At 43.0% G+C, this 71371-nt stretch overlaps 4 protein-coding genes across 5 annotated transcripts in view; 3 read left to right on the forward strand and 1 right to left on the reverse strand.

The window, feature by feature from the left end:
* Positions 1–9957: 9957 nt before the first annotated feature.
* On the reverse strand, positions 9958–15387 carry LOC113008253 (uncharacterized). Of its 2 annotated transcripts, none has more exons than XM_026145549.1 (6): positions 15213–15387; positions 13448–13518; positions 11382–13347; positions 10925–11083; positions 10790–10843; positions 9958–10360 (listed from the first exon to the last, which is right to left on the reverse strand). In XM_026145549.1, exons 3-6 carry the CDS (start codon positions 13042–13044, stop codon positions 10113–10115), a joined length of 2124 nt encoding a protein of 707 aa, XP_026001334.1. In that variant the 5' UTR covers positions 13045–13347; positions 13448–13518; positions 15213–15387; the 3' UTR covers positions 9958–10112. The 2 variants fall into 2 exon arrangements, with proteins under 2 accessions (XP_026001334.1, XP_026001333.1); XM_026145548.1 differs by having other exon boundaries at positions 10790–10846.
* Positions 15388–22603: 7216 nt separating this feature from the next.
* On the forward strand, positions 22604–49296 carry fn1a (fibronectin 1a). The gene is given in 49 exon segments (XM_026144722.1): positions 22604–22943; positions 23603–23728; positions 23843–23977; positions 24225–24356; positions 24466–24603; positions 25455–25613; positions 26052–26249; positions 26393–26575; positions 27526–27702; positions 29788–29943; positions 31164–31292; positions 31558–31698; positions 34250–34374; positions 34500–34668; positions 34751–34936; positions 35064–35192; positions 35328–35417; positions 35502–35696; positions 36752–37030; positions 37582–37845; positions 38059–38153; positions 38478–38646; positions 38750–38836; positions 38927–39118; positions 39665–39937; positions 40506–40620; positions 40697–40773; positions 40866–40955; positions 41058–41324; positions 41419–41535; positions 41666–41830; positions 41914–42069; positions 42155–42268; positions 42366–42635; positions 42869–43080; positions 43473–43560; positions 43658–43843; positions 43919–44008; positions 44100–44291; positions 44379–44468; positions 45116–45224; positions 45347–45563; positions 45773–45943; positions 46035–46173; positions 46334–46495; positions 47194–47319; positions 47479–47585; positions 47695–47814; positions 47944–49296. Coding segments are annotated over 49 exon segments (7506 nt in total). The 5' UTR covers positions 22604–22813; the 3' UTR covers positions 48013–49296.
* A 1672-nt stretch (positions 49297–50968) lies between these two features.
* On the forward strand, positions 50969–55897 carry umps (uridine monophosphate synthetase). Its single transcript, XM_026145626.1, has 10 exons — positions 50969–51453; positions 52092–52245; positions 52593–52717; positions 52827–53014; positions 53119–53210; positions 53346–53506; positions 53586–53703; positions 53804–53979; positions 54069–54183; positions 54644–55897. The coding sequence occupies exons 1-10, from the start codon at positions 51304–51306 to the stop codon at positions 54820–54822; spliced, it is 1458 nt and encodes a 485-aa protein (XP_026001411.1). The 5' UTR covers positions 50969–51303; the 3' UTR covers positions 54823–55897.
* Positions 55898–70787: 14890 nt separating this feature from the next.
* cryba2b (crystallin, beta A2b) overlaps positions 70788–71371 on the forward strand; it is a 2996-nt gene continuing 2412 nt past the window's right edge. The window contains exon 1 of the mRNA XM_026145693.1: positions 70788–70869. The gene's annotated coding sequence lies outside the window, so the exon portion shown is untranslated. The remainder of the gene's footprint in view (positions 70870–71371) is intronic.

The following is a 71371-nucleotide window of genomic DNA, read 5'->3' on the forward strand; positions in this document are numbered from 1 at the left end:
GGCAGGCTTTTCCCAGTGTGGTATGGTTAAATGATAGAGCATGAGCTCAGCGGCGGTTAGGCAGAGGACTGGAGGGCAAAGAGGAAAAACAGTCAGCTGCTTGGATATGAAGGCAAAGAGGGAGTGATGAATCTACACAGAGAAAGAGGAGAACAAGGGATGGATAGATGCAGAGAGGAAAGAAGGCACTGCTATGCAGTTCAGATTTGAGTTTATTTTATCCACACACGTGTTTCTATCATGCCACAACCTCATGACTGAGGGTTAGACTCCAAATCCACCGCTGAAAGCTCATATTGTGGATTTTGTGTAGACTGACGTTTTGAGGCCATTTGCATGATTACTGCTAAAGTTCTCATCCAGCAGAGGAAGTGCTTGCATGTGTGTGCTATGCTATTGACAGGAAGTAGAAAGATTTTGACACCACTGAAGAAATGTTCATAAGTTGCTGCTTTTCTTTCTTCTTTATATGATCTTTTCTGTGTGAGCACACTCTGTCCCTCCTCCTCCTCCTCCCTATGCTCACCTCCTTCTCTCCTCTGTGTTTGAACTCTGCTTAGTGTTGATACAAGAGCTACATATATGAACCCCCTCCTCTAATGACCCACAGTGGGGATCGCAGTGTTTAAGACAACACAGCGAGGGATCTTTGGTTTGTTATTTCTGGCTATGATTCATAAACCCTTTAGCATAAATGAACCGTGACTGACTCCAGGTCCCTCGAAAGGGTCTCACATTCTCACTGACATCATGTTGGGCTGAGAGTTCGGTGAGATTAGGTTTACATGTGTAACTGGAAGTTATAACTCTGTCACATTCATGACATCACTGAGATATCACAGCGCTGCGCTGAATCGGTTTGATCCTCAACAAGTCATTTAAGCTTTACAGCCAGTTTGACAGGTGATACTACTTTGTGTGTTTTTGTCTGTTGCCTGCACGTTGTTTGACTTTGACAGTAATTATCTTGACGATGTGCTGGGAGAGGCTGATAAGAGGTTCTCCTACAGTTTGAACCCTCCATTTACCAACAGATTTGAAAAGCATGATGCTGATTTATTCTTTCAGTATCTCTTAAGAACATAATAGTGCTCATGGGTGATGTCGGTGTTAGCCTTTGTACACACAGCCTTGAATGTGAAATGGAATATTCCTGGATTTAAGGAACGCTTACAGGCCAAACTTAACTGACTCATCTTTGTCTAAATCGCTGATGCGAAGGAGAAGCACGATGAGATGGGGGCAGGCAAAAGATAGAGATTAGAGAAGGGCTGGAGGAGGGGGAGGAGGTGAGAGTAGAGGAAGTGAGCGTGGATAAGAGAGATGTCTGAAAAAGAGAAACAGAGTGGAGGAGGAGGAGGGAGTCTGATATACTGATTGTGGACTCAAGTTTAGTCTGGAAAACTTCCAACCCTGTGACAAAGGGGGAAAACCATGCTTGGGGTCATTCTCTTCTCTTTTCGTAAAGCCTCTGTTTGCTCAGAGAAGCTGCCAAGCTGAGCCGTGCTACACCTCTGAATCTTTACTTTCTAAAACTGGGCCTCCTTATTATCTTTGGTACAGGCATCATCAGAAAACAAGTCCTGTGGGGAGGAGGGCTTCGTGATGTTTTTAGGTCAGTGCAATTAACATGCTCATTTTGCACACCCCTTTGTGCATGGGCGTACATATGTATGCTCCTGGGTAAAAGTCTAGTTCAGTCTTTCTTTACAATGTGGTTCAGTAGTTCTGGAATTACAGAAAATGAGAAAAAAATGCTTTCGGGAGGTTTTTGTGGATTTCTGTGCTGTAAAATCAGAAAATCAAAATGTATTTCATGCATCCTTTTTGGAAATGTGAAAGGTCTGTATTCTTACACAAAGTGTTGTGGATTACGCTCTCTCGTGTACATAACATGTGAAAGAGCCCTGGTTTGATCCCAGGATGAAGCACAAATCGCTTTGGGCTCTCTCAGGAAAAGCATCTGGCATTAAAAATGTGCCAAATCAAACATGTGGAGCAGCCCCTGGCGAATAAGCTGAAAGTAGCTTTAATACTTCTGTATCAGTAAGTAAAATCAAACTGCCTTAGCGAGAGTTCAGTAATTTATGTTGTTGATTCTTAAATTGCACCCAAACAGCAAAGATTGTGCCAAAGACAACAGTTCCTTAAATGGCCGAGGCCGGCTTCAGAAGTGAGTCAGCTCTTGTTGGCTCCCATGGCAAAAGATTCAACTGTTCCCGAAGAAAGAAACGTGTTTACAGCACGGGACAAAAAATGATTGCGGTTCTTAACAGTGTTGTTGGTGGCAACTGTTGCAGTTATTATGCTTCTACCTGTTTCTCCAGCTAACTGAGAAACCTCACTCGACCTCTTATCTGTGCTTTCATTGGTTGGTAATTGATATTTTTTGATGATGTTATACGGGAAATTATAAGGCTTGGTCTGCAGTTTATTTTAGAGATTGTCCAGAAGTTTTCACTTCAGGTTTGTGATGAAAAACTGATGATTTATGTCAATTTTCACTCATTTTCAGGAAACTGTGCTGGAGTAGTGCCCAGGGTACACTTTGCTAAGTAAGCTCAGTAGCTAGCTGATAATTTGGTGCTCCAGCCTTTTGTCCAAATAAGGTAACTTCTGGCTCCCAAAAACAAAACATGGTCACAGGCCCCCTGGGACTGTGAGGATACATAAATCCAGCCATAAATGGCCATTGGAAAATATAATAAATCTATATACAGTCATGTAAAGAAGAACGTTTTCAGACGACTGTATTAGACGACTCTTTTCTGCTTAGAGGTAACATTTTCAGTTCAGTTGGAGCCCTGAGGAGATGTCACTGTGTCACTCTGTCAAATGTTAAGCAAATCCTTGAAGTTATTGCAGTTGCTCTGGCGTATTTGCAGAACGGATTACAGTGGATATGATTTACAGATTCAGTTTCAAATAGCATAAAGTCCGGGGTGCGGAAACAGCTTCTCTTTGTTTGTTTATAAAGGAGAGGATGAAGCCACTGATTGAAACCGGAGAAAGGGAGGACAGAGAGAAGGAGAGAGAAAGCTGAGGGGAGGATACAAAAAGATTAAAAGGGACAGAAGATAAAACATGACAAATTAGGGCCTCATCTGTTTGTCTTTGATCTTCAAAAATTCTCAAAGGAGAAATTTGTTTTCTGCCTAGCAACCCCAGAAGAAGGCTAATTAAGAGTTTATCTCGACTGGTAATGGCTAGCTTGAGAAGAGATGGTTTTACTGGCTGAAATTTGTGTGTATGTACGTGCGCGCACACACACACACACGCACACAGACTTCCTTTAACTCCAAGGCCAGAGCCCATCCTGCTGTTATGTTATCATGCTGTACTAATTGTAGTGACTTACAGGGCGATGGAAATATGGTAGACGCACACAAAAGCACGCACTGATTCACAAAGATCAATGCGCACACATTTACACAAATCATTTCTTTTTATAGTTACTGCGAGGCAGATTGACTGATTAAAGGTTTTAGCTGAAGGATGAATAAAAACATAAAAGCTCTCAGATCAACTCGGGTCATCCAGACTGGGAGGAGTATGAGAATGATTACAGAGGAGAAGAAGAAGAGACAATGGGCAGGAAAAGAAAGGGACAGCAGTTGTAGAAAATATAAGAGAGACCATAAGGAGCAAAAAGCAAAGAGGGAAAAACTGAAAAGAAGAGTGGGTCAAGTTTTGTGTGAGACCAACTCCCTCCTCTGCAACTCCCAAAAGTCCCTGTAATCCCCCCCGTGGCTGTTTGGATAAATGTGTTTGGCAGATGTGGTGGTCGCTATCAAATCTGATCAGCAGAAATCAAGAAGAAATTAGGGTTGACTCAAACAGACGAGGTTGTTGGTTAAAAAAACATTATACTGAAGAACGAGGAAAGAGTTTAGTGTGAGAAAATGGATGTGAGAAACCAAGTGAGCCAGAGTGGGAACCTGGCCTGGAAAAGACAGAAGAGGGCATGTGTGAAAATACCAGCCAGTCTTATATAATGAATAGCTTTTACATGTGTCTGCGCCTGCTCTTTGTTTGTTTGCACACAGTATAACCTTAGCCTGTGATATAAGATATGCTAAAACAGTGATTTTAGAGTCATTTGTAGTAAATCTGAGCAGTAAGTCAGTAGCTTGAATTTCTAATAGTTGCTTTTTATTGCCTTCAGTGTTTTCCTTCATGCACCATTATGGAAATATGTCTCTAAAGGAAACTATGGAGGGGATCTCTGGAAGTGTTTACACAGCCACTGTTGTGTTTCTGCACTCTATTTCAAGTCTGTACAATTACATATTAAGGGACACAATGCTTTGCTAATCCCATATTATTTAAGACTTTGTGAGTACACCGATGTCTGGTGTTTGTGGCTTTCTTTTTCATTGGTGGGATCATTTGGATAAACACGAGTTGGTGGGCAAAGCAAAGGGTTTGTTTTCAATGGGTGTCATTTTACGGTGGACATATGTTGTTTCAAACAACAGAACGTTAATGTTGCAACGTCTGAGGCACACACACACACACACACACACACACACACACACACACACACACACACACACACACACACACACACACACACACACACACCAGACCATGTCCTTCTATGGTGGTGAAAGGGTCTCAGAGTCTTGAGAACATGAAGTGGTGAATCATTGTTTTTTTCCACAGACATACAAGCAGCAAGTTCTTTTTTCTTCTTTTTGTTGTATCCTGTCTTGTGTTGGTTGTCAAACTGCTCAGCTGATGACAACAGTACACACAGTTACAAAGAAGTGAACTGAAATCAGTGCAAAGACTCTCCTTTGAATTCTTTCCTCTGTGATTTTCCCTTTAGCCGAGCCAGACAATCAAACCCAAGTGATCAGTTTTGTTGTTTCCTCTGTTTGTTAGCACTCGGGCCACATACACGTTGCAGATCTGCGTCACATATGGATTTCAAAATGCTAACCTAAACTAAAACCCAGTGAAATCATCAAAATTCAGGAAAGGTGGCGCGACAGTTTGAATGAATCAGTTCTTGTTTCTCAAGACGGGACTTTTGGAAAGTGCAAAATATTCATGGCAGCATCAAAGTTTGAAAGCTGTGATTCAAAGACCCTGCAAACAATTTGAAACAGGAGATGGTTTTATCTGTATTTTCATTAATACATTTAGAACTTGTATGCACTTATACAGTGCACACAGCATATGTGCATGTGCAGTAAGACCCAGAACAACATGTAAGGTTTCTGGTGCTTCTGCTCTTTCTCTCATTGAGCTGAGGTTGGATGAAGAAGACAGGAATTAATAATAACTAATGATTAAATGCAGAGAGGTGTATAAACACATAGTGGGTGAAGAAGAAACACCCTGCCTACACCCATTACAGTGTAACTAAAGGGTGCAGTTCTTCCTGAACAACAAGCAGAAGAAGAAGCTTCTCCTTTATTTTCCTGGTGTTCACAGGTACGAGTCTCCTCACTGGAAAAAGATCAACCTCTTTTTGAAAAGCTCAGAGATGCTGCATGAACTTATTCACACAGCTGTAAACATTATAAAAAACAGCGCTGTTGCTTTTCTGGTTAATTCTGTAAACATTTTAAAAGAGCCAGAGTCTAGAATGGGGGAAGTAGTTAATTAGTGCTGTGCTGTTGTACCCTACTTTAAACCTCATTTATCCAAATTAAAAGTCCCTGACTAAACAAGACTGGTTCTGAGTTTGTAGACTGTACAACTTGGAGCCTTTTCCCCACTTTAAAAACTCTGTTCAATGAAATATGACCAGATCTTAGAGCCAAATGTCAAATGGGGCACAAAGTAAATTGAATTTTAAACAGCTATTGAAAGTCAGAGTGAAAGAACGACTTCTGGGCTCATCATTCTTGCTTTGTGGTTTCCTTTGTGTGTCTAGACGAATATGACAATTAAATGAGGGGCTTGAAACTCACTTGTCTGTAATGAGTTTCAAATGCTGCAGAAAGTTGAAGACTGCAGAAAACGCACTTCAGTTTAATTCAACTTTATTAAGTAGTACCTGTAAAAGACGAATGGCGGACCAGACCACATTCCAACGCTTTCAGCGTACACTTTTATGTCCAGTTGTCGTACTTTTACACTTTCGGCTGCAGCTTTTCAGCCGCCAGCCACGCACATCAACAACAACAGACAGTCAGGATCCAGCGCAGACTTTAATGCAGGGGAGGCGTGATGAGGCGTAAAGTAGTCTGCGTTTAATATGGCTTTTGTGTTGTTAACATGTTTAATGTTTTGTATTTTCTTCTATTTGATCTCAAAAAGCTCCTAAAACAGTCAGTGATCCCTGTTGACCTCCCTCGGCTTTTATTACCGCTAATCATTTATTTAAGCTCAGTTTTTAAAACCTTAGGATGTAACTACAGCCCAGCCCATGCAGCAGTATATGAATGACTAACCTCGTATTGTGGATGGATTATCTCAGTTGTTCTCCTGGCTGAAGTTTGGTCCTTTTACAGCATCCTGCCATGCGATTACATTTGTTCCTGACCACCGAGAACACTCACGTTAACTTTTATCGAGTGGAAAAAAAGTTAGCTTGTTTATATTATGCTAACATATCTGTGTCGCTAGCGGTCACGTAGCACATCATTATATACCAGCTAGCCAAACTTCAGTAACCCTACAAACGTCACTGCTGTTTAGTTTTCTGTCTTCATTTATGCTGGAAGTGATAACAGAGCTGTACGTTTGAATTTGTTTCCAAAACCCCGCAGTCAGGACATGCTATATTGTATTTAGATAGAAGCTAGCGAGCTAACTTCCTGCTAACTTCTAAATTCCGTTTTCATGGATGCCTGGATGTTAAACTCAATTGTTACACCTGGTAGAGCAGAACGCTGATCATTTTATTAAAGATGAAAGACTTTAGACAGTTTTTCAACTCTCAGTAATGCCATAGTGATCGTTTGATATATGGACCTGCAGTTTAGGCCCAGACACGGCTATTGACGTCAGACTTTACGACCGGATTGCAAGGTAAAGACCCCACAATAATACAAAGGAATAAGTACCTGGATTAAAGTACACAAAGGTTTGCTGTCACAGGCAAACAGAGTTAGCAGTGAACGGAAATATAAAAGCAGAATGGCTAATCCTTCTATGAGGGAGTTGAAAAAAACTCTATAATGCTACGATCACAAAAGGAAAGGAGTCGTATATACAGTGTAAAACCAACGTCTGTGACTAGCGACCTGTCCACAGCCGCCCACTTGACAACCCTGAGATGGGTAAGCAGTTTGGAAAATGGATGGATGGATGCCAGCTGGACCAGGAGCTGCCAGCTGGACCAGGAGCTGGTGCCTGGTGAGAAAAAGCGTTCTTTGTTTTTTCCTTTTAACTTCTAGCTCAAACAGTACTGCAGCTGCACCTTAGCGAGCTGTAATACCTCTCAGCTGAGTTTTCTGTCATGTGGTATTTTTCCCTTCTAATTTCCACGTCTCTCTACACGCCACATTATTAGGCAGATTAATAAAGACCCAAAGGAGAGTGGGCTGCATAGGCTAACAGTCACTCTTCTGTTCTGATATGAGATTAGATATTTGGGGCAGGTCACTGCACAACATCAAAGACCTGACCTGGTATATCTGCCCCGGTTCAGTGGACAGGTAGTGTGTCCCAATAACGCCGCCCGTCTAGAGACATAAAAGGAACGTAGTCCTCCTCTCAGGCTCGTCTACCTCCTGCACACACACATATCGCTCTCTGTTGTCATGGAGCAGTAGATTTAAATCCCCCTCCTGGGGTAAGACATGATCATCTGGAGTCCGAACACAATTCAGAAGGAGACTTTCATATTTATTTGCACAAATGTTTGCCAAGTTATTACATAATTCATCCGTTCATGAATCAGCTCTCTTATTTTCATGATGTGTTGTCATTCGTTCCTTTTTTCTCACCAAACAAGGATTTTATGTTCTGTTTATGGCATATCCAGATGTCTCCAGATGTTTCCTTAAGAAGTAAAATGAGAACAAACACACCGATCTGATGTCAGCAGAAACACACACTACCTATCTCTCTTTGCATCCCATCCCTCGCTCGCTCCACCCAAAACAACTGATGTCTTTCCAATACTACTGGAGAAGTTGCATAGAGAATATGCATCTCCCAGTGTGTTTCCATTCACTGGTTTCCAGTCAGGCCAAACTGACTCATGCAGGTTATGACATAACACGCCGACTCAGAGAGAGGAGGAAAGGAAACAGAGCTGCAGTATCGTTTTATACTTCTTTCTCTCAAAAACCAAACGTATGACAGAGAGTACTGAAACAGCGCCACAATGCCTGACTGCAGGACCAAAACTCAACTCTAAGATCATTAAAAGACCAGCTCACTCATATTACACGACATACCCTGTGATACTCGCTTCTAGAGGGGTTTTCCACACAGATGATTTAAATCCAGGGTTCTCAGACTGTGGCAAGCCTTGATAACATCTTACAGAGCCTCTCTTCCATTCAAAGCGAATGAAGCTTGTAGTAGAAAGAGCTCTGAGTACGAGTCCAGTCCCTCATAATCCACTACACTTTTCCTCAGTGTGGGCAGCAAACCTCCAGAGCACGCTTAATGTTTTTAAGCAGCTTACTGAGAAGCTAGTGGAACTCATGGGTGTGGGATCAAGAGCTGGTGTCGGGTGTTTCCTTTCCTTTTTTATTAACCCTTTAACTTTAACTATTACAGGTAGCTGCCACTGTGTCTCAAACATGCAGCACTAACACTGGACCGAAACAAATCTAACAGCCACATCACTAAATGCTAAATGAAGCCGAGCGGCTATAAACTAGGGGAAAAAAATGAAAGAATGAATGAAATGAGGAAAGCCCACCATCCTCTGAACAGACACACTACAAAGATGAAGAAGCAGAGTTTGATGTGTGTGCTGGGTCTGTAAACTGGCACCCAGTCATTAAAAACACTTCCTGCTTCCAGTGAAATCCATCAGTCTGTGAGATTTCTGTTTGATGTGAGTGAAACAGAGCGAATGAACTTTTTAAATTGTGCCATTGACAGCTCTGAAAGAGGACATTTGATAGAAATTCAGCATGAATGGAAGGATCACACACACCTGTGAGACAAGCATGTCTGCAGTAATCCATACTAATGTTAATCTCAAGTACAAAGCAAAGTGACTGCATGGGGTAATCCCTGCGTAGTTGCTGCCTTTCCAGCAGCAATTTGTAATGCAACAAGTTGCAGTGAATGTTTCTGCTCAGCTGTGGATGACAGATGGAAAAATGATGAGGTGCCTTTAACCTCCGGCCCAAACCTTGAGGGTCCCTTGTAGACTACATTGTTGTCGTGATACTTTGCACACACACACACACACACACACACACACACACACACACACACACACACACACACACACACACACACGGGTCTATGTGGTATGGCGGGACTATACTACGTCAATCCGCCCGGTGGTGGTTTAAGTGGACTACCCTTTTGAAAGGACTTAGAGCCAAGGGAGCGAGGTTAAAGTGTTCGAAAAAATCTGAAAAAAATTTGGGTCACTTCAGACCTCATACACTCCCTATAGAAGTCTAGATACACTGATACACACCAACCAGACTCTATTGTGTTTTCTGGAGACATTGTCCACTTGACAACAATGTGTTTTATGAGGTCCAAAAAAAACAATATTGGGTCTTTAAAGGGACAATGATGTAATATGTAAATAGCTCATCATTACCATGAATACACATCTGACAGGACACAGGATTACTGGAACATCATTTTATTAGTGTTCTTGGATCTGAACATTAATTTTAACCATAAATAAAAAAAGAAATCTATGGACAAAAATGCCCACGCTTCCCACAGAAATATAAAAATATAGAAAACAGAAAAATTAAAAACATTTAAAATGAATTTTAATAGTTTAAAGGTAAATATTAAGGGGAGAAAATATGCATTTATAATTTTTTATTTTAAATATAACCCGTCAAAAAAAACCCTAAATAAATTAAATGTAAAAATTATGAAATACAAACTACTTCTGTATTTAACAAGAACTTTTTTTTCTTTAAACAGAACATCAGTGTTAACAACAATTGGCAATCTGACCAAGATGTAAAACCACAGCTCTCTAAACAGTTATTTTAGTTCATTTTTTTCTGCCTTTTTGCAGTTAATCCTCTGTTTCTTACAAAATCTCTTATGTTTTGAACTGTTCTTCCTGCCAACACCGGATCTTCTACCAATTTGCAATGACTGCATTCATTTTTGGTGGCTAGTTTCCCTTCGTTTATGTGGTCTTTAAAATGCCTCATCACTGCAGCAACCTCAGCCTTGGACCACATGTTTTTGGGAGCTCTTCGGGAATTGTGGGATTGAGCAGCATTTTTCTCTGGAAGATATATAAAGTAGTAGTAGTTAAAACAAACAAAAAACCAAACAAAAAAAACAAAAAACATTTGGTGGTTAAAAGAATGGATGCTACCCTGTACTAACTTCTGAAATGTGTTGCTACCATCAATATCAAAACGAGCTAAAATTCTCTTTGAAAATTTATCAAATTTCTAAAATGAGACATTTAGTGTTCCGCTGTGAATAAAAGACTGAATAAAAAGTTGAATAAAAGTCTCTTGATGCATGCTCAATCATCCAGGTAAGTAAATCCCAAAACGTTGATTCTGTTAATCTGGACGTAGCGTTTTCAGTGGGAGAAACATTTTGTCACTCATCCAAGTGACTTTTTGCCACCACTCTGCAGTTTGCCATATGTTGCAAAGTGATGAAACAATAATAAGCTTAGAGAACCAACTGCACCCCTTACCTTCAGAGGGAGCAGCAGTCTCACTTGCTGCAGGCATTGTGAGTGGTCCTTCATCTGCTGATTACACAATTTGATTAAGTTTTAATATTTGTAACAAACATTTTATCCACAGAAACCAAGCTAGTGGTAACTTACCACAATCTACAGTGTCTTGGAGCTGCGCTGTGTTTGTGGAATCAGCTACTGCATGTACAGGCTCACTGGTGCCACACGCCAACATTGTGAGTGCTGTGTCATCATCATCTGATTCACTCTCACTGTCCTTTGTTTCAGCATCACTTAATGCAATTTCATCTGAGAAATTGTGGGAAAACCCCCCCAAAAAACCAAACACAAACCCCCCAAAAACCTCACATTAACAACGAGATATGACAAAATACAGAACAAATACTGGAAATTATAGTACATAGTTTTACTATTTAAGGCCACCACTCTGCAGTTTGCCAAATGTTGCAAAGTGATGAAACAATAGACTTCAAGAACCTTAAATCATGGACATTTAACAGAATGGTCTGTGCTTTTAGGTTTTAATTCGGTTGATAAAGCATAATATTCAACTACTGCCCTAATATTTGCTCCTTTCAATACAAACCTTCTATTTTGATCTCATCCAGTGATTTCCCCTGGATCTGGGAAAGTTGTCCTTTTTCCAGTGTTAAAAGCAGTTTGGAAATCTTGGCCAGCTGTGTTGTGGGAACTGGTAATCTGTAGAATTCGCGGTGAACGCGGATATCATGACCCAGGAAATCTGCAACCTGATCAAGTTCGTTGTTTTTCAAATTAAGGACTTGTGAGAGTGTGGCAACATGTTTTCTGAGCTGTGTCGATCTTAGATACTCAGGCTGCTTTGCTCCACACTGGTGTGCATGAACACGCAAGGAGTCCATTCCTCTGTAATGACTCATTGATCGGGGTCTTGCAAAGAGGTAGATATTAGTGGCACAAATACCACAGTCAGGCCTCCTACTAACAAGTAGTGACAGAGCATCCAGCATGCTTGGTGTTAGCAGAACTGGAACATTTCTGTCCCTTTTTCCCATTATTTCTATTCTACAGAAATAGTTACAGAGTCTCTGTTCCATTTCTGAGAGCCCCATGGCAACATCTGTGTGGAGTGCTGTTTTGTCTCTTTCAAGAAAACTTTTGAGGCGCATCTTTGAAACCTCTCCAGAACGTCTTCGGTTGAACACAATGATTTGTGAGAGTGTAACTTGTGCAAGTTGGGCATAATTCTGAGCTGTGGCTTCGTTCTCCAAGCTGCAAAAGGCACTTTCTGCAGATTTTTGAAGGTAGTGATGGAGAATCCGAACATCTTCTGTAAAGGGCAATGTTGATGGCTTGTTAAACTTTGCCTCACTCAATGTGTTCAAGGCACGGTGAGACACCATCTCAGACCATTTGGAGACATACAACTTCTTGAACGCATCAGTGGACTTGATTAGGGCTTCATCCTCTGTCATGAGGGCACGACAATGGATAATGTCAGACATTTTATGCAGTGTATGTCCCAGTTTCAGCGCAAGGCTTGGAGTTTTGTATGACAGTGTCTCTTCATCAAAACCTGAAACTTTCTTTACTGCTTGCACAACTCTCTGGAAATTAGCAGGCTTAATAGCTTCTTCCATGTTATGCACTGAGAATTCTGTGCGCAGACACAACAACAAACGTCCCGCTTCACGAAGCTTCTGTCGTATATAATCATACTTTGTAGGGTCTTGTCCATGTTTATTGTAGAGGGACTGGGCAAACTGAATAACAGTAAAGTCATTTCGCACAGCTGAGGCAATCTCATCTTGTTTCATAACAGCAAGAACCTTCCAGACTCCACTTGACACCTGCGGATAACACTGAGACTCCAGAGTTAAAGCCAGGCCGAGTACTTTGGTTCTTCCAGGTTCTTTATCCGTGTCATCTTTTGGTTTGTTAGGACATCTGCGGACATGTCTCCAAAGATCCTTGCGAACATACATCCCTTGACAATAAAAGCAATGAGCAAACTTTCCCTCTACTGCTTTAATCTTGGGTCTTCTCTTCACTTTCAGTGGTCCCACTCCACCATGCAAAACTGCAGCATTATGCTTAAAATTTCCCTTATTTCTCAATTTCTCTAACAGACTTTTACGCTCGTTTGAGTCTCTAGGCAGGGAAAATGCATGCACAACATCAGGAGCCGTTTTGTGCGTTTTCAGGTGGCGGGAAATTTTAGCTTGTGGTTTGCCACAAAAATAGCAGTAATTTCTTTTACTTAAAGTCATTTTTTCTGATTCAGTTTCGCAAAGCTCACTTTTATCTTGTGGCTTGTCCTTTGTCAAGTTGTGGATTAAATTCGTTGAATCTGATTGTTCATGCGCTTTGGAGATGTCATCTTGGCATAGCAGACCTTTTGATGTGCTTGGCAATAATGAGATGTCTTCATCTGAATCTTCATCATATGACTCTGAATCTGGCACATATTCTTCTTCTGATATGCTGTGGTTGCCATCATCATCGCTTGATATTTGATCCAGAACTGAATGTGGCAATCCATCCTCCCCTGAATATTCAGAAATTTCTTCTTTCTGGAATGTAAGAACAAAAGTTTTTTTAATTGATCAATACTTTAGACAGGTAAAAAATAAACTGAAAAAAAGTCAAGCCAAATATGAATGGGATACACACCTGTGTTGACTGGTGGCAATTCTGATTTGCCAATTTTGCAAGGCAAGATTTGTGCCAGACCCCTAAACAAACTGAAACACATTTTGATAGACTTAATTTAGCTTTGCAGTTCTATTTAAGTGAAGTAGTTTTTTGTCAAAGCATTGCAGTAATGTCAAATGCTGAAAAAACAAAAAAAACAAAACTGTTCACATTAAGGATACTTTAATGACTACACATACACTGCTAATCCCCCTCCCCCCCCCCAAAAAAGGACATCCCAGATGTGAATGAAGGAATTATTCTTATTAAATACTTTGTTCTTTAGGTAGTTGAGTGGCATGAAAGTGTGTAGTTGAATGTGTGTGGCCTCCAGATGCCTGTACGACTTCCCTACAATGCCTGGGCATGCTCGGGATGAGGTGGCGGATGGTCTCCTGAAGGATCTCCTCCAAGACCTGGACTAAAGCATCTGCCAACCCCTGGACAGTTTGTGGTGGATGGAGTGAGACATGATGTCCCAGATGTGCTCAATTGGATTCAGGTCTGGGGAACAGGCGGGCCAGTCCATAGCATCAATGCCTTTGTCATGGAGGAACTGCTGACATACTCCAGCCACATGAGGCCCAGTGTCGTCTCGCATTAGGTGGACCCCAGGGCCAAATGCACCAGCATGTGGTCTCACAAAGGGTCCGAGGACCTCATCTTGTTACCCAATGACAGTCAGGCTCTCTGGCAGGCACAGAAATGCCACCCCTCACCATTACTGACCCACTGCCAATATGATCATGCTGGAGGATGTTGCAGGCAGCAGAACATTCCCCACGGCATCTCCAGACTGTCACGTGCTCAGTTTGAACCTCCTTTCCTTTCAGCTGTGAGGAGCATAGGGTGCCCGTGCTGAAGTTGCCAAACTTTGTGTTTTCTGGCAAATGCCAAACATCCTGCATGGTGTTGGACTGCAAGCTCAATCCCCACCTGTGGATGCTGGACCCTCAAGTCACCCTCATGAAGTCAGTTTCTGACCATTTGAGCAGACAGATGCACATTTGTGGCCTGTTTGAGGTCATTTTGCAGGGCTCCTCTTGTTCCTCCTTGCACAAAGGTGGAGGTAGCGGTCCTGCTGCTGGGTTGTTGCCCTCCTATGGCCTACTCCACATCCAGGTAGCACCTCCATGCTCTGGACACTACACTAACAGACACAGCAAACCTTCTTGCCACAGCTCACATTGATGTGCTACGCTAGATGAGCTGCACTACCTGAGCCCCTTGTGTGGGTTGTAGACTGTCTCATGCTACCACTAAAATGAAATCACCGCCAGCATTCAAAAGTGACCATAACATCAGCCAGAAAGCATAGGTGCTGAGAAGTGGTCTGTGGTCACCACCTGCAGAACCAGTCCTTTATTATGGTGAATTGACTATAATTTCCACTTGTTGTCTACTCTATTTGCAAAACAGCATGTGAAACTGGTTGTCAGTGTTACTTCCTAAGTGAACAGTTTGATTTCACAGAAGTGTGACTGACTTGGAGTAACATCGCATTGTTTAAGTGTTCCCTTTATTATTTTGAGCAGTTTATGTTATGGAATGGGGAATTGAGGACAATCCCAAGTATACCATTTTTACAAGGTCCTGCACCAATGAGGTAATACTGCATTTCTTTAATTAGACGTGACCACCCATTAATTAAAAAGGGAGCAGTGTTCATTTCAGCACGTCTTAACTTGTTGAACTCTATTAATGCTTTTTACTATACACTGTACCTATTCACTAAATGTCTCACCTTTGCACTTAAAGCCAAGCCACTTGAGGGAGGAAACCGGTCCCACACACTGAATGCACTTGTCCAAAGATGATATTGTTGTGCACACCAGACGATGATTGTGACACTGTTAGCAAAATATTGCAACATTTATTTGTTTTGGACAGTTGGAAAGGTGTGTTTTCAATTCAGTTGCAGATATCAACTAAATTCCTCTCTCGGGTCACTCTGTGGGGTAATACATCTCGGTTAAGTTATCCAAAGAGCACATTGTCCATTCAGCCTCTGATAAATGCTAATATTTATCAAGTTACCAAGAAGTTAACAACTCAGATTAAACTTTCCCTTTCCACCCCAGTGACCACAAGGAGAGGTAGAAATAAAAGAACCGTCATCTAGGAAATATCATGTGTTATGTGGAAAACTTGATCCGGAAAGTCCAGAAAGGTTTTATTTTTACATTCACTGGCTGCTGTCCAACTTTCAGGCTCCTGAAAATAAATGTTCCTTTTTACAGGGAAACAGTCCTTCTGAGAAATCCCTTTAAGTCCTTCTCAGCTGTTGGATAAAGCTGCTGTTTTGCAGGGGTGACCAAAAACGCCAAAACTACATGGTTAGCTTTGTACAGGTAGCTTTTTATGGTTAAATGTATTTATCTGGAAACGTTAAACATTTTCAATGTACGTGCTTAATGCACATTTATGACTGCTGAGGTCAATAACACATTATTCATGAATATTTATAGTGACTAAATATAAAGAGATACTGGAAAACAGCATAATTCCCTCCTCACTGAGAAAGATCTGCAAAAATATTTCAATCTCGAGTTTAAGTTTGAAAACCGACGCTGTAAAGAACAAGCTTTTATGGTGGTGTTAGGACACAAATCACATCTGTCTGTGAGGTTTTCCAGCTGCAACACACACACACACACACACACACACACACACACACACACACACACACACACCAGACCCCCTTGTGACTCTTGTAACTTCCTCCCATCCAGCATCAGTTCCCTGTGGGGGTCCACGGCCCACTGGATTATGGGCTGTCACCAAGAGATAAACTGAATGCTGCAGTGGTGACATCATCTGTCTGTTTGTTTGTTGGGTTGTCACTGGGGAATTGAAGAGATGGGATAAAGGAAGGAGGAGGGATTGGAAGCCAAAGAGAAAAGTGGAGTTTTAAAAAAAGAAGGAGAAACATGGAGAAAGAGGAAGTTTAATAAAACAGCAGACATTAAAAAATTCCAGAATAAGCAGCTTTAACCCACGTTGTCTTCTGAGTTTGTTCAGCCCTCAGTAAGTGCGCTGAATAATCAAACACTCGCAGTTTGCACTTCCTCGTCGTTTGCTTTCAGAGGACAGCTGCTTAGTCTGGATGGACTTTTCAATTAACTGCAGCTCATCTGTGTATTATTCTTAGAAGTTAACAGTAACGTCCTTACCAGCAGGATTATTTGGACTCTTAAACCTCTGAAAGCTGCTGTGCTCAGGATTTCACAAAGTAAAAATGTATCCAAATGCATCCTCTAATCTTTTGTGGTTTTATCCAAAGAAAAGAAAAAGAAAAATCAGATGTACAGAAAAAAGTATTTCTAATCAGGTAATCAGATAAATATTATTACGTGTCATGTTATAGTTAATGCATAACTTAACTTCAGAAACAGTAAATAACACAGAGATTTCACTGAAACAAAACATCAAAGTGAGAACTTGAAAGCATCACATTACTGTGTTATCTGTCAGCTTTAAAGGTAACAGGAGGTCATTCTGTTTGCAATTAACCAACCAGAGTTTTAACACTGTTTTCACTAAAGCCATCATTTATATTTGTAAACATACAGAACTACAGATTATGAATTAAACTGGGAAACATTGTTCATACAGCCCATGATATCAATGCTCAATGTTGGTTATAGAAAATCACGCTGAATAAAAACAAGATTTTGGCTTTAGAGTATCGTCAGTCACGAGGGGTCGAATATGCTGGAAAAATAAATTCAAAGGCATAAAATCTCCTTATGTACTTGAACTACATGTTTCTTAATATGTAATAAAACTTTATTTACTAAGTTATTGCACAAAAATACACAAAAACAAATCAAACAGTCTTTTCTGGGAGGTCAGATGGGAAGCAGTGAATGATTTTTCATGGAATTACCCTAAAAACATATGAAGAAAGATGCCCAACACATGGAAGAGGAAAAGGAAGAAAATCTAGGAAATATCACGTATCATGTGCGGAAAGCCACCTCATCTGGAAAGTCCAAAAACATCTGGTGGTTATGCTCACCTGCTAGTGCCCTTTTACTTTTACACTTCGAAAGTGTTCCAGGTTTTTCATGTGATGGCACTTCTGAGATTTCCCTTTAATCCCTTCTCAGCGTGTTACAGGTCGAGGACAAACTGCCCTAAGCACTAAAACAACGTGGCTACATGGTTTCCTGTCTAACGTATTTACCTTGAAACATTTAAAATGATCTTTAGCTACATCATGCACAGTAACATCTGTTTTTCGTTCAGCACTTACAGTTTCATTTCGACTTTTTCATTCTGTTTAACCAACTGAACTATGATTGTACAGCACACATCATTAATGACTTTAAAAACCAAGAAATGGATGCACGTTTGAATTTATTTCGAATTTATTTCATTCACACAGAATCAGAGAAAATCTGCATGTATGTACTTTAAACAGTATTTCAAAAGCACATACAGTCTGACATATACACTCAGAATCACTTCAGTCTTTGTGATGAAGTGTTGAAGCTTCTATACTTTAAGCTGCCATAGATGAGCCCTGTTAGCTTCTCCTTAGTGATCACCATGGACTACACCTCGTAGTCCTCCTATATGAGGAGCATCAGTTCAAATAAATATGTTTGTTTTTGTTCATGTTTGACCATCTGTGTCTGCTACTTTCACCAGACCCTGTGTGTCACACTTTCCAAGTGGGTAAGACGACAAAAACACATGTATCCCCATGACTGTAACAGTGGATGTGGTACGTGAGGTGTATATGACACATTAGCATGTTTCCTGCCGCTTGTTCTAATCCGGTGGTTGTGGATCTGAATCATTCATATCTACGGTGCGCTGAAGCTCGCGGTGGTGGAGATGGCCGAGGCCATTCTGCTCTCACGCTCTCTCGGGTTGTCATGCAGTTTTCCTGCACGTCTCCACAGCAAATGGCTGTGGTTGGGTTTACACAGAAAGGGTAGATATCAGCCTCTCCTGGGGGGGTGCCACCCGCATATAATCCACATTTTTACAACCATTTTCATTTGCTTTTTTGAACCAAGCATCTTATATGTGTCTAAAACTCAAGAACAGTCAAATAAATGAGCAAACACACTGTGGGAAAAATAAAATGTTGTTTGATTTACATTTGTGACAGTTTACTACTAAAATACTGAGATTGTGAAAGTAAGATCCAAATGTAAAACCTTTACTGGTGGCTGTGAAGGATCCCGGTACAATAACAACTCAGCTGCAGATATTCATGGTATATTTCAACCCAGATCTGAACAGGTACAAACTGTGAGATCTGAAGATATCCAAAACTAACAGAAGTGAGAATCGTGTTGGGCCTGAGCGTCTAATCACTCCATCTTTCCTTAGACTGTGAAGTCATCTCCCCGGAGGAGAAAGATGAAGGCAAGAAGCTGGAAACAAAGAAAAAAAGTTAAGAGAGACTTTAAGTGATTTTTTTTTTTTTGTATAATTCACATTTTTAATATGAAATTTGGGTCTGTGTACATACAGCATGCTACTAAACAATATATAAAATGGCACTAAAAACTAGAACGAGTAAATTAAATATGAAAACCAAGTAGTAAAATATAATAACTGATCTTAATACATGTACAATATTACACAATGTGTGGCAGGGAGCAGCAGCAACAATTCACAAAGCTTATATTCAATAAAGCATGTCGTCGAGGTCCAAGGTTATTTATGAATTACATAAAATCATACAGTATTGTACATTTAGTGCACACAACGCTTTAAGACCTACTGAGAGAAAAAGGTGAATACATGTAGACAATTACAGGTTTCTGTGTCATCGTGCCATCGTGCCACGTTCTTTTCTGATGTGTCATTGCTGTTGATGGAGGAGCACAAAAATTGTTACAGACATTCATACTTCATTGCTTGAGCTCATTGTGAAAGGTGATCTCCCAAACGTCTGGACAAAATCAAATCATTTAAAAATAATCACACACACAAAACTCCAGGCAAGAGGACAGAAAGGAGCTCCGAACTCTCAAGAATCGTTGTTAAGAGCCAAAGGAGACTCCTCTGAGACATTACAGTAGTATGCAAGGAATGACCGTTGCTCAAGACACACTAACACACTTAATGATTATAAGAAAGAAGGAGGCAGAGAAGAATGAACGATTGCCTGCACAAGCAGACGGCACCAAAAGGCTTTCGGACGAGCGTGCCGAGAGGACGAAGGAGAAGGAAACAGGAAAAGCTGGATGGGAATGTGCAGTTGCTTTGCAGAGACTTTGCAGCTGTGACCTCTTTCCTCACACTTGTCCTCCTTCTCAAAATGATCATTGTGCATGTGTTGTGTAATGCATTCATAGAGTTACAGTATGCTTTCCACACCTCAGCATTAACCATGTATTTGCACATCCCAAATTTCTCAACTCTATATTCACTTTTATTATCAGCTCTCACGACGCCCCCGCTGCCTGGAGCTTACTCATATCGTCTGCAGAAGACTGAAATCTTCTGGAAAAAATTTCCAACCTTCCTTCTTTCGCTTTTACACTTTCCAACTTTCGTTCACCTTTTTCTTGACTTTTTATGCGCTCTCACAGACCTTCCACTTTCCTTCTTCAGCTCTGCTCTGGTTTCTTCATCCTTTCAGCTAAATCCGGGATGAAAAGATTAAACAGCATACAGTGTTTCATATGTTTTATAATACAAATTGTATACTTTTACAAATAAAAGGAGGTGTGGTGTCTGTATCCATGCTTTCCTTTATTCCACAGGTCACATAATGGAAACATTTCCTGAAATTCTGGTCATCCTGCTTAATTTTCTTTTAATAGCAAATTACCCTTTGAAACCAGTCACTTTAACCGTAATGATGTTCTTGCATTGAAATGCAAAGCCACATCGGGCATTTGGTTTGCACAATAACAAGATAATGATGTTAGGTTGGATTTCCAGCTTCATCATTGTCACTCATCACAGCAGAGCAGTAGCAGGGAGAGATTAAGTTAACCAGAGATGGGGGGGGCACAGGTTGAATCACTGCAGTACACAAGTTGATTTTTTGGGGGGGAGTTTTATGAAAACCAAAAAACAAAAGTGGATTATTAAAGTTAAAAGTTTTGTTTGAGATGAAAGCATCAGTGAGGGGAAAAGTAACCACAGAGCGGAAGCATCCCATTTATTGTTGGCAGTTTCCTATGGTTAGCCTCAGTTTGTGTGTAACAGCATTTTAATGTCACATAATTATCTCACTGCATAAGGTTGGTTTAAAAATGATTAGCTCATGACGCTGGCATGATTAGATGACGCATGTTGTTTTCCTGTCCTTTGCTACACGCCTGAAGTTGTTTGTTCCTCTGCTTTAAACATTTTTATGGTTTTCTGTTGTCACGAGTTGTACGTTAAAGAAGAAAGAACGAACAGCTCGCTGTCCCAAAGCCATACGGAGAGACGAAGAAGCACAGCGCATCATGTTGTCGGTCCGTAACCAAAAACACATGTGAGGCTTTCTGCGCTCAGGAGCGATCTTTCCTCAGTTCTGCGGAAACACTGGATTCAGCTCATGGGATAGGATGACCTGTGTGTCTGTTGATCAGCAGCCGAGTCCGTGTATGTCGACATACAGTGACTCGGACTTTTATGCTGACAGCTGTTGAATCTGTTTCATATTTCTAAATTTTTGAAAAGAAAATACGTTTACGGTCATGCAGCACACGCCGACAAACTTCCCATGCATGAGCCAAAACGTAACGGGCACACTGTGGTGCATCATAATCAGTTCCCCTGTAACTAATCACTGTCTCCCGGTGTGAAGCAAATGCTCAATAAAATGAAGTGTTACGACAGATGTCACAGAGCCAAATGATGCCAACATAAAATCTCTCTAACGCCTCAAAAATGTGCCCAGATTTCCTGACGCACATAACATCGCAGTCAGAGCGCCTTCGCTCACATTTCACCGTGGCTTGATTGGCTTAAATTACCAGCTGGCTGCCGATTAATCTGCTTTACTGCTGTAACTGTTGAGCTCATGACATCGCAGAGGAAATAATGACACCCTGTGAGCTGTTTTTCATTTCTAGCAGGGCCTGGAGCGTGAAGTACACATCAAGCGGTAACCCATGTAACTCCAGTCTTTGTACCATAAAGGTGTCTGCATTTACATTTCAGGACATGTCCACATAAAAGCTAAGTGCGCAGCAGAACTGCTGTCGAATCAAAGCTGTTAATGCGGTTAATATCCTAAGCTGGAGACTTGGGTGCAGTTAACTATGAGGGCTTTCCTTTTATTAAACCATTAAGTTTTGACGTTGAATAAGTTTCCAGATTCTAATTTCACTGTAAAAAACACAAAAGTCTGATTCACTTGGAGTTTTTTTCTTCTAAAGATAGGTATCCGTTTGCAGTGCCGCCGCTCCCCGTTAGCAATCCCCAAAAGAAACTCCTGGTCAGATGTAATCCTTGCTTTTTATGAGTTCGACCGAAATTAAATCCAATCAAAAACCAATGAAATGTGGAAGCTACGAATCAAGAGGATGGACGGTGGGTGAGACAGAATGGCAAACCTCTGGATTTGCACATTACAGGAGTTAGCCTGTATCACAGTGGACTCGTTTCAGTAAAACACCTGGACATAAACACTTTCCAGACACTGAAACTGTAGGCTACTGGAGACTTTCCAGACACTGACGCCATGTGACCTAATTCCTGCAGATCGCTGCTCAGACTGTATAAAACCTATATGCCAAAACACTGCATTGCATCAGTGCCCTGCAGGAAAGCGAAGTCTGGTTGGTGCAAATGAAGCAGAGGAAGAAGCTTCACATGAGATGCTTTTTATCTCTGGAGAAAAGAGGCGAAGTTTGGTCTTGAACCTAGAGGCAGTGCTGCTCCCCTGTAACCACCAGTCCCCACCTCTCCCACTCCCACCCCCACACACAGTTTGTTAAGTTTGGTAATCTGCGTGATGAAAGGTTATTTTAGAGCAATTCTTCTTCAAACATAAAAACAAACAAGCAAACAAACAAATAAACGAAGCAAAAGCAAGACAAAGCAACATTACATATGAATGATCTTTGTTTCGCAAAAGCCTGCCTGCCCCACGTCTGCGTGGGTAGTCCCTCTCATTGTTGCACCTCCCTCCTCCGCCTGAAAGTAAGCCATGCCCAGATAAATCACTCCCAGCACAGAGTGGTAACCTGCACACTGGGGCCGCAGACTGCAGAGGAGGACAGAGGGAGCAGGCTGGGACGCGGCAGAAAGCGCACAGTCTGATTGGAGCCGAGTTCTCTGGGTGTATTTGAAATAACACTTTCATATACGCATATAATAACAGCGGGACACCTGCAGCTTCATTCTGCTTTCATTGAGTCACTCTTCGACAGTATGACTGGCAGCACCATCGCCAGGGTGCTGGTTGCCCTGTGTATCGGGAGCGCAGTGAACTGTATGCCCAGAGGGACGCACAGGGATCGGCGTCAGGCGCATCAGCATCACGTCCCCTCAGTCTCTCAAGGTAAGCCGTTTGTGAGTGAGTGAGTGTAGCAGCCTGTGAGCTTCCAATCTGAGGCCGGAGTGGGGGGTGGGGGTGAGGACATTTTAATTAAACTGCAAAGTTTGCGCACTTTTTTGGGGGGGAGGGGGGTCCTTGGTGGTCCTTGCTGGATTGTGCAGTCATAAAACTCTGGATTAACCTCAGTCACCAGAAAACCTCCTGTCCTCCCCAGACTGGGTCTAAGAATGAGAAGGGAATGAAAATACAAAGCACGCCATCTGTTTAAAAGCTGGAAAAAGTCCAAAGGGAATCAGATGTGAACAAAGAAGATGGAGATAGAGAGTAAAAGTGGAAGGTTATTATTCGCTGTGCAAGTGATTTATCACTCGGCATTAGGCTCCTTTGAAGTCAAGTTAACACATCCAGGCACTTTCACAGGCAGGGGAGAAGCCTTGTCCTCCAGCAGAGTGGTGATTCCAATTTAGGGTTTGCTTATCGTTGTGTGGGAGAGAAGTCCCGTGTCTGTTTTTAGCTGTGGTTGGGGCTGGACAAGTTTCCAGTGGCTGCATTTGTCTTTCAAATTTTAAAAAGATCTCTTGCTTTAATCTTTACCAAGCAGCTTTGATCTGTATCACTCAATTGTTTTTTCTCTCTGTCTTGTTTCCATTTTCACGTGTCAGAGGGTTGTATGGAGAATGGTCAGTTCTATGGAATCAATGAACAGTGGGAGCGGCAGTTTTTGGACAGCACTCTGGTCTGTACCTGCCACGGAGTTGCAGGAATCAAGTGTAAAAGCAAACCCCAAGGTTAGTTTGTGGGCTGTTAGCTGCGTCCACAAAAATCACATCTATTCTTCACTTCTGTCTGAGAAAAGAACAAAACATGTACCAAAAACATCTTTTCTGCTGTTGCTCTTAAAGAGGAAAGGTGCCACGATAAAGTCAACGAGCGGTACTACACTGTGGGAGAAACTTATGAGAGACCCAAGGACGGCATGATCTGGGACTGTACCTGTATTGGATCTGGGAGGGGCAAAATCAGCTGCACCATTGCCAGTAAGTGTGTGATACTGTGTGCCTGTTTTAACTGCTCTAACCTCAGACCACACGTCTAGGACTGCCAAACAGTAAACTGGTTAACCCCCCACGCTCTCCACAGTTGATTAGAACCTGGTGCCATGCAGCTATTTGCAGTTAGTGGTTAAATAATGAAGCATCACATTTTTTCAGTTCCCTTTGTTTGCTTATGCTGATGAGCCTGAAATCATCTCTAAAATCATGTCTTCTCCTTCTCTGCACCTAGATCGCTGTCATGAGGGCGGGGCTTCATATAAGATCGGTGACACCTGGAGGAGACCCCACGACACAGGAGGCTACATGCTGGAGTGTGTCTGTCTGGGTAACGGCAAAGGAGAGTGGGCCTGCAAACCTGTTGGTGAGTCATTCAGACAGGCAGTGACTAACAGATGCATTCTTCTGCATCAGCCATATGTGTGTTTCATAGACAGTGCTGAACAAGTAATTAATGAGTTTGTACCCTGCAGCTGAGCGCTGTTACGACAATTCGGCGGGAGCATCGTATGTTGTTGGGGAGACGTGGGAGAAGCCGTATCAGGGATGGATGGTCATGGACTGCACCTGCGTCGGGGAGGGAAATGGACGCATCACATGCACCTCCAGGAGTGAGACAACTTATTTGCTTTGCTTTGTCTGCCCCATCTACACTTCTGCTTTGCTTTCAGCTTTAGCTAAGAAAAATGAAATTCAGCACCAAATTACAGCAACAGTTGCCTCTAGGTGCTTTATACTGTAAGTGAAGGACCCCACAGTAATACAGGGAAAACCCAGCAATCAGACAAGCAACTATGACTAAGCAGTTGGAGACAGTGGGAAGGAAAAACTCCCTTTCAAAAGGAAGAACCTCTGTAAGGACCATCCTCAGGAAGGGGCAGCCATCTAATTTCCTGCCGTCCTACTTTTATTCATTCGTTTTCGAGATTTTTCTTGTTTTGCATGATCTCCATGGATACGTAAGCTTGTCTGCCGACCCTCAGAAAGTCACACGAGCAGAAAATCTGAATTTATTGCTGCTGTTTTGAATCACACATGTCTGCACATCCTTTAAACCCTCAGTGAATGCCATCCACGTAGCATGGAGTCTTCTAAGAAGGACTAATGGTAAAGTGAGCTTGTTATTTCTTGGAGAATTTTAAGAGGCTGGGGAGGAAATGTTTTCCAGCTGTGTCGACAGTTTAAACCGTCACTCCAGTCCTTTATTATGTTGGCTGGTGCATCAGGTAATAATGAATGCTTTTCTCAATTAGTTTGTTGTTTTATCCAAGTGCTCAGGGTGGCCTTGGACACTTCGTAGAGTTCATCAATAAATTTCCCCATGTGTGCACAAACATGCAACCAGCTGCTAGCCAGTGATTCAGGCCCCACTCAGTCGCTGCAGAGAGTTTCCCCCAAGTCACCAGACTGCTTAGAGTTTCCTTTTATTTTATATTCTACTTCTCATTTCCTTCTCTCCTAGATCGCTGTAATGACCAGGATACTCTGTCCTCCTACCGTATTGGAGATACCTGGACCAAGACCGACGCCCGGGGTCACCTGCTCAAGTGTCTGTGCACGGGGAACGGCCGAGGAGAGTGGAAGTGCGAACGACATGCCTCACTTCACACCACGGGCCTGGGTGAGAACTGACAATATCCCTGTGTCTATTCTCCCCGGCTCTGTGCGAGGAGAGGAATGCGTACCAGAGACACATGTTGTGAGGCGAGAGAGATAAGAGGTGCCAAGTGTCCAAGTGATGAAGTGAGAAAAACGCAGCTTGGAACTCGTGATCGTGACCTCATGAGAAGCAGAGGCAGAAATGGAAAGTAGATGTGCAAATGTAGGGGGAAAGTGATGACAGGGTGTGAGACAGAAACATGCTCATTGTGACTTAGAGACAGTAAGACAGTCTTTTTGTTGTAGTGTAGGCGTTACTCATATACTTAAGTTGACTCATGTATGCACATGAAGTAAGTCTTTAGAACTACTAATAATTTCAGTTGTTCTTTATTCGTGCTTTTTATCTAACTTGAGCTGTTGCTCTGATATCTGACTGGTGTAACGTGTTGTGTTTTAGGCACTGGCTCCCGTGTTGTCACCAACATCCACCCCGTGGTCTACCAGCCCGACGCTGTGCCCGAGCATGCCCAGAATGGAGCCTGTCAGACGGAGACAGGGCTGATGTATTCTGTTGGCCAGCGCTGGATTAAGAAACAGGGAACTACGCAGATGATCTGTACCTGCCTTGGCACCGGGTCCAGCTGCAACCCATGGGGTAATGAATTATTTCTTTACAAATTTGCAAATTACAAAGTTCACCTGCAGAGTTAAGCATAATTAGGCTGACGGCACAGTCAGACACACAAAAACGACTCAAGTGGTGTTTATGCCTCTGTTTGTTTTCCCGTCCTCCTTCAGATGGACCTGCTCCAGTATACGGTGGCAACTCCGGTGGTCTGCCCTGTGTGTTCCCTTTTGTTTACAAGGGAAAGACCTACCACTCTTGTACCTCAGATGGACGTGCTGACGGGCAGCTGTGGTGCTCCACCTCGTCTGACTTCGAGACAGAGCAGAAATTTTCTTTCTGCACAGAGAAGAACGGTGAGCTAAACGCTGGAGCGCTGACGTGTTGACATGTTTTTTCTTCTGTGGTGGTGATTGTGTGCTTCAGATAGAAATATCAAATCAAATCAAATCAAATCAAATCACTTTTTATTGTCACATCACATGTGCAGGCACACTGGCACAGCACATGCGAGTGAAATTCTTGTGTGCGAGCCCCACAAGCAACAGAGATGTGCAAACACAACAACACAAACGAGCAAAATACAAGAATGGCCAACCTGAAACTAATAAATATATGTACAATATATAATAGTGTATGCATTTCTGGATGTGTATACTAAATATTTTCCTACGTGTGTGTGTGTGTGTGTGTGTGTATACACATTTTTACAAATTAAATAGTAAAAAAATAAAATAAAATAATAATAATAATAATAATAATAAAATATATAAAATATACAGAGTTGAATATGTGCAAAACAAGTGGCATTTATATACAGTGTGGAGTGTATCATGTCTTTGATATTTGAAGAAAATGAGTGTGCGCTGTTGAAAAAGACAGGAGTTGCGTTTTATCGACAGTAGGGCATCTCCTGGTCAGTGCAGGTAATCAAACAAAAGGGCGTGAACATGACATGTTTCCTTTGAATGTGAGGCTTTTCCCATCTCTTAACTTTAAGACCTCATACAGGTTTTCTGATGTGCAATAACAGCGAGGCTGCAGTGAGAAGGAGGCAGCTGACCATGTGCCTCCTCCTGTGTAATGACAGGCAGCTGGCCAGCTGTGAGATGGTTTTCATTGCAGCACCCAGACCTGCTGTTCTCCTAATGTGTTAAACAAAGACCCTGAAACGTGTTAACAATGAGCTGCTACGTTTACATTTGCCCAGTTGTCACAAGCTTGCGTCCAAAGCAAGATGCACAGTCTGTCAAGGAGATGTTTATTAAACTTATTACTTATTATTGCTTTTTTTCTTCTTCTTTAGCAATTGTGGCAACACGTGGCGGTAATTCTAACGGCGCTCTCTGCCAGTTCCCTTTCCTCTACAATGGCAGAAACTATACCGACTGTACCGCAGATGGACGAAGGGATGGCATGAAGTGGTGCGGCACCACAACAAACTATGATGACGAGCGGCGTTTCGGGTTCTGTCCCATGGCGGGTAAGTGTGTGCAGAGTGAGAGAGGGCTGTTAGCTCGTGGCTCAGCAGTTTCCTAACAATGATGGCAGCTAATTGCTAATTGCAAAGTCTAACCTCCACCCCAGTCTGAATGCTTACCTGACCTTTAAAGCTGATTGAATTAGCATGGAGGCGATTATCAGCGTGATGCTAGAAAGCAGCCTGCGCTGATATCACAGGCAAAATCTGTTTACACTTCTTACACCTTTTGTTTACAGCTTGGTGCCATTTAGTCTCTGTGGGTAACAAAGGAGACTGAAGCCAGTGAAACTGTGGGAGGGGTCGTTAAAACCACACTAATGTCTGAAGCAGTAATGACAGCGATGACGTTGGTGCCATCGTGCTGTAAAAAGAGAAAAATCTGATCAATTTAAACTTTGGAGACGTAAAAGTCACTTTATACAAAGCAGCTGAGCTGTCACAACAAATGTGTGTTTTTGGCATCGCAGTGAATACATTCAGAGCGCAGGGCTCCTTTATATTGACAGTAATGACTTCACAGGCATCGTCAAAACAAACACGGTCGTTGAGGTGTTAATGGTGACGTTTAATCAGGTCCGGAGCCCCCTCGCCTCCACCTGTGGCAATCTTCTTCAAAGCTTTCTGCACCGTCTGCCGTGTGCCCGCGGGACAGCCTCCAGCTGTGACCCACAGTCAGAATTTAACCTCCATTATGCAAATGTCATCATTTACTTGGTTAGATCCACAATCTAAAAACCAAACAAAACAAAGTAATCCCTTTCTCAAATTCAGCCCCCGTGCCTGGTTAAACTGCAATCAGCCTCTCAGCTGCTGATAAATCTCTTTGGCAGGAATTTAATTTAGTTCCCACAAATCAGCCAGAAGCTTTTTAAATAGCCACTTTGAAGTCATCAAACCAGGGTTTAAATTACACTAAAGACTATTAGTTTTATTAATTTTAAATAGATGACTGCTGATGGAATGCAGACTGACATTTAGGCAGCTGTTAATGGGTTTGTAACTGGAACAGATCCACATTTTACACGGTCTGAAGGAAAGGCTCATTTTAACTGTGAGGGTAGAAACGCGTCCAGCATGAATTCAAACAAAAATCCAACAATATAATTAATTATTTCAACTGGTCAGGACCACTGAACCCAGAAACAAAAACACATATATATGGACAAAAAAATGAGTGTCTTTTTTTTTTTTGGCTCAATTTTGAACTTTCCACTTAAGAAATGAAAGATCTGTGGTTCAGTCCCAGGAAGAGACACAGATCCCTTTGTGTCAGAAAGGATATCCGGAGTTTAGTCAAATAAATAAATACATGAAAAATCTCCCAAATCAAACATGCAGAGCTGCTCGCTGCGCTGACCCATTTGTTGTGAATCAGGGAGAAACTAAAAATAGCTTCTCGTCATTTACTCACTCAGGCTTTCATGCATATTTATTTTGAACAGAATTCGTATGAAAGTTTTTGCATGTTTTTAACAAAAGCATACACAAAGGTTTAGTGTTAGTGACATACAACATGCAAATATTTTAATTTATTTAAACCCACAGCAAAGCCTTCCTAAGCCACGTTCTAATCATTCCTGTACTTATGTCCTAGCTACAGCCTTCATGTGCAGTGATTGGTCAGAATCGACCAATCAGAATGCAGTAAAGTAAAAAAGGCCACACGCTTTCTTTCCACACATGCACGCTCACACATGGAAGCAGGTCTTTACTTGCATCAGACACTTTTTCAAACGTATATCTCTCTGGAAAAAACCCAAACCACTCACTCTCTTTAATTATGGCAGATTTCATACATACGAGAGCACACGACAGCTGTTTCTAGCTTTTAATCAAATTTTCTTTGCTATGGAGACAAAGACAGGTATTCTGTGGGGTCTGCATCCTCTCCCACCCTGTGCAGTAATAGCAGGGTTGAGTCAGTGATGTCCAAAGGGCATCGGTCATGTTAATGTGTTTGTTTTGATCATGATAAAAGTATGCTGTGTGTGTGTGTGTGGATCCGTGCATCTAATTTTTTTTAGTATTTCCTCCCCATTAAGACCAGCAGGAGGTGTAACATTCAGTTACTTTTGTGTGTCCCAGCTCATGAAGAGGTGTGCACATCGAATGAAGGGGCGATGTACCGTGTAGGCGACCAGTGGGACAAGCGTCACGAGGTTCTGGGTCACATGATGCGGTGTACCTGTGTTGGCAATGGCAGAGGAGAATGGAGCTGCATTGCTTACTCTCAGCTAAACGGTAGGTGTCCACACGTGTAGCTGCAGGATACACCGTGGCAACAAGCAAGGGGCTACAGACTGGTATTAGATCTCCCTGAGTGTAAAGGTGAAAGGTCGTGCTAGATAAAAATCCCTCACCTGCACAGCTGCACTTTATGGGCCCTTAGCTGCACCTGCACTGCACACAGACACACACAAACCCTGCACTGCACACAGACACACACAAACCCTGCACTGCACACAGACACACAAACCCTGCACTGCACACAGACACACAAACCCTGCACTGCACACAGACACACAAACCCCGCACTGCACACAGACACACACAAACCCCACACTGCACACAGACACACACAAACCCCGCACTGCACACAGACACACAAACCCTGCACTGCACACAGACACACAAACCCTGCACTGCACACAGACACATAAACCCTGCACTGCACACAGACACACAAACCCTGCACTGCACACAGACACACAAACCCCGCACTGCACACAGACACACACAAACCCCGCACTGCACACAGACACACACAAACCCTGCACTGCACACAGACACACACAAACCCTGCACTGCACACAGACACACACAAACCCTGCACTGCACACAGATACACACAAACCCTGCACTGCACACAGATACACACAAACCCTGCACTGCACACAGATACACACAAACCCTGCACTGCTCAGACACACAAACCCTGCATTGCACACAGACACACACAAACCCTGCACTGCACACAGATACACACAAACCCTGCATTGCACACAGACACACACAAACCCTGCACTGCACACAGATACACACAAACCCTGCATTGCACACAGACACACACAAACCCTGCACTGCACACAGATACACACAAACCCTGCACTGCTGACAGACACACACAAACCCTGCACTGCACACAGACACACACAAACCCTGCACTGCACACAGACACACACAAACCCTGCACTGCTCACAGACACACACAAACCCTGCACTGCACACAGACACACACAAACCCTGCACTGCACACAGACACACACAAACCCTGCACTGCACACAGACACACACAAACCCTGCACTGCACACAGACACACACAAACCCTGCACTGCACACAGATACACACAAACCCTGCACTGCACACAGATACACACAAACCCTGCACTGCACACAGACACACACAAACCCTGCACTGCACACAAACGGTGCTCAGCATTTTGTTGAATGTCTGTTTCAGACCAGTGTAGCGTGGATGGCTTGACATACGAGGTTAACCAGACCTTCACCAAGCGGCACGATGAGGGATACATGATGAACTGCACCTGCTTTGGCCAAGGCCGTGGCCGCTGGAAGTGTGACGCCATTGGTGGGTTTGTCATTGCACACTTTGCATTTTTCCTATCATCCTAATCCTTGCTTCAGTGTAGGGTCGAAGAACAGACACGACTTATCGACTAAGCTTATGCTGCGTATTTGTTAAATGGACGGAGAATCCTCTTAATTTTTATTAGTAGTTAAAATATAATAACTCACAGCGAGTGCAGGCTCTGAACTGTAAATATATATGACTTTCATGAGTTTCAGTGCCCTTGTTTTTTGCATACTGTTACACTTCTGCTTTGTGCCCTCAGACCAGTGCCAGGAGCCAGAGACGAGAGCCTTTTATCAGATTGGAGACTCCTGGGATAAAGTCATCCATGGAATCATGTACAAGTGCTACTGCTATGGCAATGGTGTTGGAGAGCTGAGCTGCGAGCCCCAGCAGACGTACCCTGGTGAGGTTTTAAATGTGCTTTTGTTCGTATATTTTGGGCTGACGTGCGGCTGTAACAGCAGGAGCAAAGGAAAATTCCCAGGACTGTGATACAAATATTTTTGAGTGCGATTTAATTTACTTCAGCTTAAAAAACATTTTCAGTTTATTAAAAGTCCAAAGAATAACAGGAAGCCGTAAAGGACTATCACACGCTCGCCTGTCCCGAGCATGCTCGCTTTTTCCTCACCTGGGCACCTTTTCCAGCATCACTTTGTGCTCCAACTCTTGAAAAATGTTTGTTCAAGTCCCTTTGGGAAAGAGGCTGTTGACTTTGATGTGAAGTAGACAGAGCCGGGAGTGGGTGTGATTTCCTCTTTTACGAGTGCACCCCCACTCTGAGCCTTTGTTCTTGCCAGCATGTGGTACAGCCCCTGTGTTGTTGCTACAGCTGTACCAAACGCCACAGTGCAGAGCGCGTATCCAGCCCAGACACACCTACTGCACACCGAGCTCCCTGAACAGCAGGTTTCAGTTTGTGGATTTTGGTGTCACGTTAATTCAAATCTCATCTCGTAAAGTTTAAACCAGCGTCACTCAGAGCAAGACACTACTTCACATTCAGTTACCTGGACCGTAATCTCAGCACACACCTTTCAAAATCACAGATTTTAGCTGGATTTAAGTTCCCTCTTAGTACACTTTGTGTTCCCTTTTATAATCTATCACTATTACCTTCATAACAGACTCCGGTGTGTCTGTCGTGCACGTTTAATGTTTTTCAGGTGCTTTTCCAAACTTTTCTCCAACTCTATAAAAGAAAAGAGTCATGCACACGTGTGAGCTTGTGTGGTGGCTTTAGTGTTTCGAGGAGCAGAAACATTTCCATCTCCTGCAGCTTGGATAAATTTATCAGGTTAGTTCCAAGTGAGGCTGTAACTTTGTGCAAATGGTGACTGTTCCAGGTTTAAATGGACTGTTACTGGTTTGCTCTGTATCTGAAGCAGGTTGACAGAAGATACGAAATGTAGGGCATCGTTCTACCGTAAGTGGCCATAATCGCAACCAGCTGTGAACTAGCTCCGCGTGTGTGTGCATGTATGCGTGTGCGCGCATGTGCATGCATGCTCTTTGGCATACAAAATACAGCGTGCTAAGATTTAAGGGCAGCATGAACCAGATCCAGACTCGAACTGGGAAAAACCATAAAAGGTAAAAATGGAAAAGCAACAGTCTTGCAGGACTTTCTAAAGCTTCTGATTTGGCACATGCGTTGATAAGATCTAGAAAATATGTTTTCTTGTCTGCCATCTTTGTTTACGTCTTCTTGTCTGGGGTGTAATTGAATCTTTTGATGCATTTCTTATTGTTAGGATGACTCCCAGAATGACTTCCTTTTGCCGCTGTCCTTATCACCACCTCGCGGTGCGTCTGTCGGTATCAAGAATGAATGTTGTGTCTAAGTGTGAAGAGTGAAGGGTCAGGTCTGCATGCACATGCTTGTACGTTAAAGAGACATAAGTAAAGCTGGGGAGAGCGCATTTGTGAGGCTCGTTGTATAGCCGCTCTGCAGTGAGTGTGCATCCGTTCGTGCACCTCCCACATCTGATTCTGTATAACCCTTACCCTCGCCAGTGGCCTGTGGGGTTGTAATAGGCAGTAATAGGTCCCAGATTGTTTTTGAGGTTTGCGTATCTGCTAGAAACTTATGGTTAACCACGCCACTTGCTCAGAAACTGTGATTACAGGTCTGCTATTTGGAAAAAGCAGTTAGAAAACCTCAGTTCTTTATAGCAAAGCTACCAGTTTCTATGAGCCCAGCTTATGTCAGGAGTCTGCGCACCACATGACTTCTGTTTACATTCAGGATGACTCGATGTATCCCCTTTGGATTTCTGCCTCTGCTTATACCACTTCTCTTCTTTTGTGTCTTCTAACCTGCAAAGTCATCTTGTATAATTTGTGCATCGTTCGGTGAACTCCTGCACGTCTGCAGCTTTTTATAGTGCAGACTCAAACCCTTACAGTTTTCTCTCAGATGGTGTAATGACCACCAGATCTCACCACAGCGTGGTTGGCCCCTCACAGACGAGCACTAATGCGACGGCTCAGGTGGTAACTGTTGTTTGGGTGAATATGGGGAAATTTGTTGGTTAATTAAGCAGCGAAACATGTTTCTTGGATGGAAAAGAGACTACATAGTGGAGGAATAAGTTCTGTATGTCAAATTACACTGTGTGAGAATTACAAGCTTCATACTAGTGTCAGTTTTTAACATGTTTTTGCACTTTTTTAGCTTCTGAGACAACAGGAAAAATCTTAAACTACGGTGGAAGCAGAAACTGTTGAGAGTCTGCGCTGGAATCTCACACAGACCTGCTAGTTTTTAACACTTTTTCTCTGCTCTGTTCAGGAAAATCCTCCCACACACCCACTCACTGTTAAACTGGGTTATGTAAAGCTACTGGTTTAACAAAATGATTTCCCACTCTGGAGCACAGATGTGCCTGCTCTCCTGCACACTGGTCACTCACTGCACAGCGGCTGGTAAAGCAGCTCTGTCTCTGTCTCGGGTGGTCCCCGTCCCGTCCAGGTGATCATCACAGAATCAGGAAGCCAACCAGACTCCCACCCTATTCAGTGGAACGCCCAGTCGTCTGCACACATCACCCAGTACATCCTTAAATGGAGAGTGGAAAGGGTTTGTTTTTTTAGATTTGTTTCCTCTTCCTCCATGATTGGGCTAAACTTAATTAACCATTAAAACAATGTCAGCCTGTAAACTGTCCCTCAGATCTTACATCTCATGTGATTTTACAGAAAAACTCTCACAGCCCGAGGAGAGAGGTGGCAGTTCCTGGCCATCTAAACTCGTACACCATCTCTGGTCTGAAACCCGGCATCACCTACGAGGGTCAGCTGATTAGCGTGCTGCATTTTGGGCGCAAAGAGGTCACACGTTTTGACTTCACCACCACTTATGGATCATGTAAGTTAACGAAGTCACTGATGGTTTTGGAGGAATGTGTATGGGACTGTCCTGAATAACCAATCAATGACGTTCCCTGTAGTGGCTACAACACAAGGCGAGACCACCCCTCTTCCGCCTGTGGTTGACATCTCAGAGTCTGTAACCGAAATTACCTCCAGCAGCTTCGTCATCTCCTGGGTTTCTGCCTCGGACACAGTTTCAGGTTTCAGAGTGGAGTACGGGCTCATTGAGCAGGGACAAGGCACTGGACAACCTATTGTTCTTGGTAGGCGCCGATACAGATATTTACACTTTAAGATCAAAAAAATCTGACGTTTTGCTTGATTTCAGAATCACAGCAATTCCCTCGTTCGTCACAGATTTGTTGATCCAAAATATTTCCTTCCTGTCAGATCTGCCCCGCACAGCTACCTCTGTGAACATTAATGAGCTTCTCCCTGGGAGGAAGTACACTGTTAATGTCTGTGAGCTTACTGAGGGAGGCGAGGACAACCTCATTCTTACTACTTGACAAACAACAGGTGCGAACACACATTATTTGTCGTCATCATCACCTTGATTTTACAACTAAATGCAGCACTGAGATACAGTTCGTGTCATGCATCAACACGCACACCACAGTGGTTATAACGTCGTTTTTACACCTTGTTTCATAGAAGCTGATGATCCCAAGGAGCAAGAAGTGGAGGAAGTGGGAGATGCATCCATCATGATCAGCTGGGAAAAACCACTGGCTCCTGTCACTGGTAAGCTACTCTAACATCTTCAGTCGCTGGCTACTGAACTCATCGGCCTGCACACGGGTAACTGTTTCCTCTTCCTCTGTGCAGGTTATCGTGTGGTCTACACTCCATCAGTAGAAGGTGAAAGCACGGAGCTGAATCTCCCTGATACAGCAACGTCCGTGACTCTGAGTGACCTTCTACCAGGGAGCCTGTACAACATCAGCATCTACGCCATTGAGGACACCCTGGAGAGTGAACCCATCTTTGTACAAGTCAGCACCTCTGGGGAACCACTGCCAGGTAAATGAGTGCTACTGGCTGATTGGTCTAAAAGATGTAAGGAATAATCCACGATGGTTCATGTCAGCACCTCTAATCTTTGCATATCATAATTTGATCTTCCGCCTGTGCCTCCATACATTTTGAATTAATACACTTGCCATGAGGGCACCTATCATAACCTGCAAGTTGTCCTGTGGCGTATTTAGAGATTTATGCCTGTTTCCAATCCTCAGTAGAAGCAAGACGAACTTTCCAAGGCAAGTCAAGTCACTGAGTTCACAGCTGTTGGGATGGAGTTATGTAAAACCTGTTAGTCTGCCAGGTCAAACAGATGTTGGAAGAGTGTGTGTACAGTTTGTGTGATGGACTGAAGATGTGTAAATTAGCTGACCGAGTTTAATATAAGGCAGAAAAGTGAAACTCCACCTCACACCGCAGCTCATATTAGTCAGTTTTAGGCTGTTTGTTGGTTGCCATTGGGGTTGGGTGCAGGGTTGGAAGTACTCGTCTCAGTGAGCGTCCTGTAACAGGAATCATTTATAATTATTTACACACATGTTAAACACATCAGCTGGATTAGACTGGATTTATGCAACAAGCAATGAAGGTCAGATGTTTTTGGAAATGCAGTAGTCATTTAGCTTCAGAGCGACATTCGGGGCTCTGCAAAGACCCAACCTAAAAAACTTTGTACAATAACTCAAAGTTTGCTATGAATCAAATCGCCAACTACTTAACTTGATCTGGTTTGTGTTATTTCCCTTCTTTTATTCTGCTCGGGTCAGATTTATTTCTTCTCTTACTAATTTTGTCCAGCGCTTTTGTCTCCTGCCTATAAGTGGTAAAGAAGTCAGGCTGTCTGGGTTCTTCCCTCAAATGCATGTTTCCTTTATTAAGGGGAAGATGGTCATACACATTCAGCTGCATGTGCTGAGTGATCACAGACTCCATCCATTGCATTATACGTGCATTTTTTTCTGCTCAGCATTTTTAAATCATTTTAACCCAACGTTTTTAGTCTAACTTCAGTTTTAAAGAACACATACTGACATTTGTTTGTGTCGTACCCACAGATGAAGTGGATTCCCCGACTGACCTGCAGTTCTTTGAGGTGTCTGACAAAAAAATCGTTCTGACTTGGTCCAGACCCTCTGGTGAAATCTCTGGTTACCGGGTCACCGTGATGCCCGTCGATGAGTCTGGTTCTTCTCAGCCAGAGATGAATCTGCCCGTCAGTCAGAACGCCTACACTGAAGTGACGCATCTACAGCCAGGAACACTGTACCGATTCAGTGTCTATGCTGTTCATAATGGACACGAAAGTTTGCCACTTATTGGAGAGCAATCTACCAGTGAGTATGACAGATGGCCTCCAGACTACAGGGAAATCATTTACATGCCAAAACTGGATGTGAATACACACAGCCTCTCTTCTTTGCATGACTAAAATCTGGGTAAAGAGGCATTAACCCTAACACAACCACACTGTGAAACAGACAATACAATGTGCACATGTTTTAGTTATCCTACAAATGCATGAAATCATGATTACTGATCAGAAACCATAATAAACAAGTGCTTATTTTTCCAGTGGCACGTATTTCCTGTGGTAGAGTTTTTTGCATTTTGTCAGGGCGTCTGGGGATTTAGTTCTTCCAAGCAGCCTGGGCTCTGGTCCAGACTGTGGGGGCTCTGCGGGGGCCATTCCATCTGTTATAGGACCCTTTGTTTCTGAAGATGGTTTGATACGACTGGCTGTTTGAATATGGGATAAAGCAGACGGAGATGAAGCGTGAAACAAGAATGGCTTTTTTACCAGAACTGAAACTGTTCATACTGCTCCCGACAGTCTTTTAGATCAAACTGCTCTGAATCTAACAGTGTTCATTATCTGTCTTCTCAGAGCCCGATGCCCCCACAGACATCCATTTTGCCAATGTGACCGAGGACAGTGCAGTGGTGCTGTGGTTTGCACCCCGTGCCAAAATTACCGGCTACCGTCTCTTCCTCACTGTTGAGGGCTCCAACCCCAAGCAGCTGCGCCTGCCTGCCCGCCTCACCCAGTACACCCTCCTCAACCTGCAGCCAGATACCGAATACACAGTGACTCTGCACGCGGAGCAAACCAACACCATGAGTGCGGGAGAGACAGCTTTGTTTACAACCAGTGAGTATCCAGTGCATTGAGCTTTGTGGCCACCGAGCTTATACTTCAAACTTTTGTGCGTTTTGCTATTAAAAAAGATTTTTCTGGATAAGTCGAGTCAATGAGGCGTGGCCTCCTTCAAACACCAAAGCATGAATATTGAAGTTTTTGCTGTATTTATACTCCAAGACACTAAAATTGATAAGAACACACCTTCACCTTCTGTGTTTGTAGCCCCAGCGATGGGTAATGCTCCTCATTTCAACACTGATGTGACTGATTCCTCCATTATAATCACCTGGACTCCAGTTCCCCGCGTTGGCTACAAGGTACCCTCACTTACAGTATATTTTTGCATCATTTGCCTTTTTGGGTGCAGGTTTTCTTCTTTACGTGTGTAATTCTGACTGTTTAAATGCATTTTCCTGTTTGCTGTGCAAAGCACATTCCAGTTATTCTTACTTGAGTGTGCGCCTCTCAGAGTTAGCTACTAACATGGGAACTTGAACCCTCTGAGATATATCTGATTGGTTAGAAGGTGTCGCACCAGAGATGAGAATGTTCTGCTGGCTTCAGTGTTCTTGGGAAAGCACTGACCTCTGACCTTTACCTCCTCTGCTCAGTCTGTCTGACTGTGTGCATTTATCTTTCAGCTGACAGTACGGCCCAGTCAGGGTGGGGAAGCCCCGAGAGATGTGACCTCTGAGTCAGGAAGTATCTACGTTTCCGGTCTGACTCCAGGAGTGGAGTACACCTACAGCGTCCAGCCGGTCATTAATGGATACGAGCAGGGAACTCCGATCACACGCCGCGTTGTCACACGTAAGTGGACTCTTTTCATTCCACTTTCCAAACCTTTTTTTCTCTGTTTTGCATTCTTTTTCCACACGTCCTCCTCTGATCTTCTATCCTCTTTCCTCTCCAGCTCTGTCTCCTCCAACCGATCTCAATCTGAAGCCTAACCCAGGCACCGGTGGTGTCACAGTGGAATGGAACGGAGCCAGTACTCCAGGTACACACATGTGCAATAAAAAGAAGAATCCCAACAAGCAAATCATGAATAGCCAGTCTAACAACTAAATACCTCTCTTATCCCTCTAAGACATCACCGGGTACAGAGTGACATGCACTCCCACTGACGGACAACAAGGAAACAGTGTGGAGGAATTTGTGGAAGGTGGTGAGAACTCCTGCACCCTGGAAAACCTGAGCCCTGGTGTGGAGTACAACATCAGTGTTGTCGCTGTTAAAGATGAGATGGAGAGCACTCCGGTATCGACTGTCATTACACCAGGTGAGATGTTTAATTTCATAAGAAGGCCTCTCAGAGGTTTGAATGGGTTTTCTTCCCGGTCCATCAGGCCATGCAGACAGGATGTGCATGTATGGAAAGTCATTCTCTAATCAGCTGCAGAAGCAACATGTTGAAGGTTGATGTTTTCAAATAAAACATCAACCTTCAACTTTTAACACCTACCAGCTCTTTTCTGAAACTGTTGCTCTCTGCATAGGCACCAGCAGCTAAGTGCCTATGCTAAAGTGACTCATAGGTAACACTAATGCTTTTAATGTTAACTTTATATATCACCAAATGGTAACATAGGTATATTACCATTTGGTGATATATATATCTGTATATCAGGAGACGCAAACTTAACATTAGGGCTTCCATCAGTGTCACCCTGCTGGAAGTCCAGTGTTTGTGGCCCAGATTAACCAGTTTGTATCCTTTCTCTCCTTTTTCTTTTTCCTCACGTTTGGCTCTTTGTTTCTTTGTTTGGCGTTTCTGGGTTTTTCTCTCTTTCTTTCTCTGCCCCCAAATCTCTTCCCATCCATCCAGAAGTACCACAGCTGACTGACCTCAGCTTTGAGGATGTGAGCGACACCACTATCAGTCTACGCTGGACACCGTTCGACACCAAAGCCATCACTGGTTACAGGATCACTGTAGTTGCAGCCGGCGAGAGCGTGCCGATCTTTGAAGACCAGGTGCTGCCCACAACCGGTCAGTACACGGTCTACGGACTGGAACCGGGCATCGACTACGACATCAGCGTTACCACTCTGACGGAGAATGGCGAGAGCGAGCCCACCACGCTCACTCAGCAGACCTGTAAGAGCCGTGTTTCTACCAAGCTGAACTAAAAAAACACACACGTTCAGTGTGAATTCACTGTTTAGGTTATATAATGTAATAAAGCTCTCATTAAACCTTTGACACGGCTCTTTAAACAACAGAAACCTTTAGGTTGCTGATGTAACTGCTGTGCGTGTTTTGTTGTCAGTTTAATAGCCCTGAGTGTGTGTGTGTGTGTGTGTGTGTGTGTGTGTGTGTGTGTGTGTGTGTGTGTGTGTGTGTGTGGGGACCATCTGGTATTAGTTGAGAGGTTTATCATACTAAGGCTTGCCCTCCCACCCCCCACCAGTGCAAACAGTGCTTGTTCTCCCAGCTTGAAGATGTTGTAAAACTTCAGAAGAGGATTTGCACTGACACACAAACACATCACAGACTCGTCTTTTAAAAGACGGTCGTGTAAATATTTCACTTTCTCTTTTAGTTGTTCCCTTATGTTTGTCTTTTCTCTTGCATCCTTTCGTGGAGTTATTAAATTTCCCGAATCCCGTTTCACAACCAATAAGAAATCTCATAAATCCAACAGTCTGCTCTGTCTTTCCCGCAGCTGTGCCAGCTCCCACTGATTTAGCCTTTGGGCAGGTTGGGCCAGACACCATGGAGGTCACCTGGGTCTCTCCCCCAGTCCCAAACACTGCTGACATTAACAGTTTCCGTATCAGGTAGGTGAAGAAACACAAAAATGTCCTCATGCAGTAGCTTGTGAATATAGCTGATGTCGGTCTCTGTATCATTCAGGTATCATCCCATCGATGATGAAGATGAGATCACAGAGACCAGCGTAGGAGGGACGGCTAACAGTGTGGTGCTAAGAAGTAAGCTGTAGTAATCATGATTAACACAAAGCCAGGTACAGTCACAGAAGAAAGGGCTGCATTCACATCTGTGGTGTTGTTGCTGTCTGCAGATTTGCTGCCCAACACCGAGTACCTGGTGAGCGTGATGTGTGTTTATGAGGAGAGGGAGAGCTCGCCTGTGGTTGGCTCTCAGAAAACAGGTGATTCTAAGTCAGGAGCAACTGTGCATCAGCCTAGAATCAGCCACTGGCATCATAAGAGCCAGTGAAATCATCTTTATCCTTCTTTGTCCCGACCTGCAGCTCTGGACTCACCCGTCGGCCTGCAGTTCTCTGAGATCATGACCAACTCCTTCACCATCCACTGGTTCGCTCCGCAGAGTAAGATCAGCGGCTACCGCATCCGTTACCAGATGGTGACGGGTGGGAGGTCCAAAGACGAGAGGCTGCCCCCGTCCAGGAAGCACTTCACTCTGACAGGACTCACTCCTGACACAGAGTACTTGGTCAACATCTTCGCCGTGAGCGGGACACAGGAGAGCCTGCCGCTCAGCGGGACACAGAAAACAAGTATGAACGCCACTTTCAATGTTTTATCCACTCACGACGTTAACGCCAACACGTCGGATATGTATTTATTTTTCTTTCTGGCGTCTTTGTCCAGTCTCTGATGCTCCCACTGACCTGGAAGTGCTAGACTCGAACCCGACAAGCATCACTGTCCGCTGGGCTGCTCCCCCAGTTACTGTGCGCTACTACAGGATCACCCATGGAGAGTCAGGTAGACTTACAGATTTAATTTGTACCAAGAACTGTATATTTTTCTGACTATATTATTCCTTTTTGCAAATTTTTTTGGCCAGTCATTAGTAAATCGTTACACTTGCAAACGGAAGGTCTTTTTGCCTCAGGTGGTCATGGTAATCCTAAGGAGTTCACGGTTCCTGGCTCTCAGTCCACCGCCACAATCTCTAACCTGAAGCCTGGAACTGACTACACTATCACTGTGTACGCTGTGACGGGCAGAGGAGACAGCCCCGCATCCAGCGTCCCAATCTATGTCACTCATAAGACAAGTACGGACACACAAAGTGCACAATCTCTCTGAGACATAACAGCGTTACACTTTCCTTTTCACATCTGTTTTCTTCTCTTGCAGGTGTCGACTCTCCCTCTGAGATGGAGGTGACAGATGTGAATGACAACAGCATCACAGTAAGGTGGAGCCCCGCCGCAGGCCCCATCAAGGGTTACAGGGTGACTGGGGCTCCTAGAAATGGACTGGGACCATCTTTTACCGAGGTGGTGGCTCCAGGTACGTTTCCCACATTCACAGCGTGTTGTGAAGTTTAGCTGTAAACTTTGAGCCGTGTTGATTTTCCCTTTTTTGTTGTTTCCAGATCAGACAGAGTTTACTTTTTCAGGCCTGATGCCGACGTCGGAGTATACCTTTAGTGTGGTTGCTCAAGTACAAGACGGGGAGAGCTCTCCACAGGTGGTGACGGCTTCAACGAGTAAGGATTTGCCTTGTGGAAACTTTTAACTGAAAGTTTACTTAAACGACATCACCTTCTCATACTTGTCTTTCTTATCCTCTCTCATTCCCTTTAGATGTAGACCGCCCCAAAGACCTGACCTTCTCAGACGTTGATTCAACCTCACTGCGGATCACCTGGGACAGTCCCGAGGGAACCGTCACGTCTTACCGAGTGTTTTATTCAAGTTCTGAGGAGGGGGAGAGAGAGCTGCTTCCTGCTCCCACAGGAGACGCCGAGTCAGCCGACATATACGGTCTCCAGCCCGGCACCGAATACACCGTGAAGGTCATTGCTCTGTACGATGACACAGAGAGCACAGCCGTGGTTGGGACACAAGCTACAGGTAGGGAAGGGAACATTTCGTTAGCTTCATAGCATAAGTGCCTAAGTCATTTGACTTAGTCAAATGACTTAGGCACTTATGCTATGAAGCTAACGATTTATAACTACATGTTTGAGAACATTTTCCAGCGTCAAAGCTTTCTAATTAATGCGAAACAGCAGTTCAAGTGAAAAACCCAGCTTTCCTCTTCTGTTTCCTAATAACACTTATTTTTCTTTTTTCCCTCCTTCCAGCAATCTCTCCTCCAACTAACCTCCAGTTCTCCCAGGTCAGCCCTACTTCTTTCATTATGCGCTGGGACATGCCGGGTCAGGACAATCAGCTAACAGGGCTCAGGGGCCTCACGGGCTACCGTGTGGTGGTAAATCCAAAGAACAAGAGCGGGCCTACCAAAGAGATCAACCTGGCCCCAGACACCACTCAGGCACACATTTCTGGGCTCATGGTGAGTAAATTAAATAAATTTCCAGTGCCTTAAACTTCAATAGCTTAGCCATCACAGATACTGACACTTTTTCAGTCTCTCTTAAGCATCGATACCAGACGAGAAAGAAAAATGTGCTCACTGATAAGTTGGGAATAATTCTGTACATGATGTAATTGTAAGCATTTAGCCCGCTCGATCAGCTTTAGTGCGTTTACATGTGCAGTACCACACGAGCACACACACGTGGAGGTCTGCACACTTGCTGATAACGACTCTGTTTAACGAGGCTTTCCCAGGCACACCCATACCTGTGCACAAACATGCACAGACATATAATCTCGCAGCTTCAGTCGCTATTTTGACTCTCAGCCTTGTGGAGAATGTAACCGTATCTCTTTGGGTCCCGTTAGATTGCAACCACCTATGAAGTCAACGTTTATGCCCTGAAGAACTCTCTAACCAGCAGGCCCGTCCTGGGAGAGGTCACCACCCTGGAGAGTGAGTTTATAAAATGGATAATTTGACGCATAAAAATGAGGAGCTGCTTTTATTCCATCTTATTAATACTTTTTCTCTGGTGCTGCTTTGCTTCAAGATATCAGCCCGCCTCGTCGTGTGCGTATCGCTGATGTTAATGATTCCACCATCACGCTGACATGGCGGGCCAAGCCAGACCCCATCTCTGGTTTCCTGGTTGAGGCCACGCCCACCCACCCCTCTTCCGGCTACACACCCATCCAAAACACCATCAGCCCTGATTTGCGCTTATACACTATTACAGGTACGAGACAGCAGAGTTAAACATGTGTTTCTGCACATACAGACTCTCGCTAACATGTCTGTATTCACACTCTAGGTCTGGAGCCTGGCACCAGTTATAAGATCAACATCTATACGCTGAAAGGACATGGGCGCAGCGTACCTTACACACTCACAGCGAACACAGGTAACTGTGCACATCACACAGTATTATGTATTTACTTAAGAAAGACTTTCTCCATATTTCCTGAGTAATCACTTTTCTGTCTGTCTTGTAGCTCAGCCTCTGGTCATCCCACCCACAAATATTCGCTTCACCTCCCTGAATCCGAACAGCATTTCTTTCATGTGGGAGCCGTCACGCAGCCCAGGCATTACAGGGTACTACGTCACCTATGAGGAGGCGGGTGGTGTGCCTCGAGAGGTCCTTCCTAGACCCCATGCAGGCCAGGACTTTGTTACCATCAATGGTAAGTGTGCATGAGTGTTACTACATGTCATGTAAACATTTATTTTAAAAAAAAGATGAATCTTTTTGACTTTTTGTTTGACAATAGGTCTGAAACCAGGAACGGAGTATGTCATTAAGATCGTAGCCCTGCAGAATGCTTTGAGAAGCACACCGCTGGTGGGGAAAGCCAGAACCCGTAAGTGCAGACGTCGTCCACCTGCAGCCGTTTATCGACTGTAACTTTTTTTGTTACAGTTCAGCTACAGATGTTTCTACGTTTCACTGTGTGTCGAATGTATTAAACGCTTTTATTCTGACTTCTGGTATCACTTAAGAGAAACTGAACATTGCAAAGTTATTTCTCTTGCATTAAAGGGAAAAAAGAAAAACTATTCCCATCACCTTTTTAAAATGTGATATGCTGAAGGTGGGACATGGTGTTGTGGAATAATATACTCAGTTTATGAGTACTTCTACAAAGACTTACAGATTACACCATTAAATAAAAGCCTTAAAGGTTGTTTTTTTAAAGTTTCCCACTTGCAGCAGTTAGATGATGTAATGAGAACTTTGACTTTGATTATTTTTCACGATTGTTGTTAAGAGTAACTTCTCTCAGAGAGACAAAACCAGCAGTAATAACTGCTACATGAGCTGTGCTGTGCTGCCCTCTGCTGGCCATGCAGCACTGCTGTAAATATGTTGGGCAATTTATGCTTGCCGGAGGGTCTGAGTTTAGCCGTCCAAAGCTCTTTTAACCGTTATACAATGAAACCAATCCAACCTAAGTACTGGAATCTAAGAATCTAACAGCCAGCACACGTTTGTCTTTGATCCAATCAGAACCAGCTCCAGATTCTCAGCTGTTGTTCCCTGAGCTGCCTCAGCTTCCTGTTCCTCATCGCCCCACCACTGACATTCTGGATGTTCCCGAGTCCTTTGACGACAAAATGTAAGCATTGCCACAGTCATATGGAAAGGAAGGACATTTCTTTAACCACCTTAACAGTGTTTTCTGATTTCGCACCTCTTGGTTTTTGCTGTTTTATCATCCCTTTCTTTTTGTTTCTCCAGTTTTAACTCCAACCACGTCCACCTGGCTGGCACCAGCGGCCAGAACCAGCCAGGCCAGCAGGGTCAGCATATCTATACAGAGTATCAGGGTCTGGGCCCCAATAATGGATTCGGCCCCTACAGTGGACCCAAGGAAGGCCAGAGACCCACTCTCAAAGAGCCCTTAATTTATATTCCTGTGGCAGGCCCTGATGGAAACAGAGTACCTTTGGTCAAGGTGGGTGAGGCCCTGATGTAGCTATAATCTTGTTTCAGTAAAGCAGTGAAAGCATCTCCAACACGTTACATCAGCTTTATTTGATGAAATCAAAGTAAAAACAAATCTTATGTCTTATGCATGCTGGTTTTTGATTTCAGAGCAGGTACAAATACATGACCCTAATTAATATTCATGTGCTCACACTTTGTTCCATGTGGCTCCTGTAGGTGAGCGACGGCCCTCTGCCTGGTCTCGCGTTTGGTTTTTCTGACAGTGAAACAGAGATTCCCCAAGAAGCTCAGACAATCACAACCATCTCCTGGAAACCCATCCCTCACACGACAGAGTACGAGGTGTCCTGTAATCCTATCACAGACCTGGAGGAAGGAGGCTTCCAGGTACAGACGCGTGTGCACACACATCCACACGCGAGCTCGTTTGATATGAGAGGACGTTCCTCATTCAGCTGCTTTATCTTTCTCCACACAGATGCGTCTCCCTGGCAACTCCACCAGCGCCACTCTGATTGGACTGACGTCTGGAGCTTCCTATAATGTCATTGTGGAGGCCATGAAGGGCGGGGCTAAAGAGAAGGTTTTGGAGGAAGTCGTAATCGCTGGCGATGCTGGTACAGCAGTTTACGCTCGCAATTTTATTCTTTGATCACAGAAAATTGAAAAGTAGAAAAGATTCAAAGAGTCTGAAGTGAAAAATGGGAAAATATTAAATCAATAACCCGATGAGTTTCTTAATGAGCAATAAAAAAAATTGGTTTTTTGTCTTCAAAGGTGGCATCCCCATCACCCCCAAACGGGACGTGTGCTACGACACGTTCACACACACCTACCATGAAGTGGGCTCAGAGTGGGAGCGCATGTCAGAGACGGGCTTCAAGCTGTGGTGCCGCTGCCTGGGGCTGGGCAGTGGGCATTTTAGGTGTGATTCATCCAGTGAGTGGCTTATTAACCCCATCCCAGCATGCTTTGCAAAACCCTACCATGGAATTAAAGTCCAGTAATAATTCTATGTGATTTAAACACGAGGAATTTATAATAGGGAGGCATAAAACAAGCAAATGGAAATTCAGTTAAACACATAAAATGATGCCATTTGCCTTTATGCACATTATAAATTCCTGAGTCATAGAATCAGTGGATGTGCAGCAGCATGCAGTAATAAAATGTCAGCATGGGCAGCCACGGCAATGAGAAATAGACCTTTGCATAGAACATTTTTTGCCTCAGGTTTAAATGTATTTACTGTTTCAGTTAATCATAAAGAAAATGACTTTACTGTGTGTGAGTCAGCTGTAGCCTGCCCATGTGGATCCCTCTGATCCTTCTCTGCAAACTGTGAAAACCTCACATCAAACTGATCTGCCCGACTGAGCCTCGCACTCAGTTATTTGTATTGTCCATAACTGCAAAGCTAACACGACGATATGAGAAGCTGAGAGCATTTCATTTTTCTGTATATTTATTATGTGTCTGCACACGCTGCATAAATATGTATCTGTGAATGGGCTCGACTGATGAACTGCTTTCTTCATCTTTTGCACATCTGTGCATTCACTCCCTCTCTGCATCATTTCCTCGTCCCTTTCTTTTTCCGTGTCTGTCCCTCTCTTTGCTGCCTCTCCCTTCTTCAGAGTGGTGCCATGATGGCGGCAATAACTACCCTATTGGAGAAAGGTGGGATCGCCGCGGTGAGGATGGTCACATGATGAGCTGCACCTGTCTGGGCAACGGCAAAGGAGAATTCAAATGTGAACCTCGTGAGTGCTGACTGCCGGACACACACCAGAGCCGGGTGTCGTGTTAGGTTAATGATACGAGAACACGTTTGGTGTGAATAAAGTGACGAGGTCTATGTCAGGATTTTTTTAACGTGTTGAGTTTACTCTCATGCTTCTTTAATTTCTATCCTTCTCCAGATGAGTCGACTTGCTATGACGATGGGAAAATGTACCAGGTCGGGAGGCAGTGGCAGAAGGAGTACCAGGGAGCCATCTGCACCTGTACTTGCTATGGAGGACTACAGGTGAGAACGCCACCTGTAGTGTTGCTTTAAAGCTCTTTAAAGGTGTTTGTGTGCACTCAAGGCCAGGCTGGCTGTGTGTGTGAGCAACATCTCTCTCTCTTCTCTTCAGGGCTGGCGATGTGAGAACTGCAGGAGGCCAGGAGGGCAGCCTGAGCTGGAGGCTGACCTCCTCCAGCCTGTTCGCCCAGACGTCTTTGATCGTTACAGAGAAAATGCTCTTCGCAAACTGGTCAGTGTCTTTTTCTAATAGTAATCGTTCCAATGAAGATTTACATCAGATAAAAATGTAGCTGTAGCCCATACAACATGCATGTTTCCTCTCCCTTCTCCCTGTGACGTGCCCTTCTCTGTTCCCCAGAACATCCAGTGTCCGATTGAATGTTTGAGGCCGGAGCTGCTTGCAGACGCTATCAGCCCACAAGAGTAGAGATGAAAGGAGTACGAGTAAAGGAGGACAAAATGACGAGATCCCTAACAGCGTCAGCATCGCTTCAAGATGGAAGCCCCCGCTCGCTTTTGTGAAAAGGAAATATTCCATCAGATTTGTGCCTTAATTATTTCCCACCAAATTGTAGTGCCTTAACAACACTTTTCTACTCCAATCCTTGTGCCTTTCAAAGACCTGTAGCAGCTTTCTTTGTGGGTTTTGAGCCTCTTTTCTTCAACAGAACCAGGGATTTCTTCCATCAGAGTAATTTTAGACAAATCTGTCAGAGCACAAATCCTGCTGCTTCACCCCCTTGAACGTTCATTCCCTAAATCGCTCTCTTTCTCACACACACACACACACACACACACACACACACACACACACACACACACACACACACACACACACACACAGAAGCAGTATTGTTATGTGTGTTTTGACCGTTGTATTGGTGCTTTTGTTTTCAGAACATTCCTCTTTCAAACACAGAATGCATTTATGCAAATCTCTAAATGTCTGCAGCCACCTTTTGTTGCCATATCCGTTTTTTTCAAATGCATTTAGATAATGGTGGAATGCATTTTGTGGGTCCTTCCATATCAATAGAAAGAGGGAGAGCCGTTTTGCAAAGGCAGTTTCAAAGCCATGCAGTATTGCTATTGTACCCCCAAAATAACTTTTAGCTCCTGTGGGTCAGTTTTAGTGACATATACAGAAATGACCGTCACAATCCGATTAAAATAAAACTGCTATGACAGTTTTTATTAGCGTGAATCTACATTCTTTGTAGTGAAGTGTAATTCCCTTTGTTACGAGAAAAGCACTCCTGTAAGTATCCTGTGTATATCTGTGGTCTGCTAGTTTGAAGATCAGCTGATCTTTTTAAATGACAGAAAGATTGGAAACAGCCTTTCTGTTACTTTTGATGTGTCTGCTATTAATCTTTAATTCACCATGCAGACGGTCGTCATCAGCAATATGAGTACAAATTATAGAACCTATAAAAAATTGAAAAGTAAACCCAGAACTGGCTCACCTAGAAATGTAACTGTTGTTTCAAAAATAAGTTGGAGAATTCACCATCATTTCCCCGTGGATTACATTTTAGTGTTTTTTTATTTTTTAATTCAGTTCTTTTATTTATCCCTTGTTATTCAGGCATTTTGTTCAGTGCTATTTTAGGGTGTACACTTTATTTTTGATTCATTTGTTTTTTATGTTGTTGGTGCCAGACTCTGAACTACTGTGGACTGATCTTTTTAATAAACTGATAAAAACACATGCCTGTTAGTGAGACTGAATTCATTCCTAGTTATCTCTTGTTTTATACAGTGCCTGAAGTCACTTTTACTTCAGTGAAATTTTACTTACTTAGTTTGGTCAGCAAACGCTGTAGTTTTAGTCAGTTACCTATTAAAACCTTGGTAAAGACTTTGTTTAAAAAGCCTAAATCAGAGAATCATGCGGGGCGGATCTAGAGAAATTTTCTGGTGTGGCAAAATCAAAGCCTTTTTTTTCAGACACATATGGAGGTGGTTACATATTGTTACAATAATTCAAATGCAGTAAGTAAATGCGTTTTTCATATAAATATAGTTTATTATTATTTTCTGCAGCTCACATAATTAAACGCTTTAGTTACATAAAACATGCAGATTTTGATCTTATGTACTGTACAGCCTGTATAATAAATATATAATATGTAGCCTAAGAAGTATAAAATCCACAAAGCTATGGGGCGGTTCGTTTACAAAGAGTCTCACTTGCGTTTCATACTTTTTTGTTAGAAAAAAATCAAATTGTTACATGCTTAAATTTATACACCATGTCAGAAATCTGCACTGTCATGAACAAAAACTTAAGCCTAATTTTTCATGATTTGCTGAGTTAACCCTCTGAGGTCCAAAATATAACTGGCCATTTTTGATTTTACATTTGTATTTCACCTTTAAATTGCTTTATTTTATTGTTTCCCCTGCCTTGCTTGGTATCATTCTTTATAGCTCAACCTCACGGGTCTGAATTTAGTTGTTTTTTCATTGACATACTGTATTAATGCAACTGATCTGAAATCACACAAAAAACATAAAATCCTAGTAGCGTTTTTTTTTTTTATTGTACAGCCATTTAAAAATGTTACAATAACTAAAATGAGAGAACAATCAGGTGTCGCAATAAGAATAACACAAATTATTTGTGCCAGTAAAAAAAAATGTTTGTCCGCCACAAGACAGAGAAGAACACCACAGACCAAAACCCTGTAGGCCCGATAACAGCAGGTGTATCACTTCTCTTTTCCACCTAGAGACAGTGTTTACATTGCAATCTGCCTTTGTGACATTCGTAAGTGCCCTCACTGACACACAAAACAAAACAACGACTACACAACACGCTAACTACACACTCCACGCTGAACGTCACAAATCTCCCACATCTCAAAACTCTCTCTCTCTCTCACTCGCTTGCTGTCTCACTGCTGACTTTAAAAACTGGTGTATTCTTACTATCATAAGCATCGCTTGCTACTGAAAACAAAAGGGGGTAACACAGAGCAATATATTCAGTTTAAGAATTTATGTTCACTGTTAACTGTAACTACGCTCAAAGTGTTAATTCTATCTTATTTTAATAAATAAAACTGTCATATGCAAAACTAGGGTGGCACGTGGGGTGGCAAGAGATCATTTTAGGGTGGCACCACCCACCCCACGCCACCCCACGCCACTCCATGCCACCTTTCTCGATCCGCCCCTGGAATCATGGGCTTGCAGGAAGCCCTTTTATGACCGAAACTCTTAAAGTTAAAAGATAATAAAACATACAATATGTTTTCACCAACCAAATCGATTTGACGTTATTTTTTGAATACATGGCTTATGAGCATGGCGGAGGTCTGTGCTTTTATTTTGAAGGGCTATTACGCTGACGCGGGTATTTACTTCCGGTTAGGGCGTACTTTTCTCATCCATACGTCTTCTTCTGGATGTGCTGGAGCCTATCACAGCTGAGAGGCTGGACAGCAGCCTGTCGCAACGTTATTTATTCGAGTCTTCATTTTTGAACTTTCACAAACAACGATTCTTTCTACCAGGCTTCTTCACGTTTCTTCACTGACCTACGCGACGTTTTATCTGTAAACATTAAATGCTCTCAAAACATACATTGACGCTTTTATTCTGAAAGGTTTAGCGGGAGTTTTTGTGTTACCGTAACTGGGGTAGCGCGAATTGGACGAGCAAGTTTTGAGGACGAGTGAAAGTGCAGCCGAAGCTCGTAAATACGGAGAGAATGGACGGCGCTTCAATTGATAGTTTAATCCTGAAGCTCCACGACGTGAACGGAGTGAAGTTCGGAGAATACAAGCTAAAGAGCGGCCTGCTGGCACCCATTTATATCCACCTGAGGGTGCTCGTGTCCCACCCCGCGCTCACGCACCAGGTAACCACGTGCTGCCTTCATGACTGCAGAACAGAACAGCTTAAAGCGATACCGGACACAGGAAACGTCTGCCGGATGCACCTTTTAAAGGCAAAAGTATCTGTGTAGGCACTCGTCAGTTCCTGTGTAATATTCGTACTCACGTGGTTTATTTCACGGTAATGCAGCAGACACAATGACTGAGTTTCAGGGATCCCCTCCTTTCACGGAAAATAACAGTTAAAACAGATAAGACTGGACCTCTCACCAGCTAATCACTCACTCCAGCCTCAATAATCGTTACAGGAATCAGCAGCTTTCTGAAGCAATACCGCTCTTCAAGTCACTCAGGATAAGACTCATTTATTTAGATTGGCTTTTAATTAGATTTGTGCTGTGTGTTTTATTGTTAATGTATTTTATGTATTTCTGTTTTATATTACTGTGAAGCACTTTGTGGTTTTTATCCTGTGAAAAGTGCTATATAAATAAATTGATTTGATTTGATGAGTGTTTCAAACCATTCAGCCTTAAACAGCCGGTCATTTAACTGTATCAGCTTTTTAACATTTTATTAGAAGTTCATCATCTGCAACACATCACTCTAAACTGGTCTTTTTTTCTGACAACAGACCCAAACTACTGTTTTTTACTTCCAGGTGGCAAATCTCATCTACGAGCGAGTGCAGGAAGAGGGTCTGCAGTTCGACTCTGTGTGTGGGGTTCCTTACACAGCCTTGCCTTTGGCCACAATTATCTGCTCACGACATGAACTGCCCATGCTCATCAGGCGGAAGGAGGCCAAGGACTACGGTGAGCCGCTCTCAGCTGATCAGGTTTTCAAAAAAATAAAAAACAATGCTGCCACTACAGGCTCTGATTAAACTTGCTGTCCAGATGTTTGAAAAACCTGAAGCCTCAGGCAGTACCCCCGCTGAGGTGTGCATGAATACACAGGTGTCCAGTGTAGGCAGACATTAAACTCTCTGAAATCCCAGTTCAATGGTATAGAACCTGCGTAAACCAACCCAAAAAAATAAAATGCAAAGCAAGAAAGTGCATGCTTCATCTTGCATGCTGTATTGTTGGTTAATATTTCATAGTTTGAGAATTACTGTAAGTTTGTCCTTCAGTATTTGCCTGCTGTATCTCTGCTTCAGGAACCAAACGGCTGGTGGAGGGGTCGTTCCGTCAGGGGGATACGTGCCTGATCATTGAGGACACGGTGACCAGCGGCACCAGCATCCTGGAGACTGCCGAAGTGCTCTACAAAGAGGGACTGAAGGTCCAGAATCTAACCTTACAGTAAAGATAATAATATCATAGTTACGCTGTACTGATGTCATCAAGAGCAGCAATACACAAGAATGACCTCTGACATGTTTTTATTCAAGGTGACGGATGCAATTGTGCTAATGGACAGAGAGCAAGGTGGCGTGGAGATGTTGGCATCAAAGGGAATCAAGCTCCATCCCATCATCTCCATATCTCAGCTGCTCCGTGTGCTGCAGGCAGCCGAACGCATCGACGCCCAAACCGCCCAGATTGTCCTCGAGTTCATCCGGGACAACAACACTTTCAGGTACAACTCTCCAGACGTTTTCCCGGTGTAGCTGGTGTGTCTGCTTGCATTACGCTACAATCTAAAAACTGTCTGGTGAAACTGTCACCTTGACTCACTCTCAGGCCCAAGAATGGCACAGACTCTCCAGCCAGCAAGAAGCTGTGTGTGGAACAGAAGCTGGAGCTCAGTTATTCAGAAAGAGCCAAGTTACCAAGTATGTAGTCTTAAATTATTTAGTTATTTCACGTCAAAACAGAGACTGGTGGTGTTTTCACTGAGCTCCACACACGTGCTGTGTCTGCTCTTGCTCTTTTCTTTTCTCATTTTCTGTTCCTTCTGTTGTCTGCAGACATCCATCCTCTAGCATCAAAGCTGCTGAAGATTATGGAGGAGAAGCAGTCCAACCTTTGTGTGTCTGCTGATGTAACCAACAGCGAGGAGCTGCTGCAGCTGGCCGAGTCGCTCGGTCCAAAGATCTGCATGCTGAAGACCCATGCAGACATCCTCCAGGTACAGCGGGATCAACTAAAACCTCAAATCTGTACATGCAACAAACAAACTGATGGTTTTTTTCCATATGTGTTAACAGGACTACACATTAGCCTTTATTCAGAACATGCAAGCCTTAGCAGAGAAACACAACTTCCTCATCTTTGAAGATCGCAAGTTTGCTGACATCGGGAACACAGTCAAGCGTCAGTATGATGGTGAGACGATTTCACACTTTCTTTTTGTCGTGTAAATTCAAGGTGACTTAAAAATGTCTCCAAAGTATTTGAACGCTGTGATCTTCTGTCTTTTCTCCAGGTGGTTTGTACCAGATTTCCTCCTGGTCCCACATAGTGAATGCCCACGCAGTGCCGGGGCCGGGAGTGGTGAAAGGTCTGAGCGCTGTAGGAAAGCCTCTGGGCCGAGGCTGTTTGCTCATAGCTCAGATGAGCTGCCAGGGAACCCTGGCTGCTGGTGAATACACAAAGGCTGCGGTGAGCTCATTTCTGTGTGCTCTTCTTCTAAGTTTGTTTACATGTGCTTTGTGTTCTTTTCAGCTTACAGCTGTTTTGTGTTTTCATAGGTGCAAATGGCAGAGGAGCACTCGGACTCTGTGATGGGGTTTATCTGTGGCTCCAAGCTCACAGAGAGGCCAGAGTTCATCCACATGACCCCCGGGGTGCAGATGCAGGCTGGAGGTAAATCTGACAGCTTTTACTGAACTTTGAGCTGACGTTTCTTTGTTTATCATCATTTTTTCCACTTATATTCATCATACTAAAAGAACTACGAAGTGAGTTGTGAATGCACTGTCTATATGAAATCCACCCTACTGAAGATACATGGATACACAGTGCATGCACTCAGTGGTACATCCCTTGTTGTTGTAACCCGAGGAATCACACACGTCCCATCAGGAGATTCAGAGAGTTGTGTTAACTCGTTCGAGGTTTTTATAAAGTTCAGGCCAAACTGCACCTCAGGCAGCCTTGCACTCCGCTTTTTGCCTCTTTATGGTGCCATGACTCATTTCTAACACAGGGTGGTGCTGTAGTACATGAAACTAGTGCCGCCCCTGCTATTGCTGATCTCCCAAAGTCTGTATCAGTCTCCTCTAAACCTACTTTCCCTTCTCTCGGCCTCCCTCCCCCCTTACAGGAGATTTGCTGGGCCAGCAGTACACCACTCCAGAGGAAGTTATCTACAGCAAAGCCTCTGATGTCATCATCGTGGGACGAGGCATTTTGGCAGCATCTGATAGGGTGGAAGCTGCGGAGTTGTACAGGAAGTCGGGCTGGGATGCTTACAGAAAGAGAGTGGGCCAGAGCAGCATCTAAGTAACTCTCTGACTCAAGTTTCAGAGTGCACCTGTGACGAGGACCTGTGCTTTGAAGGCAGCGTGTAATTATGCACACGCTACCGTTCACTTCAGGTATCACTGCCACATCAGTGTGCAACACTACAGTGTTTGACACTTGGAGCGTGTTCTTGGCAGGTGTGCGTTTTACTGTTGATCTGCTGCTTTAAATGTTTGTGATTCATTCCTTTTAAATTTGTTGCACAACTTGAACTGATTTGTAATCTCAATGTTTTTTCTGATCAGGTTTCAGTAGTTGGTTTTAAATAATGGATTGAGGTCATTCCTCCGGTCTGAGTACTACAGTGACGATTTCGAAATGGAGATTCACTTAAAATAGTGCAGGATGTCTCTTACAGCACGAAAATGACCACATCGTGTAGCTCTGTGTATGTCACAAAACCACCACCCCTTGCATGCTGTTATATCAGTGCTAAAACACTAGATAGAAATGCTACAATATTTTGTGGGGGTGGTGTGACTGTGAGCTCTGTCTCCTGCGTTTGAATCACCAGCCAGCAGGGGGCTCTGTTTGGGGTTTGTTCCTTCTTTCTGGGCTTCCAGGGGTTCTCTCCGACTTCCTCCCGCACTCCACAAACTTGGGATACCCTCCAATCCCTGCGTGACCCTGAATTGGAGGAGAAGAAGAAGAAGAAGAAGGACACTAATAGTTCAAGCTTCAAGTTCAGGGCATTTTTAATTCACAGAGGTTCTTCATTAGTCTTCACGTGTTCACAAACAGCGTAAATCCCATGAAGGAGCCTTTTAACTGCACCTGCGTGTACTGTTGGTGGATTTTGCAGTTAGTCACAGTGCTGAACAAACTGAATGATGATTTAACTCTTGATTTTGGGAAATACTTAATTTTAGGTACTACGGACCCGCTCAACAGTGTTTTAACCCCTGCACTTGTTTGGTTATTAGTTGATTATTAACCTCAGATTACTGTGACTTGGACGAGGGAAAGCTGAATGGAGCTCATACCTGTCTCTATTAGATCTATTGTCTGCCGTCCTTATCGTTTCACATACATAAATAAATGATCTTTATATAAATTTATGACTCTTCTTTCTAAAGACATTAGCTAGCTTGTGCCTTGGAGCCACGGCGGTTGCAGGGCAGGCACTACATGAGATAAAGGAGCTTCATATTAGAGTCAGTAGTTTTATTCTTTTGATGCTTTTCACCTCTGCAGATGGTTTTCACACCACAGGCAAATTCTTTTTCAATGAACTGTAAGAACAGTAACTGTAAATAAGTAGGACGAAGAAATGCATTTCAGGAAGAGGAATCATTCATGAATATGCCATTGTTTAGAGCACAGAGATGATGTTGATGATGATCCCTGTTTGTTGTCCTCAAAGTCGAAGGTGGTGCTTCTGTGACTCTCACGGGTTTTTCCAGTTCCTCTCACAGGTGACGGTTCCTGCATACAAAAGAAATGGTGCCCACTGGTTTTAAACTTCCCCAAGTGTAACTTCACCAATAATAATAATTTAGAAAAGGGTTTCTCTTACTAAGCCATCAAATAAAAGCATGGAAACAGTGTGTGTCATATGGTTATAAAAAACAGGCAAATGCAGAGACTTGCATTTAAATAAAGTGTCTCTTGTCTTAATCATATGTGACCTGGTTGTGGTTACGTTCACCGTCAGTATGCAAAGGCCCATTTTGAGGCAGGAAAAACCCTGCAGATGTCCGTTTAGATTCAAATGTGGGGAATTTGGAGGCCACAATAACACCTTGAAGTCTTTTTGAATTTTTCTTTTTTTGGAAACCACAATGTTTTTTTCCCCATGTGGAAGCGTACGTCGTGCCATGGAACATCACGCTTCTTGTGCTGGCTTTCCTTCTTCCCATAATGCAAACTGCTGTGATGCGCAGTCACCTCGTCACCCATATGATGTCAAAGAATGTCTAGATGGACACAGTCAAACAGTCAGGTCTCTCACATGCCCAGTGTAGGTCGTTTGGTCATGTAATTAAAAACTCTGTGTGTGCTAATATGCACTGTGACACCAGCACTGAGGGTTTCACTGTGTGGTGCTGCTCCTGTGGGATTGTACTGTCCATGCTCTGGGTGTCCATGACCCTTGGCACCGGTTTACCGGTTGTCTTTTCTTGGACCTCTACACTCAGAAAACTAAAGGTGCCAACTGGACCCAAAAGTGGTTCTTTAGACTGATGCCATAGAAGATGCCACAAAGAACCTTTCAAACAATGGTTCTTTGAAGAACCATTTCTTTCAGTGGTTCGTTGAAGAACCTTTAAAGTCACCCCAAAGAACCATCAAGAAAAGGTTCTTTGGGATGCCTTTAATGGTTTTTCAAAGAACCTTTTTTTCAAAAGGTTCTTTAAAAACCATTTTAAAGAACCTTTTTTGAGTGGTCAAGAACAATTTTAAATCTTTCAAAATAAAATGTATCATAAATTGGATCTGAGTACAGTAAAATAAATACAAGCACAGCATAGACATATATCAATGGTTTCGTAGTTACCAAAAGCTAAAAACGCATTTTAACCCTCAGCACAACATCACTACTAATACATGTCACATATTAGTCATTTAAACAGTAATAATTCAATATTTTTACTATACTATAAATAAATATATATAAATACTATATCTATAGATAACGCAACAATTATTACATGTATTAATAACACCTGCAGTTGTTTCAGTTTTTCACAGGTGTTTCCTGTCAGCTGGTCAACCTCACTCAGGTGGACATCCATATCAGCCAACCAAATGACAAGCTCCTCCCTCTGTGCTCCTTCTGAGACAAAGAGCTGAGAGAGAGAGAAACGGGGTCAGTTATAAAGAAGAGAGAAACCCTCCTCAGAAGGTCTGACTCGCATACCTGCAGTCGACCTGTGATGGACTCCAGTTTGGCGTTCACGTCATCCCAGTGGCGGCCGCACTCCCTCGCCAATGCCAGCAGCCGAGTCTGCAGGGTGCCCCTGTTCGACTCCTCCTGGTCAGGCTCTCCAGCTGGATGAGCCGAGGTCCTGCCTCTCGCCGCCTCTGAACACACAAGCACAAATTGCATCTGAAGCAGGGGGTGCAGATTTTTTTTGTTTTGCTATTCTTTTCTAAATCCAGGCTTGATCACGTGGAGGTATTTGGAAAACTTTTCTGGCGAGATTGTTGTCTTGCAGAAAGTCAAATCAAATGTATGCGATACACAATCACTTCACAAGAACACATTATTAAAACAAGTCCAGTTCTTGCCTGATTTTAAGTGAATTCTGCATCAAAACAGGGTAACAGAATTAAAACGAGTGTTTGCAGCAAATGTGAGCACAAAGCCTCACTTTGTACCAGCCTGCTATTACAGTTCTCCTCTATGCAGACAACTTTCCTGTTTTCAAGGCACAACTTGGAGCTGCTGTACAAATCTTATGGATACACACTAAATGAAACAATAGTGTGCACGACTCCAGATTCTGATCCCTCGTCCTAACATGGTCCCAAAAGGCTCACAAAAAACACCATAGCAACAGCAATAAAGCAAATGTTGAGGCTTCAAAATACAAAGTTCATAAACCAATGGCTGACATGGGTTTTATCATAGGGGTGATAAATATATAACATATTGTCGTAAGACTAAAAGTATAATACGGATTTTAGTCTGAGAGATTTGATGTTCATTCGCCTGCAGGTGCACTTTACCTGACTGCTCCGCTTTCCACAACGTTTTGCACATCACTATCTAATACAGGAAGTAGGTGAACTAAAACAAGTCATCTTTCTCTGTGAGAGGACCATATTAATGAAACCAACCCCAATGACACCATAGAGATCACTAAAGATGCTCCTGCTGCTTTTCTTCCTCCTCATCCTAAGCTTCCTTCTCCTTGTCCTCGACTTCCATCCCACTGTAATTCAATCAAAGGCTAAGTTCACACTGCAGGCGAAAGCGCATCAAATCCGACTTTTCTGACCCTATGCGACCCATATCCGATCATGCTATGACAGTGTCAACTGTACAAGTTCGATAGTTTTAAATCCGAAATGGGTCACTTTCGTATGTGGTCCTGAATCCGACACATATCTGATGTTTTAGAAAGCGACTGCTGTTTGATGGTCAGGTCGCATTAAATCCGTCTTTTACGTCACTGACACAAGACAGACGCCAACTATCAGCGCCAGAGAAGACGACGTGAACGCTTCCTGTCCATCCAGTGAAACTGTTGAGAAGACGACGTTGGAGAAACGTGAACATTTTCTTTGTACTGTATAATCTGCAGCTATCCTTTGAAGCAGCGCTCCTCTAAAACAGCAACAAGGGTCATTATTAGGCCAAATGTAAATAACAAAATAACTTTATAACTTAAAGCAAAATTGGGAAACGTAAAGTCCGAAACAAGTCTTTATATTAAGGTGCATCAGTCAAACTGTTGTTCTGGGTCTAAACTGAGCGCGTTGTGTGTGACGTCTTCTTTTGCGCATGCAAATAGTATAGTAAATAGTAATATTTTATTAAAATTTCAAACTAAAGTACAGTATTTGAATGTGTGCATTGTGTCTACTGTTTGTTAACTGACAATATTCATAAACATCTTAATAACAAATTCCATATTCTATTACCACATTATTTGTGATCAATGGGTTGGCGGGGTTAGGGGTGTGTGTGTGTGTGTGTGTGTGTGTGTGTGGGGGGGGGGGGGTCTTTAGGCTTTGGCCCCCACACCTGCCACCAGTATATTTTTAAGCAAGTATTTCTAACTTTTAATTGAATATTCAGTTTCCTACCATCTGCTCTTAAAGGGTAACCTGAGGGAGGTAACCCACCCTCCCACTTCGCACACACATGCACACAAACAAAACACAGTAGAATTCACACACAGTAGAATTCACACACAGTAGAATTCACAGACTCATTATAGTGAATAAATATTTATGCCATTTTACACCATCAAACTTAGACAGCTAAGGATGAAGAACCTTTGGTTCTTTAAAGAACCATTTGTAATAGCTGAAGAACCATCTACAAAATAAAAAGGTTCTTTGACGTAGGATGGTTCTTTAAAGAACCACGAAGACATCTGAAGAACCATTTAAGAACCATAATGTTTCTGAGAGTAGTGGCAAGTATACAAGCAGTCCTCATCAACCACTGAATCTTACAAACCCATAACACAACTTAATGTGTTTTGTTAGTAATACCTTTTAAATACCTTAATTTTTAATACTTTCTAAAGCAAATTGCTTATCAGTGTGAAGCAGCCTTATTAAAGAAAAGCCTTGTGGTGTCAAATTTTCTCTATAACAGCCACAAAAGATAAAAGTCTTTCCAAGGATCTCTCCTTTTAACCTATAGAAACATGAAAATAGGAAAACAGGTTTATCACAAGATCATAACAAGGAGTTAAAACTAGAGTCCACAGCAGAATAAGCTGTTTGACATTGGCAGAGAAGATTTAACGAGGTTTTCATGGGCACAACCTACATACGCAGCTCTGCTGCTCAACCAACAAATGCATTTTCCCACAAATGTAGCTCCATTAAAGGGGAAACAAACAGACCTTCCAACAGTACAAGATTTACTGCCAAGAAGCAGTTACAGCAAAGAAATCATCACCCAAACACACACTTCACTACACACTTCCTCACTTTTTATATCATAAATTTATATCAGTGCACTTTGTATTGTACAGGTGAGAGCCTATAATATTATTCAGAGAACCTGGATGATTACCTATGAGGAAGAACTTGGCTACAGAGGGTAGAAAAAGGTCCCTTTGAACAGGAAGCCTCTGAAGGGTAGCCATCTGCCTTTCCAGTGGAGTGAGAAGAAAGCCGTGTGAATAGAAGAGCACTGAGAGACAACAACATGAGAATAAACAGGTGGGTGGGCTGGTAGGGACAGTTCAGCGATATAGATGAGCGGGAGCTTTAGTACAATAATCCAAAATCATTTGTATCTATTTTTTTCCTGACGTTGTAGTTTTCAGATTTAGATATACTGGACTCACTGAAATATCTGAATGAATGAATACATCTAAACACTAATATCCTTTCCAGTGTTCTCTTTGGGTAAATGTGTATGAAGATATGTTTCCTGGTGGATTTCCCACCAAATTTAAACACCAAACTTTTCCTCCACTAACTCTGAGACGATTTTCCCTCAGAGTTACAGAGCAAGGTGTGTCGCTCTGCAGCAGAAAGTTATTTGCAAGGCAGATAATATGAAAATGATTCCCACACGGACGCTGAATGAGACAAAACGAGCAGGTTGGCAGGTAGCTACGTTACAATGAGCCCTTTTACAGTTCAGTGCAGGCACAAAGGTCGTTGCCCGGCACGGAGAAGAGGAGGGAGGGGGGGCTTTGGATGGAGAAAAGGCGTTAGTAAGAATAATTCATTTTGTGTGGGTGTTTGGTGTGACCTCCCATCAACACACACACACACACACACGTAGAGACAACCCTCCCCCTTTATGTCAATATTGGATCAGAGTAACGCACCATGCGACAGGTGTCTGTGCCTGCCCCGAGGATCCACTTTGAGGGGTGGAGAAAGGAAAAGAGTGAGCCAGTGGAGAGAGAGAGCGTGTAGAGGTATAAAAGGTGAGGTCTGAGGCTGCGCCTGCTATTATTTCTTTGCTTCTTCTAAAGGTAAGCTTTGAAGCTCCTCACTCGTTCCCTTTCAGAGAATCCATTCTGACAACTTTTGCTTGGTGCTGTAACTTTTTAAAATCTTCTCCTAAAGGTTGAACATGAAGAAGCCAGCTGATTTATGCCCATCACATCCCTCTCTGGACCGACTTACGCTGTGACCTTTCCCCGTTTGTCCGTATTTGCTTCACGTTGAGCCTCACGTACAATACCTGAAGATGAAGTTTTGTTCGTTCGGCTCGCGTTACGCAGGTACGGGTTGGCAACCGGAAAAGGCACAAGGATGACTTTTAGTTAGGGAAGATCACTGGGAAGCCTTTAAATGAGACGAATGATAATGTTGTTTCCTGCAACCAGTTCAAGGTGTTTTCATTGAATGTCCCAAAGGGGTAAGGACAGGTAGCTGAGTCAAAGTGTGGCCTTTGTTTTAGTAACTCCAGGGTGTTGTACATATCACTGAACAGGTAGATTGTCTCATTTGCATACAGCTGGCAGCAGGCAACGCTCTAAAGAAAGCAGTGGCAGCAGAAGCAGCTCACTACCTGACTGAACAAGTAACAATCATTCAAAGTCTGACGGGCAAAGACTCTTTTGTTGCCTCTGTGTTTGTTTAGAAAGGAACAAAGGTGCTCTGATGCTATAATAGATGTTGCAGTTTAAATCTGACATGTACTGTATATGTCTTTTCTTTTTTTTTTACTGAAAAAGTAAAGATATCTAAGTAAGACTATGTATCCCAGACTCAACTCAATCCACATGTTCTGTCAAAAGCAGCCGCCTTAAACAGACACACCTGTCTGCTCACAGCAGCAGTAACAGCGTCAGTGACACACGCTATCACTGCTGCAAACGTGGGTAACTGACACTGGGACTGGGTCCAAGTAATAATCACTCACTGTTTTTTTTTGTTTTTTTGGGGGGGGGGGGGGGGGGTCAGTCAGTGGTTGAACCTGTCTTTGTGTGTTTGCCTAAACTGCCCCAGAGTGACACGAGTACGCACGGAGAAGGCTGACATTTACAGCGGCAGGGATCCGTAATTCCCTTTAGTGCTTTTTTTGATAATCATTTTCCTATTGGCACATTCATGATGACAGAACGTGTTTTCCACTGGAGGTCTGTATGTCACCATCCATCTCTTACGTCATAAAGAGAGACTGCAGGCAAGCACCAGAGAGCAGAGAGATGGGCTTAATGGGACGTTATGTTAGCCATTGACTAAACATTAACCACACACACACACACACACATGGCAGACATCTGATAGAAGCCATCTGTTATTTAGAAACTGTGATGCATTATTAAGCCACCCCAATCCTAATATTCATGTTTTTGTTATTTTGTCTTACACTGAACATTATTTACACCTTTGTAGCATAAAGTGCTGTTTTGATCCACAAGCCTGAAGGCAGAGCTATAAGCTGTGCCCTGGGTGACGAATAAAGAGCTAAAAACACAAATTTTTATTACATATTTAAAAAAAAAAGTTTACACATCTAGTTCAACTATAGTATCCCCCCCCCCCCCCCCCCCAAAAAAAACCCCCTAAATCTACCAAACACTTAATTAAAACATACAAACTTTGTTTAACATCAGAGAAAAATGCATTGAACCTTAATTATACAGATACAGTTGTATATTCTTTCTAGGATTTCTAGGACTTCCTTGTGGCTCAAATGTTAAAGACTGTATAATTTTGTAATTAAGCTCTTTTGTGCTCCTTTTGCTATATTGTCCCTGCTAAATAGCACACACTCCTAATAAACTCCAAAAATACCTCATTTTTGCAGGATGGCTTGTGAGCAACATCATGAGAAAGCCTGTCCTGCATGTCATTCTTTACCTGAGAGCCTATTTGCCTCAGCTCGAATCGCCAGTCAATATTTGTTTAAAACCAGAGGAAGGGTAAGCTCACACTCCTCAGTATCCTGGTTACCTTGTCCCGACTGGTCCTGCTGCTGCTGCACCCTTCCAAGCAGCTCCAGCAGCTGCATTAGTTGCAGGTAATTTGTTTAGGAGTCACCGTGGAGGCCGGGCCACCTGGCTGGAACGAGTTGAAATAAACATAATGCCACAGTCATGAGTTTGGACCTGTTGGTTTTATCACCAGCGGCTCCCTCACTAACATATTTCCTCCACAGAAGATGAAGGAGAATTTTATTTGTATCACAAATGCATATTGTGTAAGACGACGTTACTCAGTAGCTCAGTCCTGTTATTGCTCCTCACGATGAATTTAGTTTTTTACTGAAGATTTAAAGCATGTTCGTATATCATGTAGCCCCTCACTCATGTTGCTAGCAGTTAGAAACAGTACTGTGAAAAAGTATTTGCTCTTTTCCCCACTGATAATTTAATTTTGCATATTTGTCACATTTACAAGTTTCAGATCAAATAATTTGTAATATAATTATTAGTTATTAGCTTAATGAGTCCCCATTAAATCAAGAAATCACTTAAACAGAAGCTGTCTAACAAAGTGAAGTAGGCCATAAGAACTCAAAGAGCAGCACATCATGCCACAATCTAAAGAAACAGCTGAGAAACAAAGTCACTGACACCTGTCGGTCTGGGAAGAGTCACAAAGCCAGTCTAATTCAATTCAATTTTATTTATATAGCGCCAAATCACAATAAAAGTCGCCTCAAGGCGCTTCATAGATACAGAGAAAAACCCAACAATCATATGACCCCCTATGAGCAGCACTTTGGCGACAGTGGGAAGGAAAAACTCCCTTTTAACAGGAAGAAACCTCCAGCAGCACCAGGCTCAGGGAGGGGCGGGGCCATCTGCTGTGATTGGTTGGGGTGAGAGAAGGAAGACAGGATAAAGACATGCTGTGGAAGAGAGACAGAGGTTAATAACAGATATGATTCAGTGCAGAGAGGTCTGTTAACACATAGTGAGTGAGAAAGGTGACTGGAAAGGAAAAACTCAATGCATCATGGGAATCCCCCGGCAGCCTACGTCTATTGCAGCATAACTAAGGGAGGATTCAGGGTCACCTGGTCCAGCCCTAACTATATGCTTTAGCAAAAAGGAAAGTTTGAAGCCTAATCTTGAAAGTAGAGATAGTGTCTGTCTCCTGAATCCAAACTGGAAGCTGGTTCCACAGAAGAGGGGCCTGAAAACTGAAGGCTCTGCCTCCCATTCTACTTTTAAATACTCTAGGAACAACAAGTAGGCCTGCAGAGCGAGAGCGAAGTGCTCTAATAGGGTGATATGGTACTACAAGGTCATTGAGATGAGATGGGGCCTGATTATTTAAGACCTTGTATGTGAGGAGCAGGATTTTGAATTCTGGATTTAGCAGGAAGCCAAAACAGGAGAAATCTGCTCTCTTTCTAGTCCCTGTCACGACTCTTGCTGCAGCACTTTGGATTAGCTGAAGGCTTTTCAGTGAGTTTTTTGGACATCCTGATAATAATGAATTGCAGTCGTCCAGCCTGGAAGTAATAAGGCTTTGTGGCTCCAGTGAACAGTGCTGAAGCTTTCCAGGAGCTCAGAGAAGAGCCCAGAACAACATCTAAAGAACTTCAGGCCTCACTTGGCTCAGAAAGGGACCGGGAAAAAATATCCTCCGTGGGAGAGTCCAAGGAGAAAAGCACTGCTGATTTTTCTGCCAAAAAACATCTGGATAATCCCCGAGACTCCTGGGAAAATATTCTGTGGACTGACGAGAAAGGCTGAACTTTCTAGAAGGTTTGAGTTCCGTTACAACTGGATCAAATCAACAGAATTTCATAACAAGAACATCAGAGCAACAGTTGAACATGGTGGTGGTTGTGAGATGGTCTGTGGCTGCTTTGCTGCTTCAGGACCGGGACAACATGGATTCTGCTCTCTGCCAGAGGAGTGGGCCACCAGTTTGTGCCCTGAAGCTCAAGAGCACTTGGGTTATGCAGCAGGACAATGATCCAAAATTCAGCACCAGTCTCTTATGAAACATCTGGCTCAAACAGATACGTACTGACCACGCTGTCCTGCTGAACAGTGAGCAGTTACTGTAGGAGAGAAAGGGAATATGGTAGCAGTTCACTCAGTTTCAAACAGTGACTGTTGCAAATGGAGGCTTTCATTTGACTAAAAAACCTAAATAAATGAAAGATTCACTTGTACCAGAATAACTGGAAAAGGTTGGAGGAGGAGAGAAATACCTGCTGATAGGACAGCACTTCATAGTGCAGCTGGACAATGATCCAACCCAAGAGTTCATCAGTGCTTTACAGAAACTGAAGACAAATCTGAAGACATGGAGACACACGCAAATAAGCAGCAACTGAAGTAGGCATATAGTAACGTTCATGGGTTTAAGAATTCATGCATTCATGCAAAGGATGAAGTTTGTCCAATTACTCTTGAGCCTCTACACATAAACAGGCTTTATTTTGGAAGACTTGATGAAATGATTTTGGCTAAACCTGGAAGGCTGCACTTCAATCACAGCTTGATTATCTGATATAAAACGTGGTGTGCTGTGCAGAAGCAAAGTTACAAGAACGATGTCATCGACTAAAACAGCTGTGGAGCTAGGCTACCTGTCAGCATTACTAACTGTGTCTCACATTTTTTCACCTCGAGCCCACTGTGGCATCTTTGTAAGTCCCTCCTTCTTTCATATCATCTTTTCAACGTACAGCTTGCTGGGTCTGAATGTCAGGGTGTCTTGGAGAGTTGGTGCATGTGCCAACCTGGCACACCTTACTACATTACTTCCTTGACTTACTCTGGGGCTCTGCTTGTACCTGCTTGCTGTATCATTGTTGGTTAAGCTGACTGGTTACCGTCCACCTGGGTAAGTTTGTCTGCCCAATCAGAGTAACACAGATAACATGCAAATATGCTAACATTAGTATCTACATTATGCCACTCTGTATCTCACTTAAACTGTTAGAAATAAATAAATGAAATGTATTTTACCTGCTGAGAAAGTTACCATGTTGGTAACGAGCTTACTTCTCAACCTGTAGATCTCTACACCTCACACCTCCACTGTATGACATTCCTATATTTCATACTTAATTCAAGTGGCTTACACTAATGCAAGCAAACAAAGGTCAAAGCAATCTGAAACTCTGACCAAGCTGCTTGTAATCGCAGCTTATGGTGGAAACTTTCAGGCCTTCTTGCTTGAAAAAGCCCTGCCTACCAGACATGGGTCATATTTTCTTATCTGAACATACAATTTCCTTTAAAATACACCATTTTCAGGCCACCTCATCTGCAGAGTCTGTGTGAGAGGAAGCAAACATTAGCGCACAGCAAACATAGTATTTGAATGGTACTCAGCATGTCTGCTGGAGCTGCTGTTTATACCTTTGCAATTTACTTTGCAGTGTATTTAAACACGTGCGTGAGTTATTCTCTGTAAATGTTACTAACTCATTCACTGTTTTCCAGTATTGATCCGCTCATGCAAATGCCCGAGTGAAATGCCCAAGCACATGTATCATTAGCATATTTTTAGGCTGTTCTGGAGTCATCCTGTTGTTACAGTTACATCCTGTTTTGCTCTTCCTCATGTTTTGTCCTGATCCACAGCGCAGTAAGTGCTGCATATAGAAAAAAAGGGGCAGCTACAACATTTTATATTGACTTTATGAATAAAACTTCACTGGGCTTGTCTGTTTCCTAGCTGCCTCTGCTGTGACCCTCTGCAGGGTTATACTGTATTAGTGCTATTAAGACAAGCGTTTGTGTCTGTTCAGCAGGAACATGATTACATTTGTGCCGTCTGCCAAACTGCTCAGTACTATCTGTAAATGGATGAGCGGAGTGAGGGGCTGCGTGTATGTGCTGCCTGTAGGCTATGTGCTGTTTCCTCTGACAGTTACTGATAATGAAAACTCATGCAAATGCCCAAGGCCTGTTCTCTCGCTCCCTCGGCTGGTCCTTGCCTCGGCTCTGTCGTGGCAGGGTGAGTGTTAATATTTTAAGTCCTCAGTCTCTGAAGAGTTGGCTGAACAAGCTGCTGGGTTTCTATTTTGAACTCAAATAAAAGAAAATGAGTTTTATCTCAGCACTTTGTCTAACTCCCTCAGGCAAACTTGCTTCTTTTGTGTTTGATCTGTCTGCTCAGACACCTGAATGATAACAGCAGCGTGCGCGCGTGAGCCTGTCGTCACAATTTAATCGTAATTGTCTACAGAAAACAATTACTATATATATATATGTATTTTTTTTATTTTTTTTATTTATTTTACCGTGTAAATCAACTACTTGGATGTCCCTCCTGTCAGAGCAGCGGGGGCAAGAGGAGGCGTTACAGCAGATGTCCTGTTCACATCATCCTCACCTGGATTAGTCTCCAGGGTAACGTTCCACCTGAAGGAGGGCATTTATTCAGGGCAGTGTGTGTGTGTGTGTGTGCGTGTGTGCGCAGGTGCGTTCACTCACTATTCAAATAGTCCATACTCAAATTGACCCAGAAAACAAGCAGTGTTAATACACTCAGGGACAGACATCTGGAATATAACATTATACTCCAAAATATAGGTACTGATCTATTTAAATGTAGATATGTTTGAGAAGTTATATTTAAATATTAAACTATGTGTTTAATATCTATTTTTGCCATTAGTTTCACAAACGTCACTTTTATCCCAATGCAGAATGCAGAATTGGAAGGACAGGGCTGGTAAACGACACTGAAACATTTATTTACACTTTCCCAGTAAATACTACTCCTCGCTCCATCACGCCCCTCGGTGCCTCTGTTTAATAGTAAAAAGGACCGTTATACCAAGCAGTTTGCTGGTGCATAAAAATTACCACCAGAATCTACTTCAATTATTTAAATTATTATTGTTATTATTTATTATTTATTATTATTTTGTTATTTATTTAATTATTGTTAAATAAAAAAACACACGTGGATGTGTGTTAATATTGTGTAATACCAAATTTAAGCCTCAGGAAAGCGTACGTGGGGGTGGTAGCTGGCACCGAGTCCTGTGAAATAATCAAATGTTCCATGACCTTTAGCCAGCAATGCAGAGCGGTCATCAGATAATAGCTCTCAGTGTATTTGCCACCGATATTTTGCATTTGACTGGGTGAATGAATGAAGGGGTGAACTTGTGACCTCTGCCAATCACGGGTCATTGTGGGATCTGGAAGAAGCAAGCGTTTCCTTTGATAAAAGAGGAGGAGAAAATAAAATAAATATATCCTCTGTGTACTACAGTACTGTGCATATCGTGACTCATCGTCTTAACTAATTTCATGACGGTTATTTTATGATAATTGTGTTTGTCTTTCACTCTAAACTAAGCTTCATGTTAAACTTTCTTTCTGTGTTGCCAGTGTGAAAATATCATTTGAGCAAAGATGAGTTAAAGCGGTTAAACGACATCACTGTGTGCTGTGTAGCTGGTGCAGCTCGTAGCCGCTTAGACAAACCATTTATAAGTTAGCAGAGGCAGCGCTGAAGCTACAGAGGAGAGGGAATTTGCTTTGACGAACTATTATTAAACTTGACCCACAGCCAGTCAGCAGAGCAGAGCTATCGTATGACCAGCAGGAAGAAATGAATGGATTTGTTATACAGACAGATAAGGATTCAAAGTAGAACTGTACTGTACTGGCTCTGAGCTGGACTACACTGCCCCTCATGTATGCAAATCCCCACCAGCTGCATTTAACAGGGAAATAAGGTGTGTGTCAGTGTCAGGTTTGTGTTCATAGGTAAGGATATATCATTTATTTTACCTCGGTTTTAGCGTGTTCGGGTACACCGGGTCATTATGCTTCAAAACTGAACAATTCATATGGATTTTGTGCCCAAAAGGGAGGCAGGTCCCCACAACATGTCTGTGTAAACAGTTCATGATGTAGTATGTGCGCCTGCACACAGAGCATCTGTGTCTTTATAAGCCTTTCCTTTCACCTGCCATCACCTGCTCTGAAGGCAGGCTGGGTGACACAGGCTAATGCACACACACATGTGGAGTGAGGGGCAATGAATGGGCTATCAGCAGACAATGAGAGAGCTGTTTGTACAAGTAAGCAGCACAGACACACAGCGTGTACCCAGTCATAGCAAAATGAGCTCTTTACTGTATGTTTAGTGAGAAAAGAGGAATATTTACTCCTCCTCTTCCCACACAAACTGGAAAGTTTTCACTGAATTAACCGGAGAAACGGACTCAACTAACTGTCAACCTTAATTCATGATGTTCACTTTATTATGTTTGCCAGCTTCTGTGTAATAACCATTTTAGCCACTAGATGTCACCAATGATGAAGGAAAACTCAACCGCTTCTTTAATCATTGTTGTTATGATCAGGTGTTCAAACCTGCAAAAATGTAAATGTAAGAGATGCACATGGACAGGTGATGCCTGTAGGTTTAACGTGGTCCGCATGTGATGAACTGTTCAACAGTTTTCAGTCAGCAGTGGAGCTGTTAGACAAATAAAGACAGACAGACAATAAAGCCTGTTCTGTTAATAAGAGGTGAAAAAGGTATACAAAGTACGTTGAGCTTGTTTTATTTATAACATTAAATGTCAAAGGCCATTCATACACATTTTTGGAGCTTCAAAGAATAAAAATAAAAATAGGAAAAATGGGGCAAAACATGCAAATATAATTACTACATCTGTAATACAGCTTTGATCAGTATTGTTAAAAAGCCAGATGACATTTAAAAGTAGAATAAACCTGAATAAGTTTCTTTTTTCAACAAAACGTACAACATAACCGTTTAGATCATGTTTGTTCTTCAGTGTACGTCAGAATGCTCATGTAGGTGGACTCATCAGCCTAAAGACAATTTCTTTATGTGTATGATGTGTATGATACACCTCTATGTGTGTTCTCATTTGTATAATTAAAACTGTGATTTGGTCTGATCCTAATCTGAAAAACAAAGCACTGCAGTTTTTACTACAGCACTTCACCCTCCAGTTCCTTCCAGAGCCGGAGGAAAAGAAAGAAAAACATGTCCTAGATGAAAGTGACACATGTCCTGGGCTCAGTGTGCGGCATTCCTTGGATCCTTTGCCACCTCGAGTTTAGGATCCAGTTTACCTACTGCAAAGAGTGAGGGGGGGGGGGGGGGGGAGGGGATCAGCTCCCAGAATGTGTCTATTGTCCCGCTACACCAATCAAACTGTTGTGTCAGTGCGTTGCCATTGTATAGTCCTGGGTCAGGTTGCCACTGACCGTGGCTGCCATATTGATGACTAAGTCAGTTTGGGGCTCTGAGGACAATGGTGCTCTGGAGCCTCCACAAAGCACGAGGCTAATGCTCCCCTTTCAGCCGGCCCGCTCAGCTGCTGAGTGTGCAAGGCTGCTGGGCAAATGGAGTGGCTCGGGTCCAGGGGGCCCAGCCCTATAAAAACACAGGCGAGGGTCTCTCCCCCGACATTGATTATACTGGATCTGTCCCACCTCAGTACCGTCTGTAAGTATCTCAGCACTGCCTCAGACTTAGCTGCAAGAAACAGTGACGGTGACAGCTTTGTGTACTAGGTGGAAGCGACAGGCAGCGAGACGCTCCTCACACTGTGGCTTTGGTAGTTAGTCTATTACAGACGCACTTTGTTAACATTAAAGAACTTTATCATGAGGACAGCTGTGTATTCCTATAATAAGCTGGCAAGATGATGCCTTTCGGGTGTGCTTGTGTGTGCCTTTTAAAGACAATGCAGGCGTTTATCTGAGTGCAGTGTTGTGTGCTTTTCCACCACAACAAAATCAAACGAGCCAGACTAGAAAGAGATGAAACTTCATAAGCTTTCACTCTGATTCTGGCTGGAAGTGGTTCTATCTGCCACGCTGGAGTCTCACGGTGCAGTTTATGAGCTGGAAACGTGGTTGCTGATTGAATCTCCATCTGATTGAATCTGTGCTTTAAGGAAATGGAAAAGCAAAGAATGAATGGAATTTTTCACTTGTGACACCTT

This window comes from Astatotilapia calliptera, chromosome 16 (genome assembly GCF_900246225.1).
Source record: "Astatotilapia calliptera chromosome 16, fAstCal1.2, whole genome shotgun sequence".
NCBI lineage: Eukaryota > Metazoa > Chordata > Actinopteri > Cichliformes > Cichlidae > Astatotilapia > Astatotilapia calliptera.

Coding starts and splice junctions, on each gene's coding strand:
- LOC113008253 (XM_026145548.1), bottom strand. CDS start 13,044: ATGACTTTAAGTAAAAGAAATTACTGCTATTTTTGTGGCAAACCACAA. Junction 11,084..11,381: donor GGATGAGATCAAAATAGAAG/GTTTGTATTGAA, acceptor ACAATTTCTCAG/ATGAAATTGCATTAAGTGAT. Junction 10,361..10,789: donor GACTGCTGCTCCCTCTGAAG/GTAAGGGGTGCA, acceptor TATATCTTCCAG/AGAAAAATGCTGCTCAATCC.
- umps (XM_026145626.1), top strand. CDS start 51,304: ATGGACGGCGCTTCAATTGATAGTTTAATCCTGAAGCTCCACGACGTG. Junction 52,718..52,826: donor TCTACAAAGAGGGACTGAAG/GTCCAGAATCTA, acceptor TTTTTATTCAAG/GTGACGGATGCAATTGTGCT. Junction 53,015..53,118: donor CGGGACAACAACACTTTCAG/GTACAACTCTCC, acceptor ACTCACTCTCAG/GCCCAAGAATGGCACAGACT.